General features: G+C 38.9%; 1 protein-coding gene across 1 annotated transcript; it reads left to right on the top strand.

The window, feature by feature from the left end:
- The first annotated feature begins 27,649 nt into the window (after positions 1 to 27,649).
- LOC149278798 (integrin alpha-1-like) lies at positions 27,650 to 71,841 on the top strand. The gene is made up of 30 exons (XM_089501726.1): positions 27,650 to 27,689; positions 36,856 to 36,976; positions 37,553 to 37,659; positions 38,498 to 38,586; positions 38,971 to 39,085; positions 39,577 to 39,704; positions 40,221 to 40,369; positions 43,294 to 43,444; positions 45,014 to 45,179; positions 47,502 to 47,575; positions 48,177 to 48,321; positions 48,951 to 49,093; positions 49,473 to 49,616; positions 50,175 to 50,432; positions 50,991 to 51,121; positions 51,461 to 51,612; positions 55,415 to 55,557; positions 56,235 to 56,345; positions 56,896 to 56,969; positions 57,370 to 57,505; positions 57,708 to 57,788; positions 59,212 to 59,288; positions 61,046 to 61,135; positions 62,562 to 62,664; positions 63,555 to 63,668; positions 64,285 to 64,389; positions 64,568 to 64,672; positions 70,817 to 70,909; positions 71,372 to 71,488; positions 71,797 to 71,841. Exons 1-30 carry the CDS (start codon positions 27,650 to 27,652, stop codon positions 71,839 to 71,841), a joined length of 3,507 nt encoding a protein of 1,168 aa, XP_089357852.1.
- The last annotated feature ends 248 nt before the right edge of the window (positions 71,842 to 72,089 follow it).

The raw sequence follows: 72,089 nt of genomic DNA, 5'->3' as shown, positions 1-72,089 counted from the left end.
GTACAAATTGAGGAGGGACCCCCAGCATTTGAATTTCGTCACCTGCACTCTCTCCCACTCTCACCCTCCTTGTGTCTTCTTTTTTCATGTGCTTTTAGGGACACCCTCTCTTACCGCTGAGAAAGAGAAGCAATTATGAACCTCTCTTTTTCCCCAAATCTGTCTGGCCTCTCTGTTCTGGCAGCCACACGTACGTCATTTAGTGGGCACTGGCTTTATCATGCCAGAGCCGTGTGTGGCGTTCCTAAACTTGCAGCCTTGCGGTGTGAAGGAAGCTATAACATTGTACAATAATCATAGATAGTTTCAATTTAGTTTATTGGTAATCTCCTTTTTTAGTGTGTTTCTTTTTACTGCTAAAGAAATGTGACAAATTTATCAGAGCACTTTATAGATCAGACAAAAATCCATATTTGTAAAAAGGAAATCATAAATTAAAATGGATCTGTGTATTCTGCAAGACCATTCTCTGAAACCTACATTCATTATTAACCGTTTTAATTTCTATTGCAGGATCAATAGTGGAAATTGCTGTTGTAAGAGCGGATGTATAATAATTTGTTTGTGCTGAATTCTCTAGTTTTATTTAGTTACAGTTACATGGCATGCAGATGGTACATGGATCAGCAGTGGACTAAAACAAAATGCTGAGCTGAGGGCCATAAGGGACTTGCATGGGATAGGCATATGGCTATACTGAATCTAAGACAAAGCCATGAACTGATTAAGGTTTCACTATGTGCAGCAGGAGAAACAAAAAGGGTAAATGGGCCAATTTGTTCTTAATGGACATACTTTAGACACAACTGTGTTTCCCGAAGAGGCTCCAGAAATCAAAAGTTCTTCCTTTTCCTGGCCGAATTCCACCTACATAGCATCTTGATGTAGCCTCATCCCCCTCCTGTCTTCTATTAGGATCAGGTGGGGAGAGTTAGAAGGAACCAGTGTGACATTTGTTTGAATGGTTATGGAACAAAGTGCAAGGCTCCATTATGTCCTTACATATGCAAGAGAAGTGATAACACCTTTTGTATGTATGATTATGTATGATATGAACAGATAAATTAGGATTCTTTTGGAGACACAGTGGAAGGTAGGGTATTATCTGGTCACAGTAGATGTGCCTTACTTATATACAGCCATAGATCATATACAGAGAGAAGAAGCCGTCCAATACTCTTTAGCTGTATATTCTGAATTGAAGAACAAGCAGAACAACTTTATAACCAAATGTGCCGCTTTTATTTTGAGCAACAATAACTTCTTTTATGGGGGTGAGTATTACAGCCAACTGAAAGGTACTGCAATGGTTCACACTAGACTTGTGCATTCATATTCAGGCAAACATGAAAACGAACACAAAGGGGGCTTTTTCGTTGTTCAGCCAGAATACCGAACATACAAACATGGCGGCGGCAAAACGTAGACAAAGACGAAGACACACAACACAAAGAATCTTTGTGTTCGTCTTCGTCTACTAATCTCCCTGGTCCCTTCCCCATCTAGCCTACCTTACTGTGCAGGATCGCAGGGGTTAACAGAAGCGGAAATCCATAGGATCGCCATCAGGGGTTAAAGGGCCGTGCGCACGACTCTATTGGTTGATGCCAGAGGAGGCCCCTGCAGGCGACCAATAGGCTTACTCGCACAGCCTCTTGGTCTCTGCCAAGTTGCGGCACCAGGATTTTAAAAGTCTGTATGAGCGACTCTATTGGTCACCAGCAGGGGGCTTGTCTGCCATCAACCAATGAAGTACAGGTAGAGTTGCTCGTACGAACATTTAAAATCGTGGCGCCAAAGCTGCTGTATAGTCTGTAGCGCGTTAACCCCGTATTAACCCCTTCTCCAAAAAATGGCAAAAAACTAAGAAAAAAACCGAACACGTAGAATGTACATGAATATTTGCCCGAACCGAACGCAAGAAGGCCCTGGTGTATGGAGGCACTGGGCTGTCAGGTGGTTGACGAGATTATACCCCTAAGCCTATCATGTTTGGTGAATAAATATCCGTTCGGTCTTCTATAAACTGAGTCCTGTTTTCACCTCAGCACTAGTTGCTGTAATACCTAGCTGTCCTTTTCAGGACAGTACATGCGCTGAATACGCTAAGCTACGGCTAGCCACAGCGCCAACGCAGCTCTGGTTCAGCGGCATCCCCCTTCTCTCTACAACGCTGGTTCTGTCTGGCGCTGAAGGGGTCAACCACTCGTGTCTCGGCAGGAGGAAGTGTAGTTTGGTGGGAGTACTCAGTCGGGACACAGGGCTTCCCGTCACAAGGATGTCACAGAAAGTGCCGTCATTTTGCCCTAACCTGCCAGGTTATGTCTGTGGAGATGCGGACAAAGATAAAAGATTAAAGATAGCAGATTGAAGACAGAAGAGAGAAGATAAAAGATGAAGACGAAGATGTGGAAATGGTTCGGCAGAAGAGGAGGTGGTCGGCAGAGAAGGTAGGGAAACATTCAGAGAGAGTGGACGAGAGTGTGTGAGATTGTGAGTGAATGTGGACGAATTTTGAACGTATTTCGAATAAAAATTCAGAGCTTTTCCCCCTCGTTTTCAAAATTTCCTACATTTGCAATTCGTACAAATGCACAAGTCTATCACTGACTATTTAGAAGTTTCTATAAAAGACAAATGTCAAAATCATTACACACCAAGATGAAGTCTACAATCATATTTGTCCACTCTGTTGCCAGTAACATAAAGGACTGCAGTAAGAAGACTGCAGTCGGATGCTCATGGAAGGCTCATATGGAGATTGCAAGAATGATTGCTTTAAATAGCCGTTCCCAGGTAAAAGCCGAGTCCATTTGGTATCTTAACCCCCTGAGTACGAAAAGAATGACAAGAGTGACAAATTGTGTTTCACAGCCTTACGCACCTGATGTGGTCTTTTAATCCCATAAACCTCAGCCCAGCTGATGACTGGTGCATGCTAGATGTTATTGCTGGTCAGAAGACATCTGGCAGTGACTATCTTGGCTAAGCATAACATTTGAGTCTGTCAATCTGTAGCCACACAATCCTGTATCACTAAGAGCTGACAATGTAGCTTTTGAACATAAAGACCCAACAATCTCTGTGTACTATTTACTTTTCTAAATTTCATCATTATGAGATAAGTCTGGCACTCAAGCAATTACCTCTACATGTTGAATATGTGCGCTTGAAGCATAAAGACCTAACAATCTGCTGGGTCCATTGTACTTTTCTAAATTTCATCATTATAAGATCAGCCAGTTCTTGCTGTCGACACAACTATTTTCAATGCAAACAAATATGGGCTTCCTAAAACCCACAACTAAGAAAGATAAAATTGCTAAGAAAAACTGCAATTCTAGTGTGGTCTTAAATACAGATTGTTCTGCATTCAGAAGCTTTGTTTTGTTCTACACAGAAGTTGTTTCTTTCGTACAATGCTCTGCTTTAGCATTCAGTATCTGCTCTGCAATAAGTGTTGATTACTGTTGGCCTTCATGGAAACAAACTGGCTTCATGTCTGGCTTTATCATTATTTCTCCTTTTGTCATTAAAATGATTGCCTACAACAGTTACAAATGCATCTTAATAACGCTGAAAATATGTATTTTGTTATACGAAATAACAACAGTTGCCAAAATTGTCTAGCAGTAGAATTTGAAAATAAGACGTATACTTTACTTACATGAACGAGGAATTGTATGGACAGTTCCAATTTAAGTCCCATTTAAAGGGCCAGTTGAATACCTCCATTCAAAAGAATGCATAGTAAAGTATTCTGAGAGTACTATACACTAACTGGCCACTTTATTAGGTACACCTTGCTAGTACCGGGTTGGACCCCCTTTTGCCTTGAGAACCGCCTTCATTCTTTGTGACATACTTTCTACAAGGAGATGGAAACATTTCTCAGAGATTTTGCTCCATATGGACATGATGGCATCACCACCAGCCTGAACATTTGATACAAGGCAGGATTTCATTTTGTTTAGGCCAAAGTCTGAATTTTGAAGCTGGAATCAAGACCCATCAGACCAGGCAGCGTTCTTCGAGTCTTCCATTGTCCAATTTTGGTGAGCCTGTGTGAATTGTAGCCTCAATATCCTGTTCTTAGCTGATGGAATCGCACCCGGTGTGGTCTTCTGCTGCTGTAGGCCATCTGCTTCAAGATTCCACGTGTTGTGCGTTCAGAGATGGTATTCTGCAGACCTTGGTTGTAACGAGTGGTTATTTGAGTTACTGTTGTCTTTCCGTCATCTCGAACCAGTCTGCCCATTCTCCTCTGACCTCTGACATCAACATTGCATTTTCATCCACACAACTGCTGCTCACTGGATATTTTCTCTTTTTAGGACCGTTCTCTGTAAACCCTAGAGATGGTTGTGCGTGAAAATCCCAGTAGATCAGCAGTTTCTGAAATACTCAGACCAGCCCCTATGGCATCAACAACCATGACACGTTCAAAGTCACTTAAATCCCCTTTCTTTCCCATTCTGATGCTCGGTTTGAACTTCAGCAAGTTGTCTTGACCACGTCTACATGCCTAAATGCATTGAGTTGCTGCCATGTGATTGACTGATTAGCTATTTGTGTTAACAAGCAATTGAACAGGTGTACCTAATAAAGTGGCCAGTGAGTGTGTGTGTATATATATATATATATATATATATATAAATGAAATATGGCATTGATACTGTAAGTAGCAATCTTAACTAAATTGCTCTTTGATGCCATAATAGGTTTAAAGTGGATTTGAGAAGAGAGGGTGTCACGGAGCTGGCTAGTCCGACCGACTGCCTCCGCTGTCTTATGCTCCCTTAGCCTGGGACAACACACTTTCCCCGGTTCCCCAGTCACTAGCCGAGACTCAGTGTCGGGTAAAACCAAACGAAGACTGATTTATTTTAGACACACAGAGCTGGATATATCCAGCAAAACACACATTAACATAAAACAAGATATTGGGACACAAACCGCCCCCTTAATCTGCCTCTCAGAGACAACAGGGGCAGTAACGGGATTAACAATACAATAGGGGGGGAGACTGATTTATACAACATTAAACATCAAAGAATGGTGGTCACTCCCTGGTGGCAGATCCTGGCTGTCTGCTGGAGATAATCCCCTCAGCCAGTGATGAGATGATACTGCTGGGGGTAGCCACAGAAGTCTTTACAAACCCAGGGCCCATAGTCAATAGGGAGGAGGCTGGCAGTCAGGCTTCTCCAGTGGCCCCAGTGATGGAGGCTTCCGTCACAGAGGGCATCACCAAAAGCTCTGCCACTTTGCCCTAAGATAACCTTGTATGAAATTCTACCATCCAGAAGCTCCACCATTTTGGCTAATGTTCGCCAGGAGGTTACCTCTGCGGAGATTCCGACCAAGAAAGAAGAGAGAAAAGAGAAGATGGAAGAGAGGAGAACAAGACGATGCTGAACAAAAAGAGATTCGAGACACAGAAGCAGAAGATAGGGAGACATTCAGAGAGCATGAGAGAGAGAGAGAGAGAGAGAGAGAGAGAGAATAAAATAGAACAAAAATGAAAGAGTGAGAGTAAATGTGTGCATCGGACAACCACTTTTGTTTCCGAATCTAAAATGTTCCCGTCCAAAACGAATGGGCAGGAAACAGAATTAGTTGCCAGAAAAAAAATGGGCCCCAAAAAAAAAATAAATGTTGTCCAATTTGCCCGTGTCTGAAAAAGAGAGAGTGTGTGGGCAACAAAAAGATGTGATAATATAACCAAGACATAATTCCCATATTATACTATTTGGAAGCAGATGTGTCATACGAACATCATTTAAATTGTATAGAAATACAAAATATATGCCAACTGAAAATTTGCTTTACTCAATAGTTTGTAGATGAAACAAAAGTTAAAACAAGTAAAAACTAACAATTCTGTGATATCATAATTGACATTAGTATATGTCAGCTATTTTGTTTACACATACATGTCCTATATTTGCTAGATCTAGATGTACGCTACGAGGAGGTACCAGCGGCTCTTGGTTCTTTCAAGCACTCCATTATCTAAAATTTCACTGCAAATGGAAAAAAATCCCAGCTGGGATATTTTGAAACCTTTCACCCTGGCAAAGATACAGGCACAAATATAATGCAATGATGCACAATAGAACAAAGTAACAGACCCCTATAACAAAGCCTTTGTTGTGCCACTACAAGGATTTTATAACATGAAGCTAGATTTTTTCTCTCAATGGACATCAGAAGTACCTCCGCTAATGGAAGAAGACATAGAACAAAGTGCACCAGGTAGATACAAGTAAAACAGCAAATGGATCATAAATACAAGACAGAAAGCTGACATTTTGTGTTTTTGTTTTTTTGTAAGGAAAACAAAAGGTACTTTGTTTTTTTACTTCCATGATAAAAGAGAAAACCAAGTATTTCAGAATAGTTTTAGTTTGCTTTATATATATAGTTTGTTACAAGATGCAAATAACATATTAAAATAGAATAAAAAAAAATAAAAAAAAGTGACTTTAACACTCCTTATAGAAGCTAGACTCTGGATTTGGAGGTTAAACCTAAATATAAAGGGACAGTGGTCAGGAGCATTAACATAAAGTTATAATCCATAGGAGGTGTGGACCTTTACATACAGGGACATGTGATTAGGACCCTGGAAATTAGCATAGCTTAATGGACATGTATGAGTGTGGGTGAGTGCAGTCTGATTGGCTGTATGCATGCTTGTGGGTGGGGTCCCAAGGCGATATAGGGTGCCCTTTGGTTGAACTTGTCCAGTGCCATTTCGTACCGGCTAGTAGTCACTTGTCTCTTCCTCCCTAATTGAGGTTACTAACTTGCTTTTCTCTGTCACATTGGGCGGGTAGTGTGTCCTTGCCGGTCATTGATGGTGAGTGGTGGAGATGGATTTGGTGAAAAGGATGGGAAGTTGGGTCTCAACCCTACCCTAACTTCTTATGGTCAGCTGGTGGTTAGCACTGGAGTATGGCGGTGGTATTAATGGACGAGGGGACTGGTACCTCTGGTGGTATACAAAGGTTTCCGTAAAGGACGATTGTTTGTTTTCCTGTACTGTGTTAGGCATGTTTGAGATTGTATATGGTATTTTATATCTATTTGGTATTAATGTTTATATTTATTTACAGTACGTGAAAAGTTGGGATTGGTGGTCAGTAGGCTGTGGGGTTTCCCGTGTCCCCACTGAAGGATGGGTTTTTACAGGTACTCACATTTTCAGCTAATGAGAAAATATGTTTTTGATGAACAAGGAAGACTGAAAACCCCACCTAGAGGCCACATTGGAAAAGGACCATAGGAGATAACATAGAAACATAGAAGGTGACGGCAGATAAGAACCAGTAGGCCCATCCAGTCTGCCCAACCCCTGAGTACTTTCCTTTAGTACCTGCCCTTATCCTATATCTAGCTTGGCCTTATGCCCATCCCATGCTTGCTTAAATGCCTTTACTGTATTAACATCTACCACTTCTGCTGGAAGGCTATTCCATGCGTCCACTACCCTTTCCGTAACGTAATATTTTCTGATGTTACCATTAAACCTTTGCCCCTCTAGCTTATGGCTATGTCCTCTTGTTGTGGTAGTATTTCTCCTTTTAAATAAACTCTCTTCCTTTATCTTGTTGATTCCCTTTAAGTATTTAAATGTTTCTATCATATTCCCCGTCCCGTCTTTCTTCCAGGCTATATAGGTTAAGATCCTTTAACCTGTCCTGGTAAGGTTTATCTTGTAATCCATAAACCATTTTAGTAGCCCTTCTCTGCACTTTCTCCAACATATCTATATCCTTCTGGAGATCCGGTCTCCAGTACTGTACACAATACTCCAGGTGAGGTCTCACCAGTGATCTGTACAACGGCATGAGCTCTTCCCTCTTTCTACTGCTAATACCTCTCGCTATACAACCCAGCATTCTGCTAGCATTACCTGCTGCTCTACTGCATTGTCTGCCTACCTTTAAATCCTCAGAAATAATTACCCCAAAATCCCTTTCCTCACACGTTGAGGTTAGGACAGTATCAAATATTCTATACTCTGCCCTTGGGTTTTTATGCCCCAGGTGTTCCTGAAATTGCAGGAGGGGTAAATCATTAGTGAAGGTATATATAAATACTTGTCTTTAACCCTTTTGGGTCCTGTGTTTTTTCATACTAACCGGAACCAGTTTTGTTGTAATTTTCACCATTTGTTTGTTAAACCACGATTTCCATTTTACATATTTTACGAACTTGCACAAATTATACATTGTTTTGGACAAATAGGGCCTTCTTTTAAAATCATAAACATTTTACGTTTGGCAACATGCCCTGATTACAGAAATAACCTAAATACATAGTTTTATATGTTCAAGAGGGTCACATCCATCATACTTTACATATTACCCTATATCATACATGTATTAATAATACTAACTAAAGGGGTTTGCGGTAGCATTTATATATATATATATATATATATATATATATATAATTTTTTTGGGGGGTAGAACTAAGAGATATTGGGGCACTTATTTTGAACGGCTGTGCGACGCACGTAGACAACCTCCACTGCCGGAGCTTCCGCCGGGGCTTCTATGGTGGAGCACTGGTGGCTGCCGGAGAGGAGGATCCAGGTCCCCTGCAGTGCTGCGGGGGATCTGGATCCTAACCCTGCTGCTTGCCCGCAGCAGGGCTAAATGAAAAAGAAAAAAACACCCGCCTGGCGCCCGGAACTGCATGTGGGGGGGGGGTGGCCTATATTCGGGCCAATAGGGTACTTATTTCTGGACATAATTAAATATATTTCACAAAATAATAAAAGTCATTGTGCGGTAGCTTGTAGGATAAACACTCCCATCTAGTGGCTACAAATCTACTTTTATCATAAGATGGATTTAAAGAAAATTACTCCTGAATCAGTCCACAAATCATAGATATCCCACTGTCTGAACACAAGTGGGTGCAACTTTACTTATCATTGCTGGTACTGCTGAATACATGAAACTGTCCCCCTAAAGTTTTATCAATCATTTAAAATGTTGTCTCATTCATAAATTTTGCTGAGAACATTTCATTGTCACAAGACACAAGAGCTGCTCCTGATAGGCTGTTGTCATAGAAACTAATTAAAGCTTTTAAAATGTTTTTATATGATTAAACCTTCAGAGTAAATTAATGTAATTAATGTTAATGTAGAACAGAAATAGAGTCAAGCTCCTTATAATGAAAAGCTTGAGGCATAACCTTAACCAAGATATCTATAATAGAAAACCTTTTTAAACACATGGACAAATACAAAATCTTGGATTTTAGAGTTTGTTGTTTTTGGTTGTTCTATAAGGTGAAACATTCCTAAACATTCACCCAAAATTACACAGGATTGAATTCATTCGTCTTTCCTGATAGTTAGAAATAAAAGGCTGCCTATAGAGAGATTTATATTTATCGGGATTTAAGTAACATATACATTAAGTTTGGTTCAGCTGTTGGACCTCAGAAGTGGGCATTTCCAGGTGAATTTTACCCCAAGCAAACCCACTGAAAGTGGGGAGGGGCAAATGGTAACTCCCTGCTCAGTTTAATACCAGTTGCTTTGGTTTGATCAATTCCATTACCATACTTTGAACTATTTGGGTAAAATCATGAATTATGAGACCTTGGTCCTTGTTCTTACCTCATATTCAGGATAGCCATATACATATTTTATGCATCTTTAAACTGTTAACCTCTACAACTTCTGCCGGGAGCCTCTTCCCCTAATCTACTACACTCTCTGTTTAGTAAAATTTAGGTTATAATTAGACTTGGGCACTTCGTGTTCGTCTTCGTGCTCGTCTTCGGGGGGAAAAAAATCTTCGTATTCCGCGAATATTCGCCTGTTCCTGTCAGTTAGTCTGTGCCGGGTTAAAGTCAATAACCTGTGCCAATAAAGTCGCTCGTACGGACATTTAACTAATTGAACAGGGAGGGAGACCAGTGGGATGTGCCGGGTAAGTTGCAGCATTGGGGTTTTAAAACCCCAATGCTGCAACTTACCCTGCAGATGCCACTGAAAATCCATAGGTTTGCCGTCAGGGGTTAACTTACAAAGACTGTGCGAGTGAGCCTGTTGGTCACCTGCAGGGTCTTCCTCTGGCATCAACCAATTCGTTGATGCCAGAGGAGGTCCCTGTAGGCGACCAATAGGCTCATTCGCACTGCCCTGTAACCCATTACGGCGAACCTGCGGATTTCCACTTCCGGGAACTGCCGCGATGCAGCGAAGACAAGGTAAGTTAGAAGGGGGGGGGGATGGTAGATGAAGACGAAGACGATCACGAAGATCTTCGTGGTGTGTGTCTTCGTCTTCGCCTACGTTTTACCGCCGCCATCTTGTCTTTGGCGTGTCTTCGGAACGAACACAATAACGTACTCTTCGTGTTCGTTTTCATGTTCGCCGGAAGACAAATGCACAAGTCTAGTTATAATCTATGCCTATCACCCTCTAACTTCAGATTATGACCCTTGCCATCACAATTCTTTGTAAAGTACTTCTCTCTTGTACTTTGAGAAATCCATTTAAGGATTTAGGTGTTTCTAGCACATCTCTATCTCATCTGTCTCCAATACACAACGTTCTGAACAGAGGTCTATAAACTGGCACCCTCTAGATTGTTGGCTTGTGAGCAGGACCATCTTTACCTAATTGTATTGGTTTGTCTTAATCTATCGGTTCTGTTTTTTTCCATATAAATAAAAGATAATAGTAAATACCGTATTTGCTCGATTATAAGACAAGTTTTTTTTCAGAGCAAATGCTCTAAAAAATACCCCTCGTCTTATAATCGAGGTCGTCTTCTAATCAGACCTCAAATAGGGCCAGGCTGCTTACCGGTGCTTTGGCCGAACAGTGTGCGAGCAGCGTCTCTTGTATCGGCCAGGAGAACAGGAACCCAGCAGAATCACGTGAATGCATGTCACGTGCCTTTGCTCCCCTCCTTCTTCATCTGGGGGTGGGACAAGAGAAGTTGCAGAGGTAAGAAGCCGGGCTCCTGCAGAAGTCTGCAATTGAGAGATCTTCAGTTCAGGTAAGGGGGGGGGGGTGCATGAGCAAGTATGCAAGGGAATGAATGAGTATTTAAATGTTTGTGAATGAGTGTGTATGATAGCATTGATGTGTAAGGGGGGTAGCATGGCATAGGGAGGCTGTAATCACACTCCTATCATGCCCAGGTTCAGCATGTACTGACTGCCTGGGCATGATAGGAGTGTGATTGCTGTTAGCAACCATATATGTATATATGCCTCCAGAAATGCTTTTTAACCCCTATATGCCACTCTGCCCCATGATAAGGCATATCATGGGGCATAGTGGCATATAGAGGGTTAAAGGCATATCATGGAGCACAGTGGCATATAGGAGGGTATAAGGCATTTCTGGAGGCAGAGTGGCATATAGAGGGTTAAAAGGCATATCATGGGGCAGAGTGGCATGTAGGGGGATATAAGGCATTTCTGGGGCAGAGTGGCAAGCTTGGGGGGAGATGTGCATAACTGGGCAGGCAGGTTGGCAAATAAAAGGAAATAAAAACAAAAAAATGTTTTTCAATCATAGCTTTTATTAAATATGAAAAAATAGTTTACATGAATTAACATTTAAAAGTAAAACTTATATTCTTATATTCAGGCTTTTTTTCCTAAATTAATATTCAGATTTTGGGGGGTCGTCTTATAATCAGGGTCGTCTTATAATCGAGCAAATACATAGTAACATAGTAACATAGTTCATAAGGTTGAAAAAAGACCAAAGTCCATCAAGTTCAACCTATATACATATTGTGTCCCTACTGTGTTGATCCAGAGGAAGGCAAAAAAAACCCTTATGAAGCAGATGCCAATTGCCCCATACCAGGGGGAAAATTCCTTCCCGACTCCAAATATGGCAATCAGAATAAATCCCTGGATCAACGTTCTGTCCCTATTAATCTAATACCCATAACTTGTAATATTATTGCTTTCAAGAAACACGTCCAGGCTCCTTTTGAACTCTTTTACTGAGTTTACCATTACCACTTCCTCTGGCAGAGAGTTCCATAATCTCACCACTCTTACTGTAAAGAACCCCCGTCTGTGCTGGTGTAGAAACCTTCTTTCCTCCAACCGTAGAGGATGTCCCCTTGTTATAGATACAGTCGTGGTTATAAATAGGTCCTGGGAGTGATCTCTGTACTGTCCCCGTTATATTTATACATAGTTATTAAATCCCCCCTAAGCCGTCTTTTTTCCAAACTAAATAACCCTAATTCTGATAATCTTTCTGGGTACTGTAGTCCTCCCATTCCCCTTATTACTCTGGTTGCCCGTCTTTGAACCCTCTCCAGCTCCACTATATCTTTCTTGTACACTGGTGCCCAGTACTGTACACAGTATTCCATGTGTGGTCTGACTAGTGACTTGTACAGTGGTAGAATTATTTCCTTGTCGTGGGCATCTATGCCCCTTTTGATGCACCCCATGATTTTTTTTGCCTTAGCAGCAGCTGCCTGACACTGGTCGCTACAGGTAAATTTACTGTTAACTAAAACTCCTAAGTCCTTTTCCATGTCAGTCGTCCCCAGTGTTTTCCCATTTAATACATATTCCCAGCCTGGATTTTTCTTCCCCATGTGCATAACCTTACATTTATCTGTGTTGAACCTCATCTGCCACATCCCAGCCCAAGCCTCCAACCTATGCAGATCCATTTGTAATTGTGCACTGTCCTCTATTGTGTTAACCACGTTACAGAGCTTAGTATCGTCTGCAAAGATTGATACTTTACTATACAATCCCTCTACAAGGTCATTAATAAATATATTAAAAAGAATAGGACCCAAAACTGACCCCTGTGGTACCCCACTAGCAACAGTAACCCACTCAGAGTATGCACCATTAATAACCACCCTCTGTTTCCTATCACTGAGCCAGTTACTTACCCACATACACACATTCTCCCCCAGCCCAAGCATTCTCATTTTATGTACCAGCCTTTTATGGGGCACCATATCAAATGCTTTGGAAAAATCAAGATATACGACATCCAGCGATTCACCCCGATCCAGTCTTGAGCTCACCTCCTCATAAAAGCTGATCAGGTTAGTTTGACAGGACCGATCCCTTGTAAACCCATGCTGATATGGAGTCATACACTTATTTTCATTGAGATACTCCAAAATAGCATCTCTTAGGAAACCCTCAAACAGTTTACACAGGCCTATAATTCCCCGGGTCACTTTTTGTCCCCTTTTTGAATATTGGCACAACATTTGCTATGCGCCAGTCCTGGGGAACAGACCCTGTCACTATAGAGTCCTTGAATATTAGAAATAGGGGTCTGTCTATTACATTACTTAACTCCCTTAGAACGCGGGGGTGAATGCCATCTGGACCTGGTGATTTGTCTATTTTGATTTTTTTTAGGCGGCACTGCACTTCTTCCTGGGTTAGACAGGCGACATGTACTGGGGCAGGTATCTCATCCTGCTGTATATTACCTGGCATTTCATTTTCCTCTGTGAATACAGCAGAGAAGAATATATTTAATAGATTAGCTTTTTCCTGATCCCCGTCTATAACTTCTCCCTCATTACTTTTTAAGGGGCCAACGCTTTCATTTTTAACCTTTTTACTATTTATATAGTTAAAGAACATTTTGGGGTTTGTTTTACTCTCTTTGGCAATGAGTCTTTCTGTCTCCACTTTTGCTGCTTTTATCTGATTTTTACATATTTTATTTTTTTCCCGATAGCTTTTTAGTGCTTCCTCACTGCCTTCCTGTTTTAGTAGCGTAAATGCCTTTTTTGCCATTTATTACCCCCTTTACATTTGTATTTATCCAAATTGGTTTTCTCTTGTTCCTGACTCTTTTATTCCCATACGGTATGTACCTTTCAAAGTGAGAATTTAAGATATCCTTAAAAATCTCCCATTGAGTGTCTGTACTCTTGTTTTTGAGGACATTTTCCCAATTTACAGTGTTAAGGGCTTCTCTTAGTTGATCAAACTTTGCCTTCCTAAAGTTCATAGTTCTTGTGGCTCCTCTAAGAGTTCCCTTATTGAAGGACAAGTTATAATGTATCATATTGTGATCACTATTTCCTAGATGCCCCCTGACCTGCACATTAGTTACTCTGTCAGGTCTGTTGGTTAATATTAAGTCCAGTAGGGCGCCCCCTCTGGTCGGGTCCTGTACCAATACGGTAATAATAACCAACTACTTTCAAGAATAGAAGTAAAATTTTGCGGAATGTAGTGAAATCCTGCACTGCTTTCTAGTTTTGTAATGGCAAGAGAAGGTGATTCTGTCACCCACTTTGTCATTCTGTAATTACTCTCATTGCAATTAGCCAATAACCCAAAACTGAGACAGAACAGCAGCAGAAATATACCCACAGCTCTTTGTTCAGTAAGAGAAAAGAGCACATTTATAAATGTAGCCACTAGATGGTGCTAGAAGCAAACATAAATGTACTGCAGTTTCAAAAGTTACTGCAGTCTTTGGCTAGGAAAGTAATTGTTTATTATATAAAAGGAATATAATTAAGTCATGTGATTATAATTATAATTTAAAAATCAATATACTGAAGCCAATTGTTTTAGCCTAAAATAAAGCCATATATATTTTTAATGATCATCTGTAATCGTCAACACAGAGCTATTCTGCTCACAAACAGACCTCCTCTTATTTAGTTATGATGCCATAACACAGCACCCTGCATTTATATGCAGACATGATTTCCCCGCTTCCACAGTAGCCCACCTCACCACCCAAGCTGTCCATATTATTTAGAACACACCCCTCCACTACCTAGTCACTCCAATGTGCATCAGGAAGCTTAGCAGATCTTTATAAAGTCTCTGGACAATCCCATGACCTGGGCCGGACTGGCCCACCGGGATACCGGGAAATTTGCAGGCAGACCGACAATCAAAGTTCAAAACAGCCGCTGAGCGTCTGCGAGCGGGATTGAAAGCGGGATTAAAAGTCTTAAAAGACATAAATTCAATGATAAAAGATGCGGAGGGAGCAGATCTCCTTTAATCCTTTTTCAGCAAGGGGTCTGGAAATATTTTGTCACCTTTGAGGCCAGGCCATTCTAGATATAATTAGGTGGCAACCTTCAAAACAAGTGCCCAGAATACCCTCTTCCAGATTTGTGTGGATTCCTAAACCCATGCAACTTGGCTTTTAAGAGTCATATCATACTAGCACCTACTTGGAGTATTTACGTACGCTGAATAAGAGTGTGCGTGGAAAGCAGCCATTCTTTCCATGTAAAGCTTCTGCAGTTAGCTGTGATAATAATTTTATTTATTCAGGGGTGGTGGGAATTTCACACTCGCATGTAACGTAGTAGCACCTAATTTAACATCTGACCACAAACCTAAAAAGTATTTACATAATACCTTTTTACATCGGTATCAACAGAAATACAGTATAAATGTTTACCGAAAGCTCAGTAGGTATCTGGGAGGGAATCCATTTGTATATTGGATCATGAACCCAGCTGTGTAAGACAAAGCAGGAAGTAAAGATCATAGTCGCTGGAAGACACCCTGTGTGCTAAAACATAGTACTGACACAATTTAAAATACCCCCCACTGGGTCCAGATAGCCCTCCACCCAGTCTGTTTTTGGCGCACAAAAAAAAGCTCTTGATACAAAGGTTGATCTCCAACGATATAGTTTGGCATTACTATTACACTGGTATTCCATATAGTATTGCATTACTATTACACTGGTATTCCATATAGTATTGCATTACTATTATACTGGTATTCCATATAGTATGGCATTACTATTACACTAGTATTCCATATAGTATGGCATTACTATTATACTAGTATTCCATATAGTATGGCATTGCTATTACACTAGTATTCCATATAGTATGGCATTACTATTACACTGGTATTCCATATAGTATGGCATTGCTATTACACTGGTATTCCATATAGTATGGCATTACTATTACACTGGTATTCCATATAGTATGGCATTGCTATTACACTGGTATTCCATATAGTATGGCATTACTATTACACTGGTATTCCATATAGTATGGCATTGCTATTACACTGGTATTCCATATAGTATGGCATTACTATTACACTGGTATTCCATATAGTATGGCATTACTATTACACTGGTATTCCATATAGTATGGCATTACTATTACACTGGTATTCCATATAGTATGGCATTACTATTACACTGGTATTCCATATAGTATGGCATTACTATTACACTGGTATTCCATATAGTATGGCATTACTATTACACTGGTATTCCATATAGTATTGCATTACTATTACACTGGTATTCCATATAGTATTGCATTACTATTACACTAGTATTCCATATAGTATGGCATTACTATTACACTGGTATTCCATATAGTAAGCGCTGCGTAAACTGTTGGCGCTATATAAATAAAGGATAATAATAGTATGGCATTACTATTACACTGGTATTCCATATAGTATGGCATTACTATTACACTAGTATTCCATATAGTTATGGCCCCTTCCTCAGAGAAAATACACAACTATTTGCCACGGTAGATAAAGATATGTATTCACTAACCCAGTAATTCTGAATTCCCACTATGTCTCTTCGTTATACGTTATAATGGGCCTAACGTGTCTTATGTAGAGTTACATTTATTTGGTTGTCTTGATAAAACAATTTAAAACAGCCTTATGCAGCAGAAATTACCAGTAAAAAAAAAGAACCATATGCAATGAAGTTGTTTTTTTTTCACTTCATATGTTTTTCACAAAAAAAGACAGGGCGGATTTAGGCCTTTGAATGATTCGTCAAGTCAACTCTGTGAAAAAGTGACCTGAATTATTACCAGCTGTGAGAAAGCCAGCTGCAGGCCAGCATTTCCCACACATAGAGTGGGAACGTTATCCCCCTGTAGTGGGATATAAAACCGTGGACAGTTATCCGTGGGAAAGTTCTACCTAGCTGAGCTTTACTCGCGTGTATTTCTCAGTGTCTATTACTTCTTACCAATGTCTCCGACAATCTCGCGCTTTTGCTGACTAGCCATGTTGCAAAATTGACAAAATGTATTACATGACGTTTTATTAATAGAGAGCCGGCAGATTGTAGCTCTGTTATAATAGGAAAAAGTGAAAATTAACAAAAACATTAAAACTGGCAACAGACAAAATTGACAGTAACATTAACACATGTAAATACATACTGGTACAGAAGGAGAAGAGGGTCCAGCTCTTAGGAGATAACAAACTATAATAAAACGTCTGAACTTTAAAAGTTACATTTCTATTATTATGGTAACAATAAAAATGGAATCCTAATTTCTATATAACTCTATTGCACAACACCACTGTTGCCTAATATTTTCCTATCTTTAAGTTTTTAGAACAGATTTTGCATTGTTGTATAATGAGATTATTGTTAAAAATTGTCAAATTTCTCCATTGATAAGACATTTGGGGGCCGAGCCCCTATTTTTTCATGCCGACCTAATATATTACTATTTACTAGACTTGGGCACGGAAGGGGGCTGGTCTGACATCAACAAATGAATTGCAGAACTGCAGAATGCACCTCATTCGTTGATAGCAGGCGAGCCCCCTGCCGAAACGACCAATAGAGTTGCACACACGTACTGAGGTGTACTGTACACAGAATGACCTAGACAAATGCTCCAAGGAACTTGGCCTCCGTTTATCATACACAATCACACATCCATAGATGTTTAATAAAAGAATAGGGATTATTTTAGATTTTTTTACCTATTTATAATGGCATACTTTGCAACAACCCAACTTTTACTGGACAGGACTGGAAGAAAGCAGGACTGTCCACAAAAATGTTGGGTGTGTTGGCAGGTATGCGAATGGAAAAATGTTGGACAAGAACTAAAAAATAGCTTAGGGTTAATGTACGGTTATTTTTAAGATTATTAGCAGTGCACTGTTTTGGTTAAAGATGTATTATGTCTAAATAATAATTTAATTTTAATTTTAATGGGTTTATTGAATTTTATTTTAAAGTTATATTTATTATTATTTACTTTATTATATTTATTTAATGTTGTAGTGCTACCCTACCCAGCTATACCTATGTGCACTAGCATACCTAGTTTAGCTAAATTTGATGGGACAGGAAAAAAGCAGGACTGTCCCTGAAAAAGTTGGGTCTGTTGGCAGCTATGTGGATGGAAAAATGTTATAGGGTGAAGTGTGAGTTATAGCGTTAATGCTAGTGAGTGTAGAAGTGAAGGCCAGGGCAAATAACAGGAGGAAAGGTCCTTGTGATTTGTGAATGTACATGTGTGTGTTATGTGTGTTATGTGTTATGTCACTGTGTTATATGTGTTATGTGTTATGTCACTGTGTTATATGTGTTATGTGTGTTATGTGTTATGTCACTGTGTTATATGTGTTATTGTGTGTGTTATGTTTGGTAGGTTGTGTATCAGACGGAAAAAATGAAATAGAAATGGAAAACGAAATGGAAAAGGCGAATGAGTGGGCAATTGGCGACCCACTCACCTGTTTCACCCCAGGGCAAAGCATCCAAACACTGTCAGTCCTAGATGTTTGGCAGCGGACTTCCAGAGATCAGACACAAGGCCCTAGCGTAAGCTGGCTACTCCGGCGGAGGTAGCAGGCGTTGCCACACCGCAAACAGACGCAGCCAGGGGGGAGAAACTACCCTTACCATTAGGGATAATTTGGGCATGACTCTAGCCAGGAAGCGAACTGGCAGAAAAGAGACGCTGGCACCACCACCACCACCACCACCACCAGCAGCATTGAAAAATGGAAAAGGCGAATGAGTGGGCAATTGGCGACCCACTCACCTGTTTCACCCCAGGGCAAAGCATCCAAACAACTGTCAGTCCTAGACGTTTGGCAGCGGACTTCCAGAGCTCAGACACAAGGCCCTAGCTGTCACGTCCTTCCCAGGCTGCGGAGCTGCATATCTCGCTCTTGTTTCAATTTCCTTGTTTTGCTTCAATCCATTACTGGATTTCCTTTTGCTCTGTTCTGATCTTCCATTCCTTGCTTCTGCTTCAGCTCTTTGCTTCAGCTCTGTTTCCTTTATAAGGTGTGCTCCACCCATATGTTTTGTTTGTCTCAGTCTGCAGTCTAAGGTATGTCTCAGTGCTATGTGTTTGGTTTACATGTTTAGTTTGTTTTGTACCTCTGTCAGCAGGGATTAGCGTTAGGACCCACCGTCATTGGAGTTCTTTGGCGTAGTGGTGGGCTAAGCATACTATGGCCATAAGATGTGACGGAATCTCCAATAGTTATCATACAGTCCTAGGCTAGTTTCTGTATTTGTGTGTCAGTCTGTCCTGTATCCCCGGCAGCGGGGTGTCCTGTCCTGTATCCCCGGCAGCGGGGTGTCCTGTCTTGTTCCCTGTTGTACCCTGTGTTATGTATATCTTGTCTGGTTATGTTTATTCCTTGTCTTGTTCACTGTTGTGCTCAGTAACATGTATATCTTGTCTGGTTATGTTTCGTGCTTGGTCTCCCTGTCCCTTGCTTGTTATGTGTCTGCTATATTTCTCTGCTTAGCTTCCATACTCCCAGCCTGCAGCATCCTGCATATGAGTCTTGTGTGATGTCTCATGCCTGTTCCAGGGTGCCTGCAGGATTTGACTTTGTTCTGGACTACATCCGCTGCTATATCAGGGCACTGGTGTGTGGTCACCCTGCAACCAAGCCCTGTTCAACTCCACTACTGCACCGTAACTCCTGCACACAATCTTTGGGGGCCCTGGGTCTTTTAGTCATCTGTTTGGACCTAGTCCGTGACACTAGCGAAAGCTAGCTACACCGGCGGAGGTAGCAGGCGTTGCCACACCGCAAACAGACGCAGCCAGGGGGGAGAAACTGCCCTTACCATTAGGGACATTTTGGGCATGACATGATAGAAGCTGCTGCGCAACCCATGAGAGTGCAGGCCACACACTCTTCTTTTCATCCCAGTAGCTAAGAGGATCAACATTAGGTGCAGAAGGAACTTCACAGAGGTAAAGTTTGACCATTTCAGCAGCACTACTCTCCTTTCTGCTGCTAGCTCTGTCAGATGGTCCAACTATACTCCCAAGTGCCTCTTCCCAAAACGCAGCTGCTCCACTCAGCTGTGTTGTTGTGCTGCTTGTGGCACTGCTGCTGATGCTGCTGCTAGGAGTAGCAGACCACATAATCTCTTCCTCCTCCTGCACCTCTCCCTCCTCGGACAGCATTCCCATTTTACGCTGCCAGTCACGCACCTTGTTGACCAATTGCTCCCGGTAGCTACTGAGAACATTGAAAGCTAGCTTTCCCTTAATTCTTGGATCGCAAAGGCACGCTAGCATCATTTCGGGACTCTCTTCCATGCGTTTGCGAAGGTGTACTTTTAGCAGATCCTTCAGCTTCCTGACTATGGCTGCTACGTCAGGCCGTAGAGTGCCACCTTGAACAGCCTCACGGTTTTCAAGGAACACATCCATCTTGCTGCCTAGATGGGAGAACACTGGGATTACCTGGGCCAGACTGGCAGTGTTTGAGCTTAAATTTTCTGTGGCATCCATGAATGGTTTAAGGACTGCCACTAGCTGGGCGATCACTGTCCAATCCTCCCTATTCAATGGAGATGTAATCCCAATATTGTGCTCTGAGGCAAGATTATGGATTGCCCTCTGCTGCTCCAAAATCCTCTCTAGCATGTCTAACGTGGAGTTCCACCGTGTACTGACATCCTGACGTAGGCAGTGTACGGGAAGACCTGACCTCTCTTGCTCTTCCCTCAAAAGTTGGCTAGCCTTAACACTATGGTGAAAGTGCCCAGCGATCTTTCTGCAGCGGGACAGAACTACTGCTGCCACATTAGTTCCTTCTGACATTGCTGCCTTCACTACAAGATGGATGATGTGGCCTGCACAGCGCACACCAACAATATGACCATCTCGCAGCGCTTTCACCATATTGGCACCTCCGTCAGTTACCACAAACCAACTTCAACATTGGTGCCTGCCTCTGCTCCCACCCAAAGGCTAAACATTTTCTTCATCGCATGCAGAATATTTTGGGAAGTGTGCTTTTCATCCATCACTTCTGCATGGAGAAGGAATGATCGGTAGCCTGCTGCAGCAGCTTCCTTGGGCACACCGAGCTGCCACCAGTGTGCTGTCAAAAAAAGAAAGGCATGCTGCCCACTAGGTGCACTCCACAAATCTGTTGTGAAATGAACAGACTGACCAGCAGCCTTGGAAAGCTCCTCTTTCACTGCTGCAACACAGGACCGATACAATGAGGGGACAATGTTCCTGCTGAAAGTGGAACGTGACGGAACTGTATATTGTGGAGCCACAGCCGCCATCAATTGTTTGAAAGGCTCCCCCACGATCATAGAGAAGGATGCCCCTCCAACAGCAATGAACTGACCAATAAGTCGCGTTACTTTATTGGCCTGCTGTTTGGGCATTGACCTTTTGGATTGGAATGCCACAAATTGTTCCAGGGTGGGCTGGACATGCAGTGCTCCAACCTGCCTTGGTCTCTGGCTGCCAGCACTAGCTGCTGCTGCTGCTGCTATTGGCTCACAAGCAGCTGTTGGGGTTTTTCCACGGCCACCAGCTATGCTGCCTGCACTAAGTTTTACTTCTGCATCTTTCCCCAATAGCACAGCGTTGTGTTGAGTGCTGAGGTGATGCTTCATGCTAGCACTGGTAAAATGGCCAGACACTTTCCCTCTGCTTATTAGCTTCCCACAATGTTTGCACTTTCCATAGCGCCCTTCTTCAACATTTTCAAAGTGCTCCCAAACTGGGGCGCACATAGCCTTGGAGTGTACCTTGGGTGCTGCTCCTACTGCTCGGGGTGGATGAACAGAGGCAGAACTAGTGGTGGTGGGACTGGTGGTAACAGTACTGGCCATAGTGGGACTGCTAATTGCTTTAACTTTAGATTTGCTAGGTTTTGCTGCTGCTGGTGGTGGTGATGGTGATGATCGTAGCGGAGAAGGTGGAGACTCAGGTGGTGGTTTTCCCTACAAAGGAATGAGATCGCTTTGGTTTGGGACCCCTCTGAGTCTTGCTGCTAATTTGGCTCTGCTTGGTACCTTGCATGCTGCTCGTGGATGGGGAAGATGCTGCTTGGGGCAAAAGGCACTTCTTTTTACTCACTGGGCTAGTAGAAGTACTAGTTGTGCTACCCTTTAACTTTGAACGTGCTTCTGGTGCTTTAGGCTTTCCGTAAAAAACCATAGAGCTTGTGGGCCTAGCCGCACTACTACTGCCTGCTTTTGGTGCCTTTCCTTTACTTGATGATCCTTCAAGCAATGCTTCCCCAAATCATAAGCGAGAGCTTGGCCTACTTGGCCGACTAGACTGACGCAGAGGCTGCATCTTAGAACCTGGTGGTGGTGTTGGTGGTGCTGGTAGTGGTGGTGGTAGATGGAGCTTGTCACTCCTTAGTCCCAAAAGGAGGATCCATTTCAAATTTTGTGTTGTGTGTGTGTGTAGTGTAGTGTTTAAAAAAACTTAAAAGGGATAAAAAAAAATTAGACTTTGAATTTACACGGGCCTAAGAGTCTATCCTACTACTATGCTAAACCTAAAGCTATATTAGTATTCTAGTCTAACTCTAGGCAGACGCTCTCAAGCCCACTAAGCTAAATTGAGGTTAAATTATATATAATATTATATTATTAATAGATTAGAATTACTTACATTTTGGATTATGGATAGAATAGAGATTATGAATTATAAAGAATTACATATATATATTATAGATTATGAATTAGAATTTATTTTATATTATATAATATATTATAGATTATGAAGATTAAAGATTAGAATTATTTTAGTACTACAGCTATTAGCTTGAAGCTTTGCTTAGTACAGTTGTTGTCGTCACACGGTCAATTTTTCTTGAAAAGAAATTAGAAATAAAATAAAATCTCACAGCAAAACAGTTCGCTTCACTGCTTGCTGAAACACACAGCACTTATGCGGCTGCACTCACTAGCCCAACAAGTTCACTTCACTGATGGACTGAGGTGAGCAAAACAAATGAAATAAAATGAAATATTATTAAGAAAAATTGACTTGGTCTCTTGCTGTTGCTAAAACAAAATACAAACTATAGAGCTGCAGCACCAGTACTAATAAGATTAGCTGAACTATAAGCTAGTGGTAATTATTAATTATATTTTTTATAGCTAATTTAATTAACTATTAAGATAAGAATTATAGAATTATTGATATTAATGATTTTAGATTAGACACTAGTAGATGTCTTGAATGTCTACAGTACACTCTACACTAGTATACTATTACTAATACTATACTAACTATAGTATATATAACTGACAAATATATATATAATTTTATATGTATTCAATTATTAATAATATATTCTATTAAATTATTCATAAATTCTATTTAATTTATTTAAGCAGGACAGGCAGTAGGCACTACACAGTTGATGACGAATTAAATAAAAATTTTTTTAAATTAATCAAATTATTATTAAATATTAATTCAGTAGAACTGAAGTGAGGATGAAGTACACTTGTGAGAAATGGCAGGCTAAGGCTTACCAGTCTCACACAGAACAGAACAATCTCACTCTGTAACGCTCGGTTGCCAAAGCAGTCACAGCAAAAAATGAATGGATCTCTCAGGCAAGCTCTGGTCTTATGAAGGCGCCTTCAGAATTCAAAAAACAGCAGCACAGGCATTGGCCGAGACCCTTAGCGTGACGTCACAAGAGTGAGCTGATTGGACAGACGAGATCAGCTCACTCCTGTTTGAAATTTTGGCGGCTGCGCAGCAAAAACGAAGACGATCACGAAGAATCTTTGATTCTTCGTGGTGTGTGTCTTCGTCTTCTCCTACGTTTTGCCGGCACTGTATTCTCTTCGGCGCGTCTTCGGCACAAACAAAAAAACAGCCTCTTCGTGCTCGTTTTCACGTTCGCCCGAAGACGAATGCGCAAGTCTACTATTTACCATATTAATATATCATTTTAAATGCCAACTTAATGGACTAGTATCTCAAACGTAGAACCCTGCAGTCCATTTTAATGCAATGATGTTGTATTGATCATAACATTTCTTTAAAGGGATGCTCTTGCCATCATATGTACTTTATTGCGTTTGATAGCAAGGTGGTCCTTTACATTTTTTGTCTGGCCCCCCCATGGAAATGCATGGAGGGGTCCTGCAGAATCTCTCCATATGCATGTGCCTCTTTCACCACCACCTCCTGGTCCATGGGCAACTGCAGAAACCACCCCAACCGATTTCAGCAGCCAATCAGAAAACACAAAAACAGGAACACGGAGAAGATGTTGTGCTTTAGCTGTAACTGCAGCTTCTCCTAAAGCTAATTAGTTTAAAAGGTTGATGAATACATATTAAAGTATTCTTTGCATTCTTTGTTGGTAAGGCTGGCTGGCACACTTGGCTGCCCCTTTTAAACCTCATATATTTGAATTGCTTCATCTAGACAATTTACTAATATTTCACAACCAGCAGAAAAAAGTTACTTATCAGCCTGGGAAAAGTTGCTCCTAATAGATCCAATCTTATAGAATTTGTTTAGTGGAAATTTCCAGCCTTGCATGACATAAATTACTATTTTACAGCACTCTATTCTCACTAAGTTCCCGTAATTTTAGTTTGTGGAAAATTACTTTTTTAACCAACCCTAATGCTAACTTTGATAAATAGCTAGCGACAGCAGAAAATAATGAATTGTCCTATCTAATTTACCCTTTTAATGATCCAGGATATTAGATAGGTACTGAGTTTTCTTGAATTGCTTTACTTTGCCGGCCAGTACTACTTCCACTGGAAGCTTGTTCCAGGTATCTACTACCGTTTCTGAAAGAGTGGGAAAAGTAATTGAAATTATTACAGATATCTGAAAAAGAACATTACTTAAAACTAAAATTAGCCATATTGTTTGGCTAATTCTGTGTCTATGTGGTCTGACCTAAATTTCTTGTATACGTTCCTCTAACTTTACACAGTAATGTATTAGAGAACTAGTATTTCTAAATAAAGAATTTCCACTTAATTTTAACATTTGCATCTGACATATTTTGTGTTACCATAACCCAAAGCAGATACATTTATGTCCCAAAAATATTTTAGGTGTGAGCGAAAATCTCCATGATCCTTGTTGGTATTTATGTTAATTTTCCGAATCCTCCAATGTTTTTCAAACTTCCAGGAGTAAAGCTAGTGTCTTAAGATTTTCCGTGACTCACGGGGCTAAACATTTACACTACATGACACTCCAGTAATTAATGCGATATTGTAACGCGATATTGTAACTATACAGATATATTTAACTACGTGGGGCCGTCTTTCTTTTAGTTTCCATTGCAAACCACGATGATCTTTTATTATTTTGTCACCACAATATCTTGTTTCTTGTCTAATACACTATATTCAGTAATGTAAGAAAAATTAAGTTTACAATGTGGAATTTTCTTTTTACATCAAATCTAAGTCTGATGATTGCAATTTCTAAAAATGCATACAAATTAATTTATTATTATTATTATTATCTTTTATTTATATAGTGCCGACAATTTACACAGTGCTTCTTACAATAAACACAAACAATGGACACAGGGTACAGGGTATGGCAAAAAGTAGAACTGACAGTTTAAGTCAGACCGATACATTAGGTACAGAAGGCCTGGCTTGCAAGCTTACAATCTAGAAGATGCTCACTATTGATCATTTTAGTCTGTGAGTTCTTTAATATACATTATTCCCAAATGAAAACACTTACCTGAAGTAGAAGCTGCAGCCCTGCAGCTACCCTTCTCTTCTGTGGTCTGATGGGGTCACTTTCTGCATATGCTTATGTGGGTCTAAACCCCCTGCCCTCAGCATTCACCTAGACAACTCTGGAGCTGACTGGCAGTTAGTGAATCATGTGCATGGAGCCAATAAACGCCTAATCCCCCAATGCATTGGCAAGGAGGACATCACGCAAATTTATCATATGGCTAAAGGACTCTGGTTTTTGAAAATCAATATTTAGCTATTTCAAGTTTGGATGTTTGGGTGCTTGCAGGTAGTCCAGGTAAGGAACTCAAAGCACTTCTCATATGAAGTGCAGACCTAAGAAAATTGTATTTAATTCAGGACAGAAATTGGCGTAGGGACAGGAAAATACTAAAACGTCTTATGCGTTTCAAACTGCTAAAAAGCTGGATTGCTTTCCATACCTGGACTATCTGAAAGCAGCCAGACATCCAGATTTGAAATAGCTGATGGTACCTCTAGCCATCCTTCCCTATTTCCACCTGTATTAAACACGCTTGAACCCATATTTTGCCAGGTTTCACCCAGTTGCTACCTATGTCCCTCCATTATTTTTCCATTTGTCTTCATGAATGTAACTTCTACTATATTGTCATGGCTTCAGTACCATGGCTTGTTAGATAGCTCCTCCAACATCAAGGCATTACCAAAAAATCTGGAAATCATCCCAACAGGTAATACTTAAGATCTTGTGCAGTAGCAGTTCCCATGCTGTTCATCCTGCAACATAAAAATGATGTAATACTATTCTTGGTTGAGAACTATGAGTTATTGTTGTAGAAGATCTACTCATCTACTAGGTGTCTACCCTCTCTTAACATATCTTCATAAGAAGGAGATCATTCCTGCTTTCATTTCCTACCCACCAGGCCCTCATGTTAGACCACGTATTACTATTATACAATACTAAGACTTGTTAATTGGGCCAAGTTTTAGCTATCAACAATACTTTAACAAGAGGTTATATAGTCCTAATAACAAAATCTATTCTTCATGTTTACTGTTTAAGGAATTAAGCATAACCCCATTTCAATTTAGAAAACCCACTAAAAACATTAATTACCTAAATTTGTGCATTATTTTTAGAGAGAGAATGTCCAAAAATATATTATTGATTTCTTAGTACTATGTTATAAATTGTGATTGCCAGAAGTCTTGCTCTTGTCATTTTAACTGCAATATCCCTGGGTAAGTTAGGTACTCAACATAGCTGTATAATTCATTGCATGAAGTGCGGTTGTCCTCTTCAGTTTATACTTTGCTGCTGATCTACTGTAAACAGAATAGTCTGCAGAGGCTTACTTTATTTGTACATGTTGGTTCTTGCTATTTAATGTCAAATTTAGGAAGGTTAATGAACTTGATTGTTTTTTAAGAGGGGGCAGTCTGCAGAAAAGTCTATTTCAGCTACAAACAGGAAATTCTTTGTGGGTTTATTCTTATGTCTATGATCCACAGACAATATTTGATCTGCACTGGCCACATTAAGTAGCTGTAGTTCACACTTCAGTGTACAACACCAAATATAAGACACTTAGAGGAATCCAGGAAATTGCTAAAAAGGAAACCAAACCTCATATCAGTGCTTCCTTGGAGACATCACAGATACAACATACTTTCTGAACTGCTACTAGTCCTTGGAGAGTCATAACAGATATGATCCCTGATCATACCCTTCTTTGGAAGCAGTAACTGATCTGAACACTTTCCAGGATTAAATTATCCTTGCACAGGAGGATGTTAAAACTTCAAGAACAGTTTTCTCAGGGTCTCTAACTTGCACTGATCACTTGCAGCTTCTAGTGTAGAAGGATCAATCAGAGGAGTTCTACAATGTGCTACAATGTAGCAGGATACTTGTGTCTATTTGCAGGTAAGACAATCCATTATGTTCTGCTTAAATATAACGTTGCATTATCTTTTCTGTCAAATGTTGCTTGTTTTGCATTGTTAGTCTAATATTAAATGCATTTGTATAGGACATGCAAAAGCCTTTAATATATTTTGAAAGCTTATTATTATGAATAATTTTATTGTGTTCTATTTATGAGTTTATGTGTTGAGCTTCTTTTTGTTTATATTTATATTATATATACATTTATATTAGATATTATATAAATATATATATATATATATTATTTCTAGTTGTACATTTTTATATAAGGTGGTATATATAACTGGGCACAGTTTATAGCATTATCTCATTTTCTTAATTCAGAGAAGGATGAAGAGCAAAAAAATTAAATGTAATGCTCCACAAATAAAAAACAATTTGCTTAACATTAAATAGGCTAATAACGGTCACAATAGTGTACATTTTACTATATATTATATGTAAAATTGCTATAGCTAAGCATTTATTTTATTAAAGTTTTTTGTTATAAAAATAAAGGAGGTCCTTTTCATTTTTTATTTTTTTTTTTACAATTAATAGCCTTAACAGTGCTTATTAAGTTTCAGTTTCAAACCACTACAAGCTGTGATCAAATTCTGTGTTCTGAGTGGTTTCTTGATGCCCTTTTCTTATCTGAATCTGTAAGAAACACATTCCAAGATTGGATCCTGCTGATTTGTAGACAATATAATGCTTAGATCTTCAGTTTATGTACACTGATTGATTTTCAAATACATTCGGGTTTATTCACTGAAGTGGAAGTTAACAGGTGAGTTGTAGTTTCACATCCCTGTATTAACTATCCATTATAAAAAGCCATCCTTGCATAACTTTTCTGCAAGCATTGCTGAGTTGGCCCTGCATACTGCAAAGTTCAGGCAGTGAGGTGACTGAAGAAATCTCACTGATTTAATTATGGTTTGTAGGGGGGCCATTCAAACTATTATTGGAACAGAAGCTCATTTGAGTATAAGAAGAAGTCAGTGAGATGTCCCTCTATTACCAACTCCATCAATTTGGCGAATAAACTAAGACTATAGAGCCCTGTTTCTGGACCCCTGTGTGACCACATTACCAATCATGTTAAAAAGTAAAAAATAATAAAGGTTAAAAATATCTATAAAGAAGGTGCCAAACACTTCATATCACCCCCACTACAAATAAAATATATGCTTTATTGCATTATCTCCTTACCTTTACGTCATCAGAAATAATTACTCCTAAGTTCCTCTCTGTCATTGTTACTGACAGAACAGCACCCCCAATGGTAGATTCTGCTTTCGGAATTTTATGTCCCAAATGCATTATTTTGCATTTATCAACATTAAACTGCAGCTGCCACATTCTTCTAATTTACATAAAACATTTGCCATTTGAGTTGGTCCACCCAGAATGTCTACCATGTTATTGTTTTTATGTGTAATCCATACATCCAAACATTTTCCAATGGCTAAACAGAGAGACTTGCGGTTAGTGATGAGGCAATAATAAGATGTTTTATTTGACTTTTACAACACACCTGCCTTTAGTGTGTGACCGTACTCTGTAAAAGTGTGGCATGTAGCTACATGCAGGGCCGGCGCCACCTATAGGCAAAGTAGGTGCCCGCCTAGGGCTCGCGGTCACTTGGGAGGCAGGCAGCCGCGCAGGCAGTGCAGGCTGCAGCCGCGGCTCGCGGTCACTATGGGGAGGAGTGGGAGCGAGTCAGCACAGTGGGTGTGGCAAAAGGGGGGGGTGTGGGGGTGGAGCCGGGGGTGGCAAAATTATGTTTCGCCTAGGGTGGCAAATATCCTTGCACCAGCCCTGGCTATATGGTTGTAATTTTTCAACTATTGCAGGACCTGACCTGCACCAGAGCGGCAGTATTTGGCCCAGATGGCCAGTGCGAGTCTGGTGCAAGTCATATGCTTTCTGCAAAAAATTCCCAATAGATTTACATGCGATAGAGGTCTTGGTATTATCTGCCAGAGGTTTATTCGCTCAGTAAGGAAATTTGTATGATTACCATTGGGTTAACAAAAAAAAAAGCTACACAATAATATATTGCCTGCAACAGTCTAGAAATACAATTTAAAGATATATACCATATTTATTTTAATTTGCCTTACAAATTACCTTATCAATAAAATTGTCACATTTAATGAGTTATTGCATTATATTTAAAGAATTTAATCTTAAATGGTAAAAGTGCATCGCTTTTAAAAGCATTTTCAAAATGCAGAAAATTAAAGCTAATCTTGGATTTAAATTGAAGAATACACTTGAATTCGTGGTCTGTATTTTAAACATGCACATCCTGTCAGTTGGTTTGAGGTGAAAAGTTAAGAAGTTCGGAGTGTTTCATGTCAAATTCTTTAAATGACATCATGTTAAGCTGTTTCAGTGCATTACAGGAAATCTGTTTCACTAAGAAACCTGAAAAAAAAAACAGGAAAATTATTTTAGACCCAAGTCAGTCTTGATTTTCTCAAAGATTTGGCAAGAAATATTTGAATATTACAAATTTAATATAATTTTGGAGGCTTGGCATGCCAGCACCAATATGGTAGCGGAGGGGTGCGCGGGTGGCACCCTTGCTGTCCTGTACCCCCAATTGGTTAACCACCCCAATGGTGGCTTCCAAGCCTCCAACCCCTGCACTTACCAGGAAAAAAGTAAGCGGTCCTTAGTTGCTTTTGCCCGCTCGTCCTTATTTTTACCTTTTTTGCCCTGTTTTTGAACAGAATTTTATGCAAGTAAGAGTCCTTTGGCCCATCACACCTGTCTGTGACGTGAAATGGTTTCTCTGAGCTCATATAAAGATGACACTACTGAGTTTTCCAGACCAACAGTATTTAGACTTGAATGATTCGTGAAACAAGTACTTTTAAATTTTGAACCTGACCGAATGGAGAAAAAAAGAAAAGAAATGTAAAATCTCCTTGCTTTAGTTAGACTTGAGTGTCGATGGTTTAAATTGTGATACATAAAGTATTTTAGAGAGAATGGCCAGACTTTTATGATCTTGGTGCCCAAAACTACTTTTTCATATGTCCATGGATATTAGATGAGTCAGAATCCACTTATTTGCAAAGTGCATTTTCCAAGTGAAGTTTTTGTTGCCCCCAAATGAACATTGGGCTTATTCTTCTAGAAATAAAATGACTTTTGTAGCATGTCTTGTTCGCAAAGACTGTGAGAACTCTTTAACCTTAATAACAAAGACTTTATTTGCCAAATACATTCCAGTACATTCTGGAGAAATTCATTCTCAATTTGTTAAAATAGTGACATATTATTACCGTATGTCATTTTATCTGTTTTATATATTTTCCAGTTTGTTTAGACTATTAGTCTAGTTAAATATGCTGAACATTAAATAAATAGTTATCTCTTCATTTTATGTACTATGTTCCCTACAAATGTTTCTTGTTAAAGATTCCTGGCTAATATTTTTATGACACAAATATCTGTATTAATGTATTCTTTATCTATGTTGATTTTAAATAAGTGGAAAGTATTGCGATGTATGATATTACATTATTACTGTCTATTTAAACTTATCTTTGTAAAGGAAAGATAGAGGGGGTGGGGTATCCTGTTTTTGGAGAGTTAGAACAGTTTTTCCAAGCTCACTGAGGACATGAATTAAATCCAGTAAGATAAATATGCATTGCCCTATATGGATTGTCATCATTTAGAAATCAGCAGATTTTATTCTGCCTGTAGACCACTGAAGATGTAGGTGGTTCTGAAATCTAATTAAATTTGGGATGTTATCGGTAAAAAAATAATATTTTCCCATGTTAGCCCACTGTTGATGGGGTTCCATTGTGTATGCAGGCTTTCTGAAGTGGCTACTTCTCAATAATATACTAGTTCTGAACGTCAGCAAGCTAGTAATATGTTAACGAACACATTGGACATGGCTGGTGGATAATTAGCCTCTAGGTTTGCCCCCTTTCCTTAAAATAAATCAGAGATGTTTCTGATTAGTATGATGGTGAAAAAAAACTAAGGGGACTTCTGCATAGGAAATAAGGTAGTACTACAACTGAGCAATGGACAACTGAAATACGCCATGTAAAATGTCCCTTACGAAAAATTACTGCAGTTTTTTTCTGAAGTAATACTGCAGTTTTTTGGACATGAAAAAACTGCAATACTGCACTTTTACTGCAGTATTACTGCACATTTACTGCACTTTTACTGCAGTATTACTGCACATTTACTGCACTTTTACTGCATTATTACTGCACATTTACTGCACTTTTTTTTTATATTGCAAACCTACAGTTGTACTTCAAAGTACTGTAGCTTTATTGCCTGTGTACCTCCGTACAAAAATAACTGCAGTACAGTGAAGTACAAATGCAGTAAAACTGCAGTAAATGTGCAGTAAAAGTGCAGTATTGCAGTTTTTTCATGTCCAAAAAACTGCAGTATTACTTCAGAAAAACTGCATTATTTTTTTGTAAGGACTCCTTACCACATATTATAAGCTAACAGTGATGGCATTAGTGCCTGTATCAAAATGTCTACTTGTGCTTCAGGAAGCCTTGAGGCCTAACTAATTGATGGAACGCCCTTGTCTAAATTAATGTGACATATATGGGACACATAATTTACATTTTGATCTAATCCACATGGCTAGCGTTTAATGTTCTAAGTATAAAAATTAGAAGAATATTAGAAGTAGATTTATGTGTCATTCATATCACATGTCTTAAGGCTAGAACTAATCTACCTCTGGTGAAGTAGTAATGATACGCATGTCTCTAATACTCTTTTCTCACCGATAAATATATGATACAATCTGTCCCTTTATATCACAGCTAATTTACAGATTCCATCGCATGTTAATGATAACTATTAGCATGGTGACTAGAGACAGCTGATTCACAAACATAACCAGATCCGTCAGACAGCTCCCTTAACATCTCTTACGTAAGTGTTTGTTCTAATAAATGCTGACTAATCTTCAATGAAGAAAAAATTAATGACACTTTCTAATATTGACATTTTTTTATATACTATTAATAAAGTTAACTTCTCTTTTTGGTTGAGTTAGAGAAAAGTAGGTTTTGTGTCTAATTGTAAAAATTACTCACTGTGTTGTAAAACAGATGTTTCTTCCCTTCTTGTTTTGGGCAGGGGAAGATAGCTCACGCAAAGAATTTTTAGCTTCCTACATGATATTGTCATAGTTTGGTCTTGGCTTATATTCTCACGTAAAACCCCCTTAACTACAAGGCAGAAAAATGTGGATACCTAGGGCACGCAGGCTCAATCGGGGCTGAAGCCAACAACACTTTGTTTTTATAATGAAATATAAGGAATAGATAACAGAAAGGTGTAGTGGACACCATATTGGACAGCAAGAACCTACGGTACAGAGCCAAACATGCTAGTCATGTAGTTTATTTACAGCCCGCTCTAAACTTACAGGGCCTAGAGGGCCACAAGGCAAAGTGTTAGCTGTTGCTAAATTATTTATAAGGCTTTGTGTCCAGGCTACATTATAGCCTGAATAATTTTTTTAACACTCTTCCTTTTCGTAAAAATCCAACTCCTCCAGTTTTGCCCATCTTCCAAACTCAATACGTACCCTTCTCACAGTTTCCTTCATTCTTTCTCATCAATATATGCCCTCCCTTTTACCTGGTACTTTTGGGAGATATATTCCCTATCTTCCTCCCTTGCATATGGGAGATCTATCCTCTTCCTCTCTCCCTCACATATGGGAGATATATTTAGCTCAGCTTTCTGAGTTTTTCTCAGTTGGAAAACGACTGCAGAATGTAACCCCTTGATGAGAATTGCCGGTCCGGGCACGTCACCGAAATTCAAGTCGTTAACAACAATTGACGTGCCAGGACCTGCACGTCTTTAAACGGGTGCAGAAAGCGATCTATTTTCGCTTTCTGCACCGAAACGGCGTTGCTGTAATGCCTCGACCATCTCTGGCCCCTCTTTGTACTTTGTATGGCGGCGGACGCCCATTTTAAAAGCGTTTATCGCCTCCTAAACTTAAATGGTGTTGCTGGAATGCCTCGATCAGGAGGCATCCAGCGACACCAAACACTTACCTTGGGATGGACTCTGACTGCTCCGGAGAGCGGTCACAGCCGCAGCTGCCGGTGATCTTTGCCATCAGCAAGATGGCGGCGGCCCGGGAAAAAAAACAATAAAGACGAAAAAGTTTGGTAGATGGTCTCCAGACCCTCTAGAGAACTCTGGCTCCACTTGCAGGTTGAATACAGGTACTGCATTCAACCATGCAAGTCAATGGAGCTCAGCTTTCTAATCAGTGTGATTAGTAAAAAAAAATTAAAATAATAAAATAAAATTAATAATAATTAGAAAAAAATAGTAAAAAAACAGTAAAATGTAAAAAAAAAATATATTTTTGTGAGCAAGTCCTAAAATTAGCATATTAGCTTAAAACAATTCTTGCATGGAAAGAGTTAAAATACTGGCATATTAAATGCCCATGGGGTGTCTACTTTTAAAAAATTTATGATTTGGTGGGGTAAATTGAATGGGCCGGGTTCAACAACGTCCCAATTAACACGGGGGGGGGAAGGATGGCCACACATCTAATTTCCAATTAGAAAAATGCACACGTACCAAATGTGGCCTTTAAGTTCCCCCAAAAAATTACAAACCCATGCATGCGGGGTATCACTGTACTCAGGAGATGTTGCTGAACACATATTGGGGTGTCGTGTGACAGCGGCATATACCAGGAGCTGTAAATTCATACATAAAGTAGGTGTGTGTGTGGGAAAAATACACACACAAAAATACTACTGCAAACTTTGAAAAAATGCTGGTGGTAAAATGTGTGCATGCAAAGAGTTAAAATACCAGCATTTAAAATACCCTGTGGTCTAGTTTTCAAAAATATATGGTTTTGTTGGGCACACTGAAATGGCCCGGCTCAAAGATGTATCAAATAGGGCATGGGCAGTGGATCCCCAAATGCCAAAGTTCAACATTTTGCCCCCCAAACAGCCATGCAAAACCATTCATGTGAGGTATCGCTGTACTCAGGAGATGTTGATAAACACATATTGGGGTGTTTTATGATAGTGACATATACCAGAACCTGTTTATTCATACCTGAAGTAAAATGTGTGTGAAAAAACAAATGCAAAAAAATTACTACCATAAAGTTTGACAAAGGCTGATGGTAGAATAAGTGCTTGGAAAGGGTTAAAATACTAGCATTTGGAATACCCTGGGCTGTCTAGTTTTCAAAAATATATGACTTGATGGGGTAAATTGCAGAATTACCAGATTTGGAAAAAATGGCTTTGAAATAGCAAAACGCTACCTGTACTTACCTGTACTTATTGCTCCATAACGTGCAGGAAAAAGCAAAAAAACATAACATTGGGTATTTCTAAACTCAGGACAAATAGTAGAATCTATTTAGCAGGTTTTTTCATTACCTTTTATAGATGAGTAAAAGATTTTTCAACTAAAAGTTAGAAACAGACTTTTTTCTAAATGTTTCACCATATTTTATACTTTTTTTAATAGTAAATAATATGATACAATCAAAACAATGACATCTAAAGAAAGCCCTTCTTGTCCTGAAAAAAACAATATCTAATGTGTGTGGGTTCAGTAAACGGGAAAGAAGAAAATTACAGCTAAACACGAGCAGCGCAGAAATGTTAAAACGGCCATTGTCACGAAGGGTACAAAAAGTAAAATCAGCCTTTGTCACGAAGGGGTTAAACATATTTGTAACAAAAACAAAACCCCTATTTAGGTCACCCAATTATGCAAGCCAATCTTGAAAGATCATCATAGTTGGGACCTTGTTTCCAAATAAAATCGTCTCTTTGCAGATCAGTGAAAAGAAGTACCGGTAATTAGATTCTTAGATAAAATGGTAAAAATGTATAATGTCATATTTTGTAAAGAAAGATGATTTAAAAAGCTATTTTTAGCATAGCTATGATAAACATTTGGAATCCAAAGGAAAGGCATGCCACAAAGCTGAATATTTAAACTTCCATTTCAAACAGATTCCTGGGACTTTTTTGGTGTGCTTGTCTTCTCTTTTGTAGGAGTTGAAGCCCATGGCACACAACTTGTGCTGTTTAAAAATTCTGTGGTTTTCAACACTTAAATAATACAACTGAAACTGTACTTTAGTAAGGTTTTTAAATACAGACCTATGTCTTTAGAAATGTGGTGTAGGGATCACCAAGAATTGCACAAAATGCTGTTTTTATCCTTTTTATTGCATGGCAATACAAACAACTAACGCGGTCCTGGCGCTTTACGTTCAGTGGCCGCTTGATGATGTAAGTGGAGCTCAAGGCTCTATTTGCGCGGTCAACACTCTACACGAGCATAAAAATGTAGCATATCTAGCCGCTGGCTGCATAGTGCGTTTGCCTGGTATGCCGGATGGCCAGTCCGGGCTTGATACTAGACAAATGTCTCACCTGCTTTATGAGCAATCTGCCCCTGTTTGGGGTATCGGATCGATATTAGCACTTATCTTATATTCCTGTCCACTTTCTGTGGTTGACCGTTTTGTTGCACATTTTAGGATATTGGACTAATAGTAGGATTAATCGGAACTGGAGGACAATTTGTGAATTTATTGTTGGTTTCAATGTCAAGCTTATCAGAAAACATGGAAAACCAAGCAATATTTATTTATGCATTTGTGTAATAAACATAAATATAGTTGCCACGATTCTCTTTTGGTCTATTGGGACAGAATGAGGATGTTTGCAAGAGATAGTTGAGTCTGCTGTTATGTGGTATGAGCCAATACAAATCCCAAACTTGGATCAGCAAGATCTGTAGATTCTATGCCTGATTTGACTCCACTACTTGTCATGTCCCATGTTCCTGTATTATAGCTCTGTGGAATGTGATGACGCTATATAATTTTATAAACTGTGCTATATCGATTGCACATATTATTTAACCAAACTACACAGTTCAATATCCTTAATTGTGCAGTTTCTTCACATTTTATCTGACAGATATGTAATTTTACTGTTCTATAAAGTAAATTGGCTTGGTGGTTATTATAATGACACTGAGTATTCCAGATGCATATTATGCCACTTGAAGTGAATGAATGTACATTCTATTTTTTAATTTGTATTATTCTGTGTTTTATTTCCAGCTGTACTAAAATTAACCCACCCATTTAATGTGGATGTGAAAAATGGACTATCATTTAGTGGATCCGTGGATGACATGTTTGGATACACAATTCAGCAATTTGAAAACGAGGAGGGGAAATGGTACTTTTTGTATTAATGCATGATTAATAAATGTGATATTGGCCATTGTGCACATGGATACTATTTCGTTTATTTAGTGTTTTCTGCTTTAAATACTAGTTTTATTGCAATGCTGTGTGTGTCAGTAACTAAACTATTATTCAAAGCATTAATAAAACTATAATGTAACATACATGTTTTTGTTTTGAAAGGAACAAATCAAGCTTTGATTACCTGTTACACTATCCTCTTAAATACTGTAAGCATCCTTCTCGCCATTACCTTAACCATGATAATGGGCTTGTTTCCAAACTTGTGTGAAGTCGCATGCCCTCCCATGCAAATTCTGTCAAAGCAATTGGATATTAATTAACGTAAGAGTAGCTTACGAGTCGAGTTTCAATTTACTTTAAATTTTGTGAGTGGGAGGTAAGGTCATGCGAGTTCGTTGATATCTTTATATCCTTCCCACCTTGAAAGTGCCAGGGGTTGACTAAAAACTCTCGGGAGGCACAACGATGCTGAAATAAAAACATACCAGTATTCTGTATATAGCCATCTACTATGTATATTATAAAGTAATATATTTTTTCTCAGGTTGCTCATAGGTTCACCACTGGAAGGGCAACCAAGTCGCAGAACTGGTGATGTATACAAGTGCCCAGTGAATTCTCCAAATGCCTGTACAAAGCTGAACTTACCAAGTAAGTGAAGTAAACCTAATGAGTGTGTAAAAGTACAAATACATAGAGCTGTGCTGGGTTCACTTCTAAGTTGGTAAGTATCTGATTTCAACAAAACTGAATGGTCGTGCACAGATATTTTGGCATTGACAATACATGGTAGGGGATATGCAGAAAAGTGTCAATAACCATTTATATTTTCATTAATAAAAAAATAAAAAAAACATTTGCTCCTCTAATCGGCACCCTCCCCGATAATACCAATTTAGCTAGGCGTTTCCAGCCCATCTGTGTTGAGTGTTTACAATTTGGACAGGTTAAAGGGTTTTTTTGTTCTTTGTGTGAATTTTGGGAAATCGAGTCAATAAGAACATGCTTTCTAGAACACTGTTGATGAATATTGTATCCTTTATGTTAGGTTATAGAGAATTCTGCTTGAGCCCAGCCAATGGCACAATTGGACTGGACTGTTGTTTGGTAACTAAATCTTGTGGCTTTGTTTATATAACTATTGGAAACGTACAAACATTGATAATGGAGGAAACCTGACTTTCATGAATATATAACGCTTATTGCAATAAGACAATGACATTCAAAATGCACTCTATAGATCACCAATGGTCTCAACATACTTAAAGGTGGCTGCTATAAGAGGAATGTGAGTGGACAGAAATTGGGAACAGGAACAGCTTCTTGAGTAGTATAACATTGCACCACGTTAGGGGTAGAAAGAAATAGATAACATTTGGTGTTTGATTCCTTTATCGCTTAACTGAAGTATAATGCAGTGCAAATTTGAACACTTTGTAGGTCCTTCTTCAGGCATATTATACCAGGTGTTTTTTTTCCTATTTTGTAGAATTTACATCAATTTCCGGTGTTTCTGAAATAAAAGAGAACATGACCATGGGATCCACTTTAGTAACAAATCCAAATGGTGGATTTTTGGTAATGGAAATATTTTTTTAAAAAGTCTGTATGTGTTTTTATATTTATGTATATAGTATTACAGTATTTTATATAATAGTATTTTATTTTAAAACACTGAAATTGAAAACCAATTATTATAAGGTGACATGTTGTGGTTTTTTTGGTAACATTTTAAGAAAAATATTTCTGTAAGTCGTAGTATAAATACCAAGAATGGTACTTATTTTAGACATCTTGGTCCATAAACTCACACTTATTTCTCATTAGCCAAAAGTAAGGAGTCTGGGAAGTGCTTAACGCCAGGATTTACTGAATTTCAACATAAATGTACAAGTAATGTATTTTCTGCTATTCTTGATTGGACATGTTTATTTGTGTTTTATCTCTTTATTTCTCTCCAAGGCATGCGGACCTCTATATGCTTACGGATGTGGAAGTCTGCATTATACAACTGGCATTTGTTCAAACGTTAGTTCTAATTTTCAGGTTGTGAACTCTATTGCTCCAACAGTTCAAGGTAAAGGATTAGTGCATTTACATGTAAAGATTTGTAAACATTTACACCTAATAGTACAACGTACTGGAATATGAAAAGGTTTTTGTTCTGTGTAGTTACTGACACTATGTTTACTATGTTTCTGCTTTTGTATATATATATTAAAATATTATAATATTAGTTTTCTTAGCTTTCACAGTAGTCATGTAACAACGGTTGATAAGAAAAACAAATACTAATTAAAAACCAAAAAATATTTTTAAAAAAATGTATTTAATGTTATTTTTTTAACAATATTATTTTACAGTGGAACTGTTTTGTTAAGTAGGCAGATTTATCTGTGATTACATTCTAGATACTGTATTAGAGAGAAAATGTATACCTTCTTGGTCTTGGCAGAAAGAAGTCTGACTTAATCTATTCCACTGACATAGAATAGTAGCAAATTCTTTAATAAATGTGACAAATACAGTATATTCATTGCGTGATGGTTGTGAACTGTTCAAATGCAGGGTGTAACACACAATTGGATATAGTGATTGTCCTTGATGGATCTAACAGCGTTTATCCATGGGATAGTGTAACTGGTTTTTTATGGAAACTGTTACAAAAAATGAATATACACCCCAGTTTAACACAGGTAAGATTTTTTTATTTATTTTTTAAATATTCAATAAAAAAAGTGAAGGCATAGGCAAAGAACATTTAAATAAGAAAAATAGGCTAGCATAGATAATGTTTACTTGCAGGCAATGCGACATTGTGTTGGAGAAAGCAAGCGTGATGCTGGGTTGTATAGCTGGAGGCATTAGTTTCTATGTGTAAAGCTTGGAGGAGAGAAGAGAATGTTGAGATATGATACAAACATTTAAATAATTAGAGGCATTTGACGTACATGAAGTATGTTTGCACCAAAAAAATGATTTGAACTCATACAAATTATTTGTATATCTGTGAAAGTAAATGTGTAAATGGCTAGAATCGGATGCTTTCTTTTAAACGATAAATAGATATATATAATCTTTTCTTTCCACCAATATCGGTACAATATCATGTAATGAAAAATCACGTATTTTGTCATTAAGTTTTGGGTAAATATAATTTGGAAAGGAAACCAATATCAGCTACAGACTTTAGTTTTTTTCTTTAATTTTAGGTTGGCATAGTTCAGTACGGAGAAAACATAACCCATGAATTTAACTTGAACACATACGATTCAACAGCAAGTGTGTTGGAGGCATCAATGAAAATAATTCAAAGAGGGGGATATCAAACTATGACTGCTCTTGGTATAGATACAGCAAGGTATGTACGGTCAAGTAGATAGCAAATAACTTTTGTCCCAGTTTAATAAACATTAGATGGTGTAAGGATAAGGTCCAGGCAGGCTCGGACGGGCAGATTAATGGACCAATTCTGAGTGGATCTCCGGCCAGCAGCGCCGCACACTCGCCATATCAAGCCTTAATAATCTTGTTTCTTTAAAGAAGTCTCAGCTGCCTTTTTTGCTTCCTATATAGGGGGTGTGCGTCTCCTGTGTGTCTCCTGTAACCCAAATTTTTACCTTACAGATCTTTTAGTTTCTGTAAACATGTGTTAGTCTTTCTCAGGCTCAAACTGGCCACACCAGGCAAATGCCAAAAGACATGGCAGTAAAAAAGTGCCAGGGCAGCCATCTGGTCAAACTCTCACACTGTGTCATTTATCATTTGTAAATGATAAAACTAATATTTATACTGTACAAAATGGTTTCTAATGTGAGTCTCAAGTGTCATTTAGTTGCATTGGGATGGGTTGTATAGACTTTTGGTAGTTTTACTGCCAAATATTCCTTGCTAAATATTTTTTTCTACTAAACTTTAGTCCATTGTTTGTAAGCAGTTTGTGTATTTATTGGTGGACTGCAGAGTGAAATAGAAATCTACCAAAATTGGTGACTCTAACTATTGCCTACCTTAGCAGACTGGTATTGCCCAATTTGCATGTGATACACATGATTTTCTGCCTTTTCATATAGCGCCATCAAATTTCGTAGCGCTGTACAATGATGACTTGTAAAATTCTTTAATTCACATTAAGCATTTATGTGTTAGTCTAATGCCAAAAAAAAAACATGCTGAAAACTATTTTAAAGTATGATAATTACTAATCAGTGATTATTTTAACTGTTCATAACACATGTCCCAATATGGAAACCATAACTGGAATTATGATGTGTCTTTAAATGGTCTTTCAATAAGGAATGCTAAGATTGTTAACAAAATATCTCTGCTTTATTGAACTTACCAGATGAGGAAGTCCAGGCAGAAGCAGTAAAGCTAAAGGGAACTTCCATCATTAACCCTCTAAGTGTCCTACTACTACCACTACTACTACTACTACTACTACTACTACTACTACTACCCTAATAAATATACAAATATATAAGACAGGCTAAAATAGCACAGGCTAACATGTGAGTATACTGTCATAAAAACAAAGAATGTGATTTAGGGCCCCGAGACATCTTTGTATGTAACATTCTGCTTCACTTCAACCATTGCTCCAAATTTTCTTCCATTTGGAAAAATAAGGACATTAAACTGTCTTTCTATGAAGTTATTCGTCGAGCAGCTGAATTGTGGCTCATAAGTAAAAGCAAATAAAACAAAATTCCTTATATGTCAAATCGATCAAATGAACTGCTGTTTTGTGTCTTGCCAGGAAAATTCTCTATGCAGAAGAGCAGTAATCCTTTAGAGTGAGCGCTCAATAGAGCATGTATGGCCTGAGTGTACAATACTGAGGAATATGTTGGTGCCATATAATTGCCAGAAAGTGGTAGGCAAACTCTTAGTAGAGGGACTTATATGTATATTAGTTAAACCACTATTTTAAATACTTAGACTAAACATAAGTTTTACAAAATTGTGCTATTTTCTTTTTTGGAAACAGTCCTAGTGTTTGCATAATATAATGTTCTCAGACAGACACATAATTATCCACTTGTATGTGTTCCTGCTCTGTTATCTGAAGCTATACTACTAGGAAAACACCCTGTTGATTCCCCTTCCAGACATAGGACTTCATTAGCATTGCCATAAAGAATCAGCACTGTGTGAGGAAAGCCATTGAAAATATCACATGATCGAAAACAATAGCAGATACAGGAATTTTCATGCTTTAAGGAATATAAAACCAGGTTTATGTTGTGACGTTAACATACATTACTTCATAGACCACCCAAGGAGATATTTTTGCCTATGTGCGTTCCTATTTAAAACTATAATGTAACAAACGATATTTTCCACCCATTAAACAGGAACATATGCATTCCAGCAATTAACGTGTGATGATCATTATAGTGTCTTAAGTAGTATTAAGAGGTCTGTAAATATATTAATTTAATTAGTTATTGATTGTATTAATTTTGTAATTTAAATATATTTTGAGTACATAACTCAACAGTTCTTATGTCTTATGCAAATCTGGTTTATATATTTATGCATTAGGAGTTATTTCTTTAAAATACAGTCTGGGTGTGTATATATAATAATATATGAAATCAGACTTATGAGATGTTTGGCAGCTATAAGGTTTAATAGAAAGTAATATTTGTGAGGCCCAGGCAGAGTCAATTTATAAACTCAGTCAAATGAAAATATTGTTTTTTTCAACAACATATGAGTTATAAATAATATAGACTATCCTGCAATTGTAAGGTTAAATAAACTAAATGTTGCTCAACTATATATACCTGGGAACTTATCGGCTCCGGCTTCCCGGAGCCTTTCCTTGTGGGACGCGGCCAGGACTGACCGCTGACGTCGGTGGGCGGTCCCGCTGACATCGGTGGGCGGTCCCGCTGATGTAGGTGGGCTGTCCCACTGACTTCAGGGGCGTTTCCACTGATGTATCCACTGATACTGAACACCTCCATGTAAAGGAAAAAATGGGCGGGGAGGGGGGCGTGTCAAGAAGAACATTGTCATGTAACTGTCCATCCTCAGTTCATTAAATCGTAGCAGATTTAAGTGTGTAGCTCATGTTTCCTTATAAGAACCGTGTCTTTATTCATTTCAAGTCTATTTTTTATGATTGCTATGTATTATAATTGTCTGATGTTGTGTTAAGGATCCTTATGGCAATCATTGGGTCACATGAATTGTCTTTACTGTGTATTGCGTGTGTTTCATGTTCTGGAGCCAATTGAAATTGAGCTAAAGTGACCCAAACTCTGTGTATTGTAGACAAGAGGCTTTTACTGAAGAAAGAGGAGCACGCAGAGGTGTTAAAAAGGTTATGGTGGTCGTAACGGATGGAGAGTCACATGACAGCCACCGATTAAAAAAGGTTATCGATGAATGCGAAAAAGAAGACATTCAGAGATTCTCTATTGCTGTAAGTATTTAACGACTTCCAAATTTCTTGCAGAATTTCATGTAAAGATATTTTCAATTAACAATAAATAACAAAGAATTGCATAATAAAAACACCAAGTTGTCAATAATTCTCTTGGCTTAGACATACTTTTGAACAAAGTGAAACTTCTGAAAATGTATTAAACTGGAGTTAAATTCATTAAATCAAACCATAATCAGTTCCTTTGTCTCATCTTAGATAAGGATAGCTTTATGCTTATCCCATGTGTGTTTAAATTCACTCACTGTATTAGCCTCTGCTGTTCATGTGCACCTGGCCTATAGAGCCATCCCAAACACCTTTCCATCTAGATGCTCACTTTGCAGCTAAGACCTTCTGCTCTAAATAATGTTCCCGTCGGTGTCTTCAAAAGGAGGTCACTAAATCTTTCAAGACCTAATAGGAACTCCATAACTATTAGGCATATGTTTAATGCATGTAAGTCTTTTAAATTATGCAAATCTCTACTATGTGTAATTCATCTCCATAAAATTACAGTGATGTTTGTTCAGTTTTTTCAATTGCAAAAATAAGAAATAAGAGAGACATATATCAGCTTACTATGAAAAACATGGTGGTCCCTACCTCAGCACCCTAAGAAGCTGCATGGTCTGCCTATACACAAGGATAGACCCTGTTTAGTGTGCGTGGTAAATGTGAGTGGTGAGTTGAAAAGTTGTGTGTGTCTATACAGCCAATACATTTCTATGGGTTTAAGATCCTTGCCTGGTATGAGGCTATTAACACATTAAGTAACAGCAGAAAATACCTGCTAGTTTATGTATTTTTATGAATAACTCATATTTAGTTTTATTCTTTTATAAATACATACCGATCAGCCATTACATTATGACCACCTGCCTAATATTGTGTAGGTCCCTTTTTGCCACCAAAACAGCCCTGACCCATCAACACATGGACTCCACTAGACCTCTGAAGGTGTGCTGTGGTATCTGGCACCAAGCCGCTGGCAGCAGATCCTTTAAGTCCTGTAGGTTGTGAGGTGCGGCCTCCATGGATGCATCCTGACTTTCTCAGCAATTTGAGCTACAGTAGCTTGTCTGTTGGATTTGACCACACAGGCCAGCCTTCGCCCCCACGTGCATCAATGAGCCTTGGCTTCTCGTGACCCTGTGGCTGGTTCACCGCTTTTCCTTCCTTGGGCCAATTTTGATTGGTCCCGACCACTGCAGACCGGAAACACCACAAGAGCTGTAGTTTTGGAAATGCCCTGACCCAGTCCTCTAGCCATCACCATTTGGCCCTTATCAAAGTCACTCAGATCCTTACGCTTGCCCATTTTTCTGGTTTCTAACACACCAACTTTGAGGATGAAATGTTCACTTGCTGCCTAATATATCCCACCCACTGACAGGAGCCATGATAACCAGATTATCCGTGTTACTTGCATCACCTGTCAGTGGTCAGAATGTTATGGCTGATCGGTGTATGTGACTGTAGAAGGAAGGAAGGAAGGATGGAAAAATATATGAATCATCATTTAGAAAACATAATTCATACAAAATAATATTCTCTAACTTATCTTAGATTCTCGGCAGTTACAACAGAGGAAACTTAAGTACAGACAAGTTTGTTGAAGAGATAAGGTCAATTGCAAGCGAACCAAAGGAAAGACATTTTTTTAATGTCTCAGATGAAGTTGCACTGTCAAGTATTGTGGAATCCTTGGGAGAAAGGATATTTGCCCTTGAAGGTATTACTTTCATTACGATGACCACACGTACAATATTTTGCTTAACGTGCTAACATACATGATCACAGTATCCCAAACAGTATGGAAGAATGACATGCATTGTGTTTAAACTTATTATATTTGTGGCCACACATTTTTTTTTTTCCCAGGAAGTTCAGAAAATGCAGGTTTCCTCAAAAACTAAAACAAAAGTGTGAAGCAAAGGACTTCTAGTAATACAAACTACCATAATGTGAAACAGTTTGAACCGGTAACTAGCAAAGGTGTTGCTTCAAGAAATACCAAATCATCTCATTTGCTTCAAGAATATATGATTCCGCTCATTAAAGAAACACTCCTGTTCACCTGATGCAGAGTGACAGGCCGAAGTGGGCTATTGTTTCACCCAATGGGCTAGTGTCGATCATGTAGCTGTGGAAGTATATTTACATCCCAAAGCCCTTCCTTGTTAGAGAATGCCATCACTTACGAAAAACTACTGTAGTTTTTTCTGAAGTAATACTGCAGTTTGTTTGTAGAAAACTGCAGTTTTTTGGACATGAAAAAACTGCAATACTGCACTTTTACTGCAGTATTACTGCACATTTACTGCACTTTTTTTTTATATTGCAAACCTACAGTTGTAATTCAATATACTGCAGCTTTATTGCATTTGTACTTCCTTACAAAAAATAACTGCAGTAAAACTGCAGTACAGTGAAGTACAAATGCAGTAAATGTGCAGTAATACTGCAGTAAGGCTAGGTTTCCACTTGGTTTTTTTTAGCTAAAAACGCCCATAAAAACGCCAATAGCGCCACCTGGCGTTTTTTTTGTGAAAAAACGCAGCAGCCAGATGTTAGCTGTTCTTCAATAGGAAATCGCAGAATGCCATATCCACTTGGCGTTTTTTTGTTTGGCGTTTTTTCAGTCCTCTTTGGCGTTTTTCTGCTTTTTTGGGCTCTGTGGCAGTTTTTCAAAATCGCAGCATGTTGACACTCTGGCGTTTTTTGCAAGGAAATCTTGGCGTTTTTCTCCAATAGAAGTCTATGGGAGAGAAAAAACGCCATGAAAAAGCCATGTGGGTTTATTGCCTTGGCGTTTTTTATGGCGTTTTTTTCACAGTTACATTGCAGAGGATGGACCCAGTATCTGTGTGTCCTACGAGAAATAGGCTGGAAACAAACAGTTTCACACAAAACAAAGTTCATATTGAATTCTACACCATTTGGAACAAACATGCCATTACAAACAAACATACGCGACGCATCAACTGGATCCTGCGTGCCAAAAGCAACAGCAAACAATTTGCACCATCATTTGGGGCCAATCTTCCTAGAGGAGCAGACATTCGGAATAAAGCAGGCCTTACAAACCACAGAAAAGAGACAAAAGGGTCCGCAGGGGCGTTTAAGTAGAACTCTGGGGGGCAGATACTTGCCATTTATCCTAATCCCTTTTAGCTGGGTGAAACTTCTAACTTGTAAAGGCTGGAAAAACTGCCTAAGGTCAAAAAAAGCAATTTCCACAGAAACGCTAAAACGCCAGAAAAAACTCCAGAAAAAAACGCCAAAACGCAGGAAAATGCAGTGGCAGTTTTCTTGGCGTTTTTCATCAAGAAAAAAAACGCAGGACAAAAACCCAAGTGGAAACCTAGCCTAAAAGTGCAGTATTCCAGTTTTTCATGTCCAAAAAACTGCAGTATTACTTCAGAAAAAACTGCAGTAATTTTTCTTGAGGGATACGTTTTGGGATGAATTGGATTTTTTTTTATTTTTTTGCAGGTCTCAAGAGATTTTTTTTTTAAAGGACATTTCCTCATTGTTTAAAATGGCAAAAAGGTTATGGGAAAGGCTGTGTCTGATGCTATGAAATAACAAGAAAAGAGACAAAGAGATGTGAATAAAAGTATGCGGCTTTATTTGCTAAATGAATCAAAGGCTTTTTGATTGTTTTCTTTTTCTTGCTACAAACAGTGCGGTAACCTTCTGTCTAAGCCAGAGCACATCATTTCATTAAAACATATATAAATATTTTCACATGCCTAGTAATGTGATTTTTCAGTGAAAAATGGTACACAGAAGAATGGATAGCCTTGCCTAAAGTCATTGCTCCATTTAGTCAAAGCACTAACTGGACTCTGTACCATGAAAAAAACTTTGCCATCTTATTTTTTACATACATGTTAAATTCACAAATATGTAAATACGCTCTTTCTGTTTCTATGGCAACAGCCTATCAGTGCCTGTTACATGATGATTAAGTATTCCCTCGAAAAGTGATGAATTAGGCAAAATTTTATGTTTACAAAATAATTTCTTCATTCATGTTTTTATTTTCTAGCAACAAGTGATGCGCAAACTGCATCTTTTGAAATGGAAATGGCCCAAACAGGACTGAGTGCACACTACTCCAAGGTAGACATATTGTTCCAAATTATTGTCTGCAATATATGTGAATTCAATGAATTGAAAAATAAATATTAGTTTTATGTTGGCATATTTAAGTGGAATATTATATCTAGCAATGGATTGAAAAGTCATGGGAAATCTAAACTATTGTGAGAATATTGAAACATGTAATAATCTTGAATTTGAATAGTATATCATTTTTGTCCCATAGCTTGCCCAAGTTGGGCTACTTCGAGTTCTCCTTCTGATAGGGGAGTGGCTTTGGGGGGGGTGGATCTACTTACAGATAGTCTTAAATGACCTGGGACCATAAGAGGAAATGGATGAGATTGGGGGCCTGGGGGAGCAGGTCTTCACCCGGAAACTCTTGGTCAAACCCAAAGAGTTTCAAGGTATGCTGATTCTCTATGAAGGCGAAACCAAACATCTTTTAGAAATATTGATACTACATATTTATCCTTTACTTAATAAATCGGTAAAAAAAATAAATTATTGTGAGCACTGGCATTAACGCTGTGTAGTAAATTCAATGAGTAAAGCATAGAGGAAAGTAATCATAATATCCCTTAGTAATTCTGAACATAACATATCATTTCTGGTTGTCAAGGACTTTGTGATGCTTGGAGCAGTGGGCGCTTATGATTGGAATGGAACGGTAGTGATGTTGAAGTCTGATACATTTATAATAGCCAGCAATCGTACATTTAAAACGAGAGAAGATGAAAGGAATGAAGCCCTGGCAGCTTACCTTGGTAAGTAAGACATTTGTTAACACGCTTAATAAATTACAGTGCTTGATTAACATCTGGAATAATATAGCAATAGACAGCAGTCTTATACTCTACCAGGTCAGTAAACCTTAAAATGTTAACATTGATCAAACTATGTTAACACATTGAAACAAATGAAATTGTTCATGGAAAGATTTTAATCCACCAGTTGAAAAAAAAAAAAGTACTTTCCTTTTGCACTCATCTTGACCTACTTGTTTCCTGCATTCTGGAACAAGTACGTGCTTGGATATATAATTTTCTTGAAAACTAAAAAGCTGACTATTTTGAGTTCATCTTGATTTATTTTTAAATATATTTGTAGTTTTATGTCCAGTTTTTATATAAAAAAAAATAATAATCATCATCATAATATATCCAGTTTAATGCCTAAACACATTAATGTTTCATTTCATAATATTGGCTTAATATTCATGACATCATATACAATGACTGGACACGTGTTAAGATGGGGTATTGTGTTTTGCGCCACATAAATGCCAATAATTATTATTGTAATATTCCAAATGCACACTGTTAAAATTATAATTTTTTAGTAAAAGTGCATTTTATACAATTTTCAGAACTTTAAACATCTGAAATGTTTTCAGGTTATACTGTAACATCTGCATCTGTACTTGGAGAAGAAATTTACATTGCTGGACAGCCGCGATACAATCATACCGGCCAAGTTATCATTTATAGGATGAATGGGAAAGCAATAGAAGTATTACAAGCATTAAACGGTGAACAGGTGAATGTCTCTATTTGGGCTTAATGCTTTAATATACGAAAAGGCCGTAAAAGTGTATCTGGGTAATTAAACATGTTTAATAATTTTACAAATTATTAAAACATCCCTTTCTTAGTAATACAGCCATCATATGCACTTTAATGCATAGGCAAGACAAGTTCCCTTCAAATTATCTTTTGCTCCCCCTTTGAAAATGTATGAAGGGGTTCTGTCCTTTGGATTCCAGGAGATGTGTCCTTACTCAGTTCTTCTCTCTCCAATTCTAATCCCCAAATTCTTTGATAAATACGCTCATAAGCATAACATGGCACGCAAACAGTACAGTGAACAGTACTGTATTGTATACATTGCATTTACGTCTGTTTATTATATGTTGTAGATCGGTTCATATTTTGGAAGTGTGCTTACAACTGTGGATATAGATGGAGATTTACTAAGCGATATTCTCCTTGTTGGAGCACCGATGTATATGGGGAGTGATAAGCAAGAACAAGGGAAAGTGTATGTATATAATATTCACCAGGTAACGACCAGTTTTTTTGATATTTCACATGATAATTAACTTTCTTCACATGATGGTGTGTACAGTGTTTAAAATTAAACATAGAGCACACTCCCTACTTTTTTGCTCCGTAGTGGATACTTCTGCTGATATATAATCACGACAGTACATTAAATACACAAAATGATTTAGTCACATAAAGATTTTAGCACACAACTTTTTTTTTTTTTACAAGAGATCCAAATAGTATAAGAGAAATATATTTTTAGATAAAAAATATACTTTTAGTAAAAACAGCATGTTGTGTATTTTGTAAAACAAACATAAATGTAAACAAATACATGAATGCTAACCGCGTGAAAAACATCACTGTTCATCTCCTAATAACTGAAGCCCCTCCAAGCTTTGCATACTCTACATGGTGGTTTTTTTTGGGGGGGGGGGTTATGTGCCTTATTTATAGTCCTTTTTCACCTAATATTAAGATGATTCCAATACTAAACACCCTTTTTTGCCTAAGTAATAATTCAGAATGTATGATTTTCAAAATGAATGTAAGTTGTTACTTTATGTTCACAGAAACAGTTGGCATACAACATGAGCTTTGAACCCATGAATCAATCATGTTGCACTAAAATAAAAGACCCCAGCTGTAAATCTGAAAAGCTGAATGAGCCCTGTGGGTCCCGCTTTGGAATGTCCATTGCTTCGGTGAAAGATTTAAACTTGGATGGATTCAATGATGTAGTTATAGGAGCTCCGCTGGAAGATGACCACCGCGGGGCTGTATATATTTATCATGGAAGTGGGAAATCATTAAATAAAGATTATGTTCAGGTACTTTATGACATGTTATAGTGATATTTCAATAACCTTTTGTTTCCTAATTTATTTCAGCCTAAATACTAACTAGTAGAAAAACAAACTGACCAATGAAACAAAGTCCTAAAACAAGCAGAAAACATTAATTGACCATCATTTAATCCCTTGTCTTCCTGCCTTAGGTTAGAAGTGAAATTTATGAGATCTCATACAGTCCTGATGGTCAATCAGGGTAACATTTTACTTACTAAAACAAATAGAGTGTTTCTGGAATTTATAGCAAATAAAGAACATTAAGATTGACACCAAGCCCAAGCTTTAAATTTCGGTACCAACTAACCGTGTTGTAAATACACAGGATGAGCTGCAGACCGTACAAACTTCTGCTAGAGTCCCTTCCCAAAGGTGGTTGGATCTTTGTCTCTTTAAAATAATCCTACCAATATTCAGAATTTTTTGAACTATTAACGTGGTGCTCTACAAACGTTTCTAATGCCTGGCACATTTATTAAAAGAAGAATAACTATAATCTGTTTATAAATAATGTATTTCTACTTTTTTTTCCACTACTAGCGTATTCCTTCAGGTGGTGATGGAAAGAAAATCAAATTCTTTGGGCAATCCATACACGGTGAGATGGATGTGAACGGGGATGGTCTCATTGACATCTCTATTGGAGGAGTTGGCGGTGCTGCCCTTTTCTGGTACGTTTTGAGAAGTTAGCCAGACATTGGTCATTGTGATTCTTTAGATATATTATAATGCGGACAGTAAAATGTATAAATAATATCATTAAAATGGACAATATAAAATGTTGACTATAAGATTGACATAGGTTAAGACATACTGGTACAGAAGCAGAGGAGGTTCCTGCTCTTGTGAATTTACAATCTACTATGGTTAACTGAATCGTTTACCATTGGGGTCTCACTTCATTAACTACTGTTAATGATGCGTGTGCTGAATTCTAAAATAAATAAAAACCTTACAAAACCAATTGGATAGTAGAACAAAAAGTATTTACTATTCACACTTATTTCTAGGTCTCGTGATGTGGCTGAGGTGAATGTTGCCATGCATTTTAATCCAGACAAAATCAATATTGAAAAGAAAAATTGTAAAATCAAAAACAAAGAAACCGTATGCATTGAAGCCAGATTCTGCTTTAAAACATCTTTAAAATCAAATGAAAACAAAGAGAATAACATTGGTAAGTTGGAAATAATTCATGGATGTGGTTCAGTCATTACTAATGTGGTGGTAACAGGGGTTGGGCATGAAAGACAGACAGGTTTCTCAATTGGATGTGGCAATTTTTTATGGTATACTTGCATGCTTTTCCATTCACAGATTTCGTTTTTGGCCATGGCTATGATTCTAAAAACATTTATATATTAGTTACCCCCCCCCCCCATGTAACATACAAAAAAATGAATTAAAAAAACAGCACTACTAATCCTTCTTTCTCACTTTAGGAGTATATCTACTCATTTCAAGCACATAAAATGCTAAACATATTGCTCAAAGTCTTATTTTCTCTAAGTGAAATATATACAAAAGAGAATCTTAAAACAGACGATCTTCCCACTGTTGTGTTTAAACTGGAACCGTCCTTCTCTCTGCTATTGCAACAAACGATAAGAATGTATCCATTCAACGTTTCTTCGTATAGCCTAATGTTTCTACAGTATATGCTTCATTTTGAAAACATCTGAATTGGATAAAGTTCTTCTTTACTTTTTTCTTTAACATATCCCATCTTTCTATAACTTGAAATTTCTTTTTCAGTTCTGATTTAGGCTAGGTTTCCACCTGGTTTTTTTATGCTAAAAACGCCCATAAAAACGCCAATAGCGCCACCTGGCGTTTTTTTTGTGGAAAAACGCAGCAGCCAGATGTTAGCTGTTTTTCAATAGGAAATCGCAAAATGCCATTTCCACTCGGCGTTTTTCTGTCTGGCGTTTTTTCAGTCCTCTGGCGTTTTTCTGCTTTTTTGGGCTCTGTGGCAGTTTTTCAGAATCGCAGCATGTTCACACTCTGGCGTTTTTTCAAGGAAATCTTGGCGTTTTTCTCCAATAGAAGTCTATGGGAGAGAAAAAACGCCATGAAAAAGCCATGTGGGTTTATTGCCTTGGCGTTTTTTATGGCGTGTTTTCCACAGTTACAATGCAGAGGATGGACCCAGTATCTGTGTGTCCTACGAGAAATAGGCTGAAAACGAACAGTTTCACACAAAACAAAGTCCTGGACTGGTTCATATTGAATTTTACACCATTTGGAACAAACATGCCATTACAAACAAACATACGCGAGGCATCAACTGGATCCTGCGTGCCAAAAGCAACAGCAAACAATTTGCACCATCATTTGGGGCCAATCTTCCTAGAGGAGCAGACATTCGGAATAAAGCATGCCTTACAAACCACAGAAAAGAGACAAAGGGGTCTACCGTCTTGACTACTGCAACACTCTTCTGGTTGGCACTCCACTGTCTCGACTCTCTCCTCTACAGTCTATCCTTAATGCGGCTGCTAGGCTCATCTTCCTTGCACGTCGCTCCTCTTCTGCTTCCCCCCTCTGTGAAACCCTCCACTGGCTCCCAATTACCTTTAGAATTAAATTTAAGATCCTGGTACTGACATATAAGGCCATCCATAATACTGCTCGTCCGTACATTTCTGACCTCATTAGCAAATACTCTCCTACTCGATCCCTACGTTCCTCCCATGGGCTAAGGCTCTCCTCCTCACTCATCACCTCTTCCTTTTCCCGTCTACAAGATTTCACTCGAGCTGCCCCATATCTCTGGAATCTTCTCCCAAGGAACCTTCAGCATTCTCCCTCCCTCCCAACATTCAAGAAACATCTAAAAACCCACTTCTTCAGAGAAGCATACCATCTTAGCTGCTAGAACTTCCTTGTCATCGATACAACCCCCACAATACCTCTCACCCTTTCTCTATGCCTTATGTTTGTCACCCCATTTCCCTCTAGATTGTAAGCTTGCGAGCAGGGCTCTCCCCACCAAATGTATCGGTTTGTCTCAGTCTGTCAATTCTTGTCTTGTCATATCCCTTGAATTTATGTATTGTATTAAGCGCTGCGTAAACTGTTGGCGCTATATAAATAAAGGATAATAATAATAATAATAATAATAATAATACCAAGTAAATGACATCGGGGGCAGATACTTGCCATTTATCCTAATCCCTTTTAGCTGGGTGAAACTTCTAACTTGTAAAGGCTGGAAAAACTGCCTAAGGTCAAAAAAAGCAATTTCCACAGAAAGGCTAAAACGCCAGAAAAAACTCCAGAAAAAAACGCCAAAACGCAGGAAAATGCAGTGGCAGTTTTCTTGGCGTTTTTCATCAAGAAAAAAAACGCAGGACAAAAACCCAAGTGGAAACCTAGCCTTATTGTACTTTTACTTTTTCTTTGTATTTCCTTTTTTTTAAATCTACCAGTCAGCTCTTCCACTTGTTCTTCAAAAACTGTTTGTTTTGTGCAATCGTGTTTTAACCTGTTCATCTCTCCCATAGGTATATTTTAAGTAATTTCCATAATGGCAACTATTATTTTCTATATATGTGTTTTACAATGCATTTTAAAAAATCATTTTAAAACCATTTTCTTAAGTACTTTATTGTACTCTATAAAGGTAGTTAAATAAAAAAATCAATTTTGTTCTTACTGTAGGCAGCTACAAACTTCAGACTTTGGCTTGTACCATAAATTAAAGTCTAGAAATTGTGTGAGTGATGTTTGATCTCCTCGCCAAATGAATTCGATATTCCACATATGTCTTGTAATACACTAACGACTTTTCTTCTGCAGAATATGGCGATGTAAATTGTTGCTCCCAAGAGCCTATGTACACATTGGCGTAACTTAGGGCAAAGTTGTATTAAAAAGGATCTGTTTTAGGAGTTCTTCAATATATTTCTACTAGCTTCGAGGCCTTCTTTATGGTTGATTACAGTATGAAAGGATGTTACATCCACTCCGACCAGCCACATATTCTTATCTCATACCAACTTACTCAGTGTGTTAACTTACCAACTTACTCATGTGTGGAATCTTTCAAATAAGAGGGTACATTCTTCACTGTTGGCATTCAGATATATATAATGAGAACATTTTAATGAGAAAGTGATTAAATTAATACTAGAGATTATGGAAGGTCCAGGTGGTTTTACTAAACTTGTGTGAATTTTAGGGAGTATGTAAAATACAGGTATCACAGGGCTTTTTCTTATAAATATTCAGATTTGGTAAAATTAATGACCTCCTCCTCTAGTCCTTTAATAAAACAGTCCCTGAATGCATTAACGATAGGTACAGTGGGATTATAAATATGTTTTTATAGTAAAAAAATAACCATGTGTTTAGCCTTTACATGCGTTGGGTTAAAGTTAGAGAGATGAGAAAAAATGTCGGTGCGCTAAGCTAGTCTCAGGCTCAAATAATACAAATGTATAATATGAGGCCTACCAAACAGTGTGAGCATGCTGCAAATACAGTGTGTTGGCTGTACAATGTATACAAAAAACAAAATACTGTCTGCGCTTCTCACCCTAATAAAGTTGGCAACAAATATATAAACATAATATAAATGAGAGGTTTTGGTTATATGAATTGGCCAAAGCATAATTAAGCTCACCCGCCACGTCAAGGCACACTCTCAATAGGGTGAGAACCTACTCTCACCTCCTACATAGTGGGCACACAAAGCAGTGTATACTGCTACCAAAACCTTATTAATGTGTTGGGGGAGGTGCAATTAAACCTCCTCCCATTTAACCCCTGGACAGCAAGCTGCAACCAGTAACTTAAAGTTAGAGAGATGCATTAAGTCATGTGGCTTCGCCCCGTATGATCTTTATGCAGTAAAGTAATCTAAAAATACACCATGTAAATATCTTCAAAATTAATGAAAATTTGAGTTTATTATATATACAGTATATATATAATGGTACATCTATCCATTACTTCTGTGTTTATTTCCACAGAAATTGAGTATAAAATTACTCTTGATGCACACAGACACTCATCTCGGGCATTTTTTAAAGAAAGCCAGGAGAGGAAACTACAAAGAATTATTTCTGGAGATACCTGTGTGGAACATTCTTTCTATATGGCGGCAAGTAATGCATGTTGTGATTGTTCTTTCCATGCCAAACAGATTAAGAAATAAGTAAAAAAAAAAAAAAAAAAAAAAAAAAAGATTTTTAATTATTGGTTTAAATAGTGTTATCATGTTCTACAGTGCTGTAAAACGTGTAAATTGTGTATAACACAGAGCCGACCATTACACGGGTCCTGGTGGGTTCATGGGACCCAGGGGTTCATGTTGAAAGGAGTACATAGTAGTGTGATTTTGGTGGGTGTGGTTTTGCCGGGGGGGCAGCATTTCATTCTTGGGCCCTGGCAGTATACTGTCTTGGGCCAGCCCTGGTATAACATAACAATTTGGATTTACAGAAACAAAATCTGGGATGGACCCCTACTGAAATAAATTACAATCTAGAAATTGCACATGTGATACGTTCCAGTTTCATTCATTCAATCTACATAGAAACACAGAATTTGACAGGCCATCTAGTCCTTCCATAAACAGATGACATGACTGCTAACAACAAGACCTCATACATTATTACATTAAGAGGAAAATATTAGATACAAATAGCTTCAAGTCCATCAGACTAAAAAGTAAAATGTTTTGTATCAAAATTATATATGAAAATTTGTCATCTATCAAAAATATGTGGGCTTCTTTTCCTGCTTATGGTGGGCTTTTTTGTTCTTTCCTTATCATAGGATAAACCGGATTTCCTAGACTCTGTAAATGTCTTGGTGGAATTCAATTTTCCAGATCCAGAAAAAGGCCCAGTTCTCAGCAATGAATTACCAAACAATGTCAATGCATATGTGAGTACTAAACATGTGAATTACTCCAGGGTTCTATTCACAAATTTGTGTATTTGCCTCTAGGGCAGTATTTCAATGTCCCTGGATGCATTCCAAACCTTCCCCAAACACTTATTTCCTACTCTCACTCTCTAACCCACTCCAGCCTGGACTTCACTCTCCAACCAAGTGCAGTTTAGCCCACCTCAAACTTCAGTAAAAAGTAAGAGGGATAGAGTTTTGGGGTAAAACCACTGGGATGTCGCCAGGTATGATTAACAAAGATGAACTATTGAGGAAGGCAGACTTGAGTGCACTTGACCCCCCCAATCTTAAGATACTTATCAGCCTTGCAGTTATGCAGTCTATAATATTGTTGAAGATTACAGCTAATCTTTCTAAATACATGCAACATTCACATACTCGGGTACCATGCTCAATGTATGCCTTCATGTGGTCTGCAGAAGGATGGAGGAAAGGTGTATTTTAATACAGTCTCTAATACAATGTAAATAATAATAATTCAGTGTCCTTTTGAGATTGTTACCGAGCTAAGGTGTTGCTTTTGTAGATTCCTTTTACAATGGATTGTGGAACAAAACAGAAATGTATCACGGATCTTGTGCTAAGTGCCCATGGAGACAGGTAATACATTTAGTTTGAAACATTTGCAAATAATGTGTTTCATCTGCCCAATGGATGGAACATTCTACTTAAACTCTGCATGCAACTCTTTTCTGATTGGCTGCTACATTTTTTTTTTTGGATCTATTGGCAAGGGAAACTGGAAGTAGGAGAAGCTTTATAAAAGAAGTGGGTTACACTTGCATAGATTATCTAGATCCTTGAAATCCAGACATGGCCCATCTGGAAAGGGAAACCCACCAGGTTTAGCGCTTTATAATTCAAAAGTTGATTCAGGGATTTTTATCATGATTCAAATGTTTCATCTCGCCTATACCAAAAGGTTCAGTGGATCTGACCTTGTACTCTGAAATGTGTATATACAGTCAACAAAAATGTATGTTTTCTTGTGTTGATACAGCTCAAACCAAAGAATTATAAAATCAAGCAAGGACAGATTTAATGTGACTTTAAGTCTCAAAAACATAAAAGACAGTGCATATAATGCCAGAGTAACAGTGAAGTACTCTCCAAATATTATATTGGCTGGAATAGAGGTGAGTGATATTGCTTTGAAGTTATTGGGTCGCTACAGATTAAATCAATATATTTTTCTTAAATCATGTATCAAGTTAAAATACACATTTTTAGACATATGGTACACCCAGGCTTACTAGGATATCAAATTTTGTACAGCTTTATTTTTTTATTGCGTTATTTGAAATTCACAATTTAATTTTTTTACTTTTATTTTTATAGGATAAGCAGAAAGTAAGCTGTGAATCAGACATTGATGTCATGTGCAAAGTTGGATATCCCTTTCTTAGAAAGAATGAAGCAGTAAGCAAGTTATATTAACTATATTAAACCTATTAAATATTAAATTGTATTGCAAGATGGCAGTTTTCACATATAACATAACAGGCATATAACATAACAGGCATATAACACAATAGGTATTATTTATCCCCTTAACGTCCATTGACAGGTCATGCACTTCACGCAAAAATGGTCAGATGACGACCAATGACGTGCCTCGCACATCATTTCATTAAACAAGCTCCCCTCCACGGGGCGTCAACATCCGCCATACACTGTGTGGCGGCGGACGCCCGTTTTAAAAGAGTCAATGATGTCGCTGAAATGCGATAACGAGGCATTCAGCAACACTGAACACTCACTGAAGGACGCGCTGTGACCGTTCCGGAGAGCAGTCACAATCGCCACTGCGAGAGTCGTATACCTGGAGCTATAAATTTATACCTGAAGAACAACTTGTGTAAAAAAAATACCAAAAAAAATACTACCACAAACTTTGGCAAAGGCTTGTGGTAGAATCTCATGCATGGAAACGGTTAAAATACTAGCATTTGAAATACCTTGGGGTGTCTAGTTTTCAAAAATATATGGGGTAAATTGAATTAGCCGGCTTCAAAGATGGTCCTATTAGGACATGGGGGCAGTAGGACCAGATGTAAAAGTTCCAAGTTAAAAAATCCACACTTCCTAAATGTGGCGTTTTACCTCCCAAACAACCTGACAAACTTATGCATGGGGGTATCACTGTACTTGGGAGATGTTGCTGATCACATATTGGGGTCTTGTTTGAAAGTGGCATACACCAGGAGCTGTAAATCTATACCTGAAGCGCATTTTTTGTGATAAAAAAACACACAAAATAAATTACTACCACAAAGTTTGACAAAGGGTGGTAGTAGAACCTTGAGGTGTTTAGTTTGCAAAAATATATGATTTGATGGGGTAAACTGCATTGGCCGGCTTCAAAGATACCCGAAATGGCACCTGGGGGGAGAATTACCAGATTTGGGAAAAAAATGGTTTTTAAATAGCAAAACGCTACCTGTACTTATTGCCCAATAACTTGCAGAAAAAAAGCAAAAAAACATTAAAAAAAACTGGGATATGACATCATAGGTCATATGAGTCGCCCCCTGATTAAGGCGCCCCAGGCAGCTGCCTTGGCCCCCTGGTGTTTAGCGATAATCTGGATTGTAATAGTTTCACTTTAAACAATGTTACTACAGTCACTAAGGCTAACTTTAATTACCTTCTAACTCTAGAAGCATTAAGGAATAGAATGTGAAAACTACTGGTTTGGATTTCCTCCCAATCCAAGTTCTGGATCCAACCTTTAATTCCTTCCATATTTTCAAATTACAATATTAAAGTACCCGTGCTATGTATATTTCCCCATGTTGGCATATTTGTGAATTATTATAATCATTCTCTTTCTTTCTTTCAGATTTCATTCAACATAACATTCCAGTTCAATGTTTCACATATATTGGATAATGTTTACATATTCATCAATGCAACAAGGTAAGTTATCATGGTTTTTTTTACATTCTTTGTTGTAGTAACCAAGTTACCTTCATTATGCAAACAATGATGTTAACAAACCGTAAAGAACGATATCCTGATAAAAACAAAGGCAATTCCAAAGATTTAGGAAATTTACAACAAAATAAAAACAAGCAGAACTCTAGACAAAATACACAAAAGTGAATTTACTAATCTCTGTCTTAGAGTAGTATCCAAGCATTAACTCTGCAGCAGAACAACAAATACTGGAGATTCCAAAGAAGTCTTTGTAATGTATATACAGTATGTAATTCTTACATTAAAAATCTCTTTGTAAACAACATTTGGGGTATAAACTGTTTTATTTGAGCAGGGAAGGGCTGGCACCTTCTGGCTTGAGGGGAAAGTAGCCCCTTGCCCCCAAGATACACACTGACACACATATGTATACACACTTACTCTAACATACATACACATGCTTACACATACTTACACCAATATACATCTTCATACTCACGAACACATATTTACACACTCATGCTAACACACATTCCCTCTCACACCCCTTACACATACAAATTCATGCTCACAAATACACATACACATCCATGCTAACAAACACTTGCACATACAAATCCATGGTAGCACAACATTAATTACACATACACATTCAGACTAGCACTAACACTTACACTTCCATGCTAGTACACAAATGATTACACATACACATTCATGCTCACTTACACATTCATGTTAACAGACACACAGATACATGTGACTCGCTCCCTCGCTCTCACACCCCTCTTACCTCACTGGCAGCTTTGCCACTGTGGGGTCACGTAACTTTAATTATGCAATCCAGATGCATTCCCCGTGCCGGTCCAAACTTCAACCTTACTTAAAGCCTGACCCCGACTTTTATTTATGCCCATAAAAAAAACTTAAGCGTACTGGAAAAATCTGGTGCCAAATTTACATGGTATGCATGATGCTGTAAACAACAGCGTCACCGGCCACAGGTCCTTTGTTATTTAGATTACCTGGCATTTGCAACAATGCACATTATCATCAACAATCATTCATATTCAAAAGGGTATTTTACTTTGAAAGTAAGTGAGCGTGTTCCCATTAATTTAGCTTTAAAAAGCTGTTACTGAGCTTTTCCATTCGAAAACAATATATTATTATTATTATCATTATAACATAATATGTCAGTTAGTTACCCAAGTCTGTCTTATTATAAATATATATAGTGACTTTTATCATGACATAAACCCCTACATCCCATTGAACAGGGGATGGGAGTGAGGGTGCCCTTTAAAACACCAAGGTCATTTTATTATCCCCTCTCTAATGCATGTAGTGTTGGGAGGGAAGTGAGCCTCAAAAGGATGTCCCCCAGACCCCCCATTACATTTATTAACAAACAATTTATTGTTAGTATTATCACAAGCAATGCGTTGGTTAATTAATCTGTATGCTGCGTACATTTTCAACTTCCATTAACTCTCCGGCAATTCAGCATATGCAAGCTGAGAGTGATCTGCAAGTTGGCTCTGGTTAATTTTACGTTTTCTGCCTGTACATGATAGAGCTTTTACTGTTGTTCTGCTTTCGCGTGCAGCCATCTGCTGGGCAAATGCTGCAAAACTGCAAATGATCTAAGACTGTAGTATGCATCATCTGTGTCGTAGCCCCTATAAGTTCCTCCTGTTGATGCAAAGACTTTGTGTGTGTGTGTGTATGGGAATATAATTTTATCTATCTTTTTCCAGCGACAGTGAAGAACAGCCAGGGACTTTGAAGAATAACAAAAAGAACATTACCTTTCCAGTGAATTATGAATCCTGGCTGACATTTGCAGGGTATATTCTAATATTGTAACTCTTTTACAGTACATTAAATGTGTTAAGAGGGGGAGCTGCAAGTAGCCTATCATGTGATGTTCCCAGGTGTTGCAGTAATCATACCTGGAAACTCTCAAGGTCTCAGGGTTAAGGGGAAACTTCTCAGGGTCACACAGTCTAGAGCTGGCTCCATCCTATTCTGCACTCCTAGTTGGTGATTTTGCTACCAGTATGTTATTGTTTTATCCCTGCTTAAATGCAGGTGATAAAATGAAATGTACCTTTTGATAATGACAAGGCATTATTTCCATGAGGGCCAGAATAAGAGAATTTTTGGTTAACACATTTGGCGAGTCACTAGCAGACTCTTCATAACCAGTCATTAAAGGGTTAATATTTCTAAAGTCTCAGGGGTAGTTTATTTGGAAATTTCCCAGGTATGGTAGTAACCACTAACATACACACATTTATTCACCAACCAGTGACCCCTTAAGAGTTAATCAAAATCCTACAATGTGTACTTAACACTAAGCAATATAACAACGTTGTTGCAAACACGGTTCATGTATCATGCTGGGTTGATAATTATTTCTCATTCATTTTAATGCATATTGAAGCTCATTTTGTGTGGACTCCAGTGCATTTTATTGAATCTAAATGCTTGTATTCATTATTAATTAGTTAGAATCTAGACTTGACCTTGACATCTGACGGCGGAACTTGGCCTGGGGAGACTATGGTCTCCCGGCTCCAAAAGTTAAAGGTTCATACGGACCTTAAACTCTTGGATCGGGGTCCGTACGGACCTTAAACTCTTGGATTGGGGAGACCAGTGGTCTCTCCCGGCCGAGTTTCGGCACCTGGATTTAAACAGTCTGTACGAGTGATTCTATTGGTCGAGAGCAGGGGGCTCTTCTGCCATCAACCAATGAAGCGCAGGTGCATGAAGACGAACATGAAGAAAAACACCAAGAGTTGGCCTTCGCCCAATTCTATTAGAAATGGACTCTAATATGCATTTTACATTAACCCCTTAAGGACAATGGGCGGTTTCTAAACCCTATGAAAACAAAGCATTTTGGGCTTTGTCATTCAGGGGTTAAAGTAAATCTACACTGTTTCTTTCATATACATTAATTACATTAAAAAGGTATTTAGAGTGGGCAGAACTGCCCCAGGCGAGCAGTACATTTTATGTTTAGCAGGTAGTGGGATGGACCTGGTATAAAAGAAGGGATTGATCCATGGCACTGAAAATGCATTTGCCATAGTAAATGGAAATTGCGACGTGATATGACTGCAGCCTCCTAGGTTGTCATATTCCTGAAGGGGTAGGTGCCCTGCCGACCATTTTGCTATTATCAGTCTAGAGGACAAGGGGGAGCTGATAGAATCCTATTTTTTGCTTTAAAACGTTGTTAATGTACATTTTCATTCTTTAAAGTACTGCAAAAGAGATCCAAGTTTCAGTCCCAGCAAATGAATCCATACCAGATATAATAAATTCCACTGAAGCCGTGGGACCCGAAGTTATTCTTAACTATGTGGTAAGCCAAATATTGCTTTAACAATAAGACCTCATAACAAACCAAACATGTGTTAGGAAATAATTGATTTTGTGATATATGATTTAATTCTTCTATAGATAAAAGAAACTACAGCACTGTTATTCTTTTTCAGCAGGCTCTTTTCTTTTCACTAAGCTTATAGTGATGAAACTGGAGATAATTTGTCATTTTAATAGGCAACATTATCACAAAACTTATTTCACCTTGTCGCTGCCTAAGCCTAACCCAGAGAAGCTCCACCACCATGGTACTTAGTGCTGAGTGCCTAGTCGACCTAGCCCAGAATATGCATCTACTTGTATGTCAATACCGGTACCTCAAACCCAGTAGGACCACTCTCACTTTAAGTATACAAATATGTGTATGATAAACACAGATGACTGATGGTTTTACGCCCTGATCCAGAACAAGCCTCCAGCCATCCCCAGGCCCTACTTTGCAGGGCCCTCTTCCTCGTGCTAGGCATACTCCACATAGAACGCTAGGATGTGACATCCAAGTGCTCTGTCTTTTAAGATGGTCCAGAGCAAGGGAAAATATACTACTGAGGTCTATACCGGTCATTAAAATGGCTCACCAGGGCCTAACTAGCTCACCAGGTAGCCCAATTGCTCAATAGGATGATCTGGCCAATGCAACCACTGCATTGTTCTCAGATTATGAGGAATGGTTATGTGTAATGTTTAAATCTCTTTGATGCTACCAGATGCTTCACTTCACTATTCATTTTGTAGAGTCAACACTCTCCAGTACGGAGTGCTGAATTGGCCCTATATAATGTATAATTTAATTTCATAAAATAATTGCAGTTATTCAGCATTGTGTGCATATGGCTAAATGTGATGAACATTCATTTTATTATTTTTCAGATAAAAAGGGAAGATGAGATTCCAATGCCAAAGGTTACTTTCCACCTTTCATTTCCTTACAAAACTCCAGATCATAATACACTCCTATATCTCACCAATGTGTCATCATCTAATGTAAGTTCAATATTATTTATTCATTATACTTTTTAACAAATGTCTAAGTTTTTGGACTTAGGAGCCCTGGGTTTATAGTCCCATGGCTCTTACAAATGTCCTGAGTGATTCAAGAGAGATTGAGTAGCATTTCCGAATGGAAACAAAACCCAGATTTTCGTCTGAAAGGAATAAGCAGAAAATGAATGGACCAAATACATAATTTTAACAATTTTAGTCCATTTCAACACAGTTAACCTTTCTAGCTTTCTAAAAGATCTGCCTTTGCTAATTCTACTAATTAGGTCCCTGGCCTTAAGTTAGCAGTCTCTACTGAATCTGGATCTCCATACAGAAAACAGAGACTTTACCTATTGATATGAAAGGAATTCTTAAAAGCAAAACTTATTTACTTACTGCCCCATTAATTTTACTTTTGATACCTATTTCTTCCTGAATGTACTTAGTTCATGTGGATGTTTATTGCTTCCTTTATTTGTTAGGAATCACCATACTACGTAACAGATAGTTGGTGGCCACTGCAGCATAAACACTATTTTTATAATCAATTATTATTATATTTCATCATATTTATTAAAATATCCTGTAGAACCTATAGACATATTTTTCTGTCTAGAATGTGAACTGCAGTGTTAATCATCTCTTGGATCCTTTGAGGCTGCAATCAGGAAAGTCATATATAATGCCAAAGTTTACCGAACACTCAAGGGATACAATATTGGTAAGCTTTTCTATCTTTAAGAATTGTTTAAAATATATAAATATAAGAATTATAATCATTCCATAGCATAATTTAGTTATTCTGGTATGCTGAAATCACAAATTAAATACATTTTGTTTAAATTTAAATCTTTGACTAGTGTGAGTAAATACATCAATATATCTGTATTACAAAACAGGACTGCAAGAGAACTAAATGTTCTTCATTCAGCTGTGCAGTGGATCCGTCTGATATTACTCAAGTAAATGTATCACTAAGAATATGGAAATCAACATTTATTAAGGTACTGTGTGTTCAAAACCTTATTGGCTATATAAGTTATATTGTGTTCTGTTAACATGCCATGAAAGTAGCATATCACCATGCTCTGCTCCCTATCTGGAGTAGCATGGCATACAGATTTCATTGGCAATCCATGTTTTCTTTGTTCTATATATAGCATGAGTGTCAGGAATGTGTGTTTTAATCATCGGGGATCTAGTAGAGCATCTTTCTGGAAATCTTGTATGATGTAGGTACATCAGATCTATAGCTATATCTCAAAGAGATTGCCAAAGAATGCAGAAGAACATCACCTTAATTGATATTGTAAAAGGACATACACTGATGGTTGGAAGGCAAGGTCACCTCTACCTCTATACCCTACCTGACCCTACTCTCTCTCCTCCATCATTTCAAGAACCTAGAGCCCAAGTTGCAGCATGCTGTTCACTGTTGCAATCACTGTTTGTCATCACTTGGTACTGTATGTATACTTCGCATAAGAAATAAACCCATCTAAGAAGACATAGAAGCTGTGATTTTGTCTGAGCTTTGGTCATGAAGACATTTAGATATTTGTAATAACAAGTATATAATAACATTATTGAGTTAACAGGCCTGTGTTTTACACTTCATTTGTTGCTCAGCCTCGACTTCCCACAATGCAATGAGTATTTGTTTATTGGGTCAATTTATATCCAATTCCTTAGGAGGCAAGCAGGCATGGTTACATATAAAGCATGCCCATTTCTACTCGCCTTCTGTAGCTGGAGACGCGCCGCGGGATCCGGTACCCGCGGGCATCGGGTATTCAGGTGAGTCACTTCGGCGGACCCGGAGTTGCGGACCCTGACAGATCCCTCTTCCGACGAGAGGTCTCCGGACTCTCTCAGGGCCTGGACGATCAGGATGTTGATTGTGAAAAGACGTAAGAAGCTCTGGGGCATGTACGATGTCAGCAGGCTCCCAAGAATCTTCGTCCGGGGCATAACCCCTCCAGCGGATAAGGTATTGTAATTTTCTATGATAGTACCTAGAGTCTAGTATCTTTTCGACCTCGTATTCAGGGATATTATCCACGAGGAGGTGGGTTAGGAAGACGACCTGGGAATGGATTATCATTTGAGCAATGATACATGGAACACGGGATGGATGGACATGGAGTTGGGCAGCTTCAGTTCTACTGCTGTGGGGGAGATGAGACGGCTGATAATAAAAGGTCCAATGTACTTGGGACCCGGCTTCCTAGTAGGACAGGATAGTTTGAGGTGCCTAGTAGAGAGCCAAACCTTGTCACCAGTTTGATAGAGTGGCGTACTGCTACGATGGCGATCCGCAAAATTCTTGTAATGACGTTGAGCCGTCACTAGGGTTTCGTGAAGAACAGAAAAAGTTTTGGTCAGTCTATTAGTGTGTTCTGAAACTGAGGGGACCACACTGGGTATAGGAGCTCCAGGTAGCATTGTAGGATAATATCCATAATTGGCAAGGAATGGTGACATATTGATGGAGCGAACTCCGCTAATGGCAAGAAAAGAGACCAATCGTCCTGTAAGTAGGCTGTGTAACACCGAAGATATTGTTCGAGCGTCTGATCGGTACGCTCCGTCTGACCGTTGCTCTGAGGATGGAAGGCAGAGGAGAGAAAAGGCTGAATATGGAGTTGTTGGCAGAACGCTTTCCAAAAACGTGAGGTAAATTGTGAGCCCCGATCAGATGTGATGTCATCAGGTAGGCCATGTAAGCGAAATATATTTTGATCAAAAAGCGTAGCCGTCTCGGAGGCGGAGGGAAGATGTCCATAGGGAATAAAATGTGCCGTTTTTGTAAAGCGATCAACAACCACGAGAAGCGTAGTGAAGTGATTGGATGGTGGTCAGTGATGAAATCCATTGATATGCTTGTCCATGGTTTGGATGGGGCAGGAATAGGTTGTAGGAGGCCTGCGGGACGCTTAGGTATCTCCTTGGCTCGAGCACACGTAGAGCAGGATGACACAAAAGCCTTCACGTGTTCCTTAAGTGTCGGCCACCAGAAAGATCGCTGAATCAAATCGGATGTTTGTAGGATACCTCCATGTCTGGCGATGGGTGTGTCGTGAAAGGCTTGAAGAACTTGTAAACGAACCTCTGGAGGGACAAAAACGAGGTCATTGTGATAGTAGAGACCATGCTGGTATTGTAGTTCTGGAACCTCTGGTAAGTGGTTGCGGGAAGAGTACTGTAGAACAGAGTCCCAGATAGTGTGGGTCATGGCAAGAAACTGTGTAGGGGATAAAATAGTGTTATCTGTTTCAGGAGTCTGAATGGTAGTAACGTCATGCATACGGGAGAGCGAATCGGCTTTAGTATTATGGGATCCTGGACGGTAGGTAATGTGAAGTTGAAATCGTGTGAAGAATAAGGCCCACCTCGCCAATCGTGGTTGAAGGCGTTTGGCCGAGTGCAAATATTCTAAATTCTTGTGGTCAGAAAATACAGTGATGGGATACAGGGCTCCCTCCAGCAAATGACGCCATTCCTCCAGAGCTAGTTTAATCGCCAATAATTCTCGTTCTCCTACACCATAATTTCTTTCCGCTGGAGAGAGAGTTTGGGAAAAATAAGCCACTGGATGTAATTGTCCATCAGATTCTTGCCTTTGAGAGAGTACTGCTCCTACGGCGGTATCTGAGGCATCGACCTCCAAGGTATAGGGATTTTGGGGGTCAGGCATCCGGAGGATGGGAGCAGAGACGAATCTGTCCTTAAGGTAGTCGAAAGACCTTTGTGCTGCCTCGGACCAGACAAACTTGGAATTCTTGGAGGTAAGAGCGGGTTGAGCAAATTTGGAAAAGTCTCTGATAAATTTACGGTAGTAATTCGCAAATCGGATGAATCTCTGAACACCCTTCCGGTCTGTAGGAGGAGGCCAGCGGAGAATAGCATCGATTTTCTTCTTATCCATCTGGATGCTGGTAGGAGTGAAAACATAACCCAGGAAATCAATGACTTGCACTTCAAACATACATTTCTCTGGTTTAGCAAAAAGTCAATTTCTTCTGAGTCTATAGAGCACTTGACTGACATGTTCCCTGTGTGTCTCTATGTTTGAGGAAAACACCAGGATGTCATCTAAGTACACTATGACGTATTGGTCCAGAATATCGTGAAAAACGTCATTGACGAAGTGTTGGAAGTTGGCGGGTGCGTTGCATAACCCGAAAGGCATGACAAGATACTCAAAATGGCCATAACGGCATCTGAAAGCTGTCTTCCATTCATCATCCTTGCGTACTCTCACCAAGTTATAGGCTCCCCGTAAATCTATTTTGGTGAATACCTTGGCTCCACGAACATGTTCCAATAGTTCAGGAATGAGGGGAAGAGGGTATCTGTTTTTTACAGTAATATTGTTTAATTCTCGGTAATCAACGCAAGGTCGGAGTCCGCCGTCTTTTTTATGCACAAAAAAGATTCCAGCCCCCGCTGGGGAGGTAGAAGGGCTAATAAACCCTTTAGCGAGATTTTCATCGATATAGTCTTTTAATACGGTAAGTTCAGGTTCAGATAGTGGGTATATGCGACCGAACGGAATGGCAGATCCTGGGTATAGTTCAATTGGACAATCATAAGATCGATGAGGAGGAAGTTTATCTGCCCCTTCTCAAAAACATCTTTGAAGTGGGCATAAGGAGGAGGTAGGTCTTGGGATGATTGGGACAGGAGAGAGACGCAGGCTGACGTTTTCTTGAGACAACCTTGGGTACAGTGGTTGGATGCAAAACGGAAAGTACCGGTCTCCCAGTTAATAGAGGGATTATGAGTTCTCAGCCATGGGAGACCCAGGATCACCGGAGAGATAGAGTTCATGATGTCAAATCGAATGTTCTCTGAATGTCCCTCCCCGATCTTTAGTAGCGTAGTGGTCTCTCGAATGATGGGTCCAGTTTTCAGAGGGCTGCCGTCCACCAGTTGTATAGTCATAGGGGTCTTCTTATGGCGAGTGGGGATGGAGAGCGAGCGTGCCAAATCAAAGTCCAGAAAGTTGCCACTAGCTCCGGAATCCACCATGACAGAGAGGTTAACGGAACCGCTACTCCACTGCAAGGATACGGGGAGAGAAAGGTGAGCTGCAAAACGAGGCATTTGTCCTGTAGATATTTGATGATGATGAATAATCTCCTTACCCTTACGGAATCGGGCGCATGTTCTGCAGTCCTGGTAGGAATGGCCAGCTCTGCTGCAATATAAGCAGAGTCCCAACGATCTTCGACGTTCCCTTTCGGCAGGAGACAGTGGTCCATGGACAATACCTATTTGCATAGGTTCCTCGGGTGGAAGCGAGGCATTGGAAACAGGAGGAGAGGCAGGCGACCAAGTAGAGGGAGAAGATTGACGCTCGAGTCTTCTCTCACGGAGCCGACGATCGATCTGGGTGGATAACGTGATAAAGTCCTCCAGGCCAGAAAGAATGGAAGTGCGAGCAAGTTCGTCTTTAACCAATTCCGAGAGGCCCCAACGGAATTGATCGTGGAGAGAGTCCAGAGCCAGGCATCTGAAATCAGTAATGTACTCCTCGATGGGGTGCCTACCCTGCTTGAGGGTTCTCAGAGAGGTGGTAGCCGAGGCAGTTCTGAAAGGATCGTCGTACATAGAATCCATAGCCTGACGGAATGAGGCCCATGAATCCAGTAGCGGACTGCTGCTGTGGAGGAGGTGATGAGCCCATTGTTGAGGTTCGTCCGAGAGGAGAGAAATGACGGTATGGACCCGGACATAGTCGGAGAGATAGGTTCTGGGTTTAAGATTAAACAGTATTTGGCAGGAAGTGATGAAAGTTCGGTACTTCTTACGGTCACCCGTGAATCGTTCCGGGAGGGGAACTTGAGGTTCTATGGCCGAGGCGCCTTCCATGTTGAGCGGTAGAGGGGCCACGGCTGGGTCTGCAGGAGCGACATGGGGAATTTGAAGCTGTTGCACCTGCTGCCTAAGCTGGTTTTGACTTGCCTGGAGTTCTTGCAAAGACTGGTTCATAGAAGCCATTTGTTGGCTTAAGGTAGCGAACATGTCAGGTCGTCCTGCGGGCTCCATAGGGCTCAGTGATTATGTAAGGTTGCAAGGCAGGTAAAAAGGTAGAGTCCGGTATGCAGGTACGTACCCCAGGAACCAGCAGATAAGGCAGGCGAGAGTAAGCCGAAGTCAGCAACGAAGCCGTGGTCAGGGAAACAAGTGAGCTGCGAAGTCAAAATCCGAAGCCAGAGTCAGGAAACCAAAAAATCAGGAACGCCGTTTAGTATCCAAGGGTCGGGATATAGAGAGCAGCAGAGTTGAGGGCAAGCCGGGTTTGGTACACAGAAATCTTCAGGAAACAATCAAAAGGCACTAGAGCTCGAATAGATGAACAATCACTGAGCACTGAGCTAATCTCAGTGCTCAGTTTTTAAACTTGCCGCCTGGGGGAAGCCTCGCCCCCAGCCGTGACGTCATTGGTGCGCGTACCCCGGCGTCTCCATTCGGGGACGCATAAAGTTTGTTGAGGGCGCGCGCGCGCCTGCCTAGCAGCAGACATGCTGACGGAGGTGGAGGAAGCTGGAGACGCGCCGCGGGATCCGGTACCCGCGGGCATCGGGTATTCAGGTGAGTCACTTCGGCAGACCCGGAGTTGCGGACCCTGACACCTTCCATCCAGGTTGACCTATATAGCACCCAATGCTGATGGCTGCCATTTCCCTTTACTATTACCACTTTCCATTTACATATGTCTCACAATGGCTTAATTATCTTTGAGATCACTTAGAATATTGCAAGTCTTACCCTAGATGACATCTACAGGCATTTATTCAGCTTGTTTAACAGGAGCAGGTTATTGTATGGTCAATGATTAACTACATTTAATAGAGCCCAGATGGGCTGTATGTTTTAAGGAATTGAATATAAACTCTCCCACACATTGGAATGATAAAAGGTATCTTGGTAGGCAGTAAACTCCACATTTCTCTTGCTCTTTCTGCAAAGATCCCCTTTCACTCTTGTTCTTTGTACAGTCCTATTAATGCACAGGTCATCAGAGATCAGCTTGTATGTTTGTGTAATAATATTATATCCCTCTAGAAATGCAGCTGTTCTAGCCTTTAACTAAATGTAGCCATTTTCAGAACTAAAAGGCATTAACTTCTGTTTCACAGGCCAGTATCCACAGCCTGAATTTGGTCTTAAGCGCCATGCTTAAAAGCGAAAGTTCAATACTCGTCTTAAATCCAGAGAGTGAAAATTATGAGGTAAGCATGAACAAACGTGTGTAGTCAAAAATGAAATATGAGTTGTGTTTGAATTTGAAATACCTAAAGCATGTAGCAGTGATCCCACAAAGAGAACCAGGATCAGCTCCAAGCAAATGGTCTACTATTTAATTTCCAGGAAGGTGAATTATTTTTCACCCATAGTTATTTTTGCATTTGTTTTTTAGAAAAATCCCTGAAAAAAATGTGTAATCTCATATAAATGCACCAGATTATTTGACACCGAAGCCCATTATGTTCCAAGAAGGAGTTCAAATATGTATCCCGATCATCATATAACCAGCAACAGTACCCCAAATTCCAAGTGTAGTACGGAAGAATGCCACAATTCAGTATCACCTGACCTTTAATCAATAATAATATACTGTGTTCAATTGCGATCCAAGTTATAGAAAAATCCACTTGTTATAACATCATTTCTTACTTATCAAATCCTTTTAGACAATGATCAAATTATCCAAAGAACTGGAGCATGGAAAAGTGCCCTTTTGGGTTATTCCACTAAGCATTATTATTGGACTACTCATTCTGGCGCTGATTATATTTGCAATGTGGAAGGTAAGTAAATATTGTGGGGAAAATAAATGCTACAATGTATGGGAAGCTTGGGTTTTTAAACCCGATTCCAAATAGTCTTTGGCATACCTACATTACAAAAAGGGTTACTTTAGTCTTAGAAGGGTGTTGCTTCATTATTATTATTGTTACTTTTTACTTCTTGATTACCAGTAGATACAACATACTGGCACAGATTGAGAAGTTTACCCCTTAGCCTGGGGTACGGACTCTCGGCTTCATAAAAGAATATGATTCATTTTCATAAGTTTCCTGCATAACTAGTAATCTACGTGTCTTCTTTTTCACAGATGGGCTTTTTCAAGAGACCCTTAAAGGAGAAGATGGACGAATAAATAATTCTTATATGTTTACAATGTTTTTATTATACTTGAATCCTGGCTCAGGCGATGTGTTGGCAGATAGTGATTATAGAATGTGTTTAATTTTGTTTTGAGATTTTTGCCATTTTCAGCATTTTGGAATTTAATTTAATGAAGCTTTTTATGTATAAAAATATTTGAATGCAGTTGGGTCCCACAGTGAGGGCTGGGTTCCTCACAAAGCTGACAGCTAATTGTCCAACTTGGAAAGAAGTAGATGT

Source organism: Sceloporus occidentalis, unplaced genomic scaffold (assembly GCF_023333645.1).
Source record: "Sceloporus occidentalis isolate IW3139 unplaced genomic scaffold, rSceOcc1.0.p SCAF_180, whole genome shotgun sequence".
NCBI lineage: Eukaryota > Metazoa > Chordata > Lepidosauria > Squamata > Phrynosomatidae > Sceloporus > Sceloporus occidentalis.
This window is presented reverse-complemented; position numbering and strand designations above follow the sequence as displayed.

What these genes read in the sequence shown, in the direction of transcription:
- LOC149278798 (XM_089501726.1), top strand. Translation starts at nt 27,650, where the DNA reads ATGTGCTACAATGTAGCAGGATACTTGTGTCTATTTGCAG. An exon ending in TTCAGAGATTCTCTATTGCT is followed by an intron (nt 43,445 to 45,013) that starts GTAAGTATTTAA and finishes AACTTATCTTAG; the next exon opens with ATTCTCGGCAGTTACAACAG. An exon ending in AAGTTATTCTTAACTATGTG is followed by an intron (nt 62,665 to 63,554) that starts GTAAGCCAAATA and finishes ATTATTTTTCAG; the next exon opens with ATAAAAAGGGAAGATGAGAT.